The following is a 72,089-nucleotide window of genomic DNA, read 5'->3' on the forward strand; positions in this document are numbered from 1 at the left end:
ACTTGGTTAGAGCATCTTATTTGGCTTAGAGCTTTGTTTGATCGTCTGGTTGCAGCTAACCTTACTGTTAATTTGAGTGAATTTGCCACTGTAATCTATCTTGGCAAGGTTGTAGGTCAGGGTCATGTATGTCCTGTTCGAGCTAAAGTGGCTGCAATTGATCAATTTCCTACTCCTACAACAAAAACAAAAAAAAAAGTTGATGAGGTTTCTTGGGATGGTTGGGTTTTGTAGGGGGTTCTGTCAGAATTTTTCTACTGTAGCAGCTCCTCTTACCAACCTGCTTCGCAATAAGATTAAATTTGAATGGTTAAGTCTCTTCTCACTGTGTCTCCAATTTTGGTAGCACCTACACTGGATAAACCCTTCAAATTGCAAGTTGATGCTAGTAATGTGGGAGCTGGAGCTGTGTTACTGCAGGCCTCAGAGGATGGTGTCGACCGTGTGGTGGGGTACTTCTCTAGAAAGTTTAATGCTTATCAACTTAACTATTCCGTTATTGAGAAAGAAGCATTAGCTCTGATTTGGGCTTTGATCCATTTTGAAGTTTATGTGGGTTCAGGTGTAGGACCATTGGTTATCTTTACTGATCACAACCCACTAACATTCCTTCATCCCTTGCAGAATCCAAACCAGCGAATCATGAGATGGTGTATCTTCCTACAAGGGTATCATCTTGACATAAGACACATCAAGGGTACCGAAAACGTGATTGCGGATGCACTATCAAGAGTATAATGTGTGACTACAAGGTTGTGTCTTCGGTTTTAGTTTTTTTCTCCTACTTGTGTCTTCTCCTAGGTGCCGAGGTGGATGAGTATTGGGGGAGATGAGTGGATTCTGGAAGATGCTGTGACATCAGAGTTATCTGGGAGTTCTGTAGTGTAGTAAATATTTGTGTGTACATCCCAGTTTAGATTGGGGGGGGGGGGGGGCTTGTTTTTGTTTTGGGTTGTAATTCTGAGTGGGGGTACACTTCAGTGTCCTTTGGCAGTCCCGATTATGGGATTGTTAAGGGTGCTGAGTTTAGTGTTTAAAGCCGCCCCGAGCTTGGCAAGCCACTGAAGACTAGATAGGCTTTAGGTAGTTTGTATTGTTTAGTTAGGAGGTTGGGATGTACCCTATTGGAATTATGTTTGTACACATATATATATTTTTCGTTTGTGTTGTATAGGGGTTTATCTTTTAAGGGGGTGTGTGTGACGTGCCTCTGGGCCTGTATTATTATTATTATAATGATTGTTGGGGGTGCGGTTTGGAGTAAATCATGATGTGAAACACCTGCAAAGAGTGAAAAAAGATCTGACTTCAATGTTTTTTTGGTTACCCCTTTGTTGTCTGTTATTCTGGGTTGCTGCTTTATTCATTATTTTATTTATTACATATTTTTATTTATTCATTATTCGTTTGCTCCATGTATTGTTTTAAGTTTGGGTAGTTTGCAGGCCTGTATTTTTTGGAGTGTATATTTTGTGGTAATTATGTATCTTATTCTTTATTTGTGGATTTTCTAAATGGAATGTTTTCCGTAGTGGTTATTTTGATTAAATAAATATTTTTTAATTTGCTTGTTCTCTTTGCCTCCCTCATTTGTCGCGGCTTAGAGCCGGCCGTGACAGTAGGGACAAGTTCAAGTCAGCTTCCTCCCTTTCATCAGGTAGTAGAGGCGTTGTAGAACGAGGTGGTGGGTCTGCATCTGCAATGGAATCATCCTCTTCAGAATTAATATACAGCTCACTCAATGTATTTATGAGTTCTTTAACAGGTTCTTTTTTCGTCACAAATGGGCCAGCTGTAAAATCAGGATTGGGCACTTCCATTTAATTAATTAAGAATGAATACAGATTTGTTCCTGTTCGGGCGCCATCTATAACTGGATCTCTGTCTCTCAAACACAAAAACAGCTATAAAATTTTTAGAAGGAGAACATCAATAAAGATTTCTCTCAAACATGTTTGCCAATTAAGTTTGTGTTTTCATGCAAACATAACATATCCAAAACCAACAATTGTCAATACAGTTCTATTCTACAAAGATTTCCATTGACACCATACATGAATAACCCGTATTCAATTAAATTAAAGTTTATTTTTATAGCGCTTTTCACAATACAAATCATTACAAAGCAACTTTTACAGAAAATAATGTTTCTACAATACTTAGTAATAGCTTATAAGTAGTGACTGTCAGTTTGTGCACATATGACAGGATTTTTAGAAAAATTAATACAAGACATAGTCAGCCAGACAATTAACATTATTAATATTATTAATAATTAATTATTATACGATGCAGTCACACTTGTAACAATATTTGTTAATTCTGTTTGTTGATTCAGGGTTAGCATCATCTTAGGTCCTCTGAAGTAAGGATGATCTCCAAGGGCAGAGAAGGAACACAAGGCACACCATGCTGTCCTCTATCTCACTCTACTACTTCCTCAGCTTTTATAGCACCCATGGAGCACACTATGACCCCCTGGTGGTGAGGAAGAAAACTATACCCATTAAACCCTTGTACAGTTCATGACACTGTTAGAAGAAGTCGACTGTCTCTTTTTTCTTACTCTTACAGGGGGCGCTTATTCCTATTTTGAATGCAAAATTCCCTCAATGATCTGATGACCTTGTGCAGAAGTCCCTCAATGAGCTGAGGAACTTGTGCTTCAGTCCAGGTCTTTCCTCGAGATGTTTTATCATTGTTTTTGACATTTACCTTTTTAAATGATGGGCATTTACCTTCGGCTCCACCTCCTTTAGCCCAACAGTCTTTTATGATGTGGCCAGGCTTTCCACAATTGTGGCAGACCTTCAACATCTTATCTGCATCGCTGTTGGATTGAACAAATGCCACTCCTCTTCGATTTGGCCTGTTTCCTTCATCCTTGTCTGATCAAATAGCCATCTCTAGACGACCAGCCCATTGCATAATTTGGTCAAATGATTCTCCTGGATTGACTCCAAGTAATAAGGCTTGTTGATATTTTGTGCTAAAACCATCCACAAGTGTGTCAGTAAACTGGACATCATCTCTGTCTGGTTCTTTCTTAGCACAGCGAGACCATCTTTCATAAGCATTCCATTTACGCAGGGCATATTCATCTGGAGATTCATCATCTTTTTGCTTAATCAGTGTAACTGATGGGAAAGAAATCTTACCGCTGCCCAGGAAATCTTAGATTTCCTTTTGGAACTCATCTAAGGCTCTCCAAAGACCCAGGGGTTGTCCCTGGCCATCATCCCACAAGTCTATCCATTGGGCTGTCGTTATAGACGCTGGCAAGCATTCCCATCTGTCTCTTGGGATTTTAGCTTTCACAATGGTGTGTATGTCTTTTAGTGACATTTGATGTGCTTCAACCAAGGAATCAAATTCTCGCCAAAACTCTGTGTTTGGATCTTGTCTCTTCAGAGGAGGCAAAGCTGTAAGAATGGCTTGATGTTCTCCTGGTGTGAATGGTCTATCTTCCGTCATCATATCAGATTAAAAATTGTTCCTTTTCTAACAGCAGGTGAAGAGAATTCAGGACCGACCTTATCAGCTGCGATCATGTCATCTTCTCTTGTCTCATCACCCCAACCAGAGGCAGGTGCTGAAGTATATCGCGACATGTCTCTGTTTGGCTGGGCTGTTTTGGATCTGGTTATTACTGGAGCAGCCTGTGCGTATGGAAATAAATATTTTGTCAACTGGCCCTCCATTTGGCTTACTAGAAACTTTACATTGTCCAGGCAAAGTTGGATAAATTGGATTGTATGGAGGAGGCATTACAGTTTTTGCTGAGTTTACTGGTTCTTGCAAATATTTTCTTTCAGCCTTGGCTATTATATTTGTCCAGTCTGTGAATCATCAATGATTGTGTTATCTTTTTCTGAACTTGTTATGTGCTTAAATCTGTGGCTTCATTGCTTCAAAAAGTGGAACTGGACTCACATCTGAATTGCAACAAATTCCACCTTGTTTAACAATCTATTGAGCTGCCAAGATGGGAAAGGCTTTCAGCTTGACAGTATCTTTTTGGATCATGAACCATTTAAACTGTTTATCCAAAGAAGCATCAACATTCAGTCCTTTCTTCAAAAACTTGGCTTGCTTCTTGTTCTTCTTTTCCAAGTACCAAGCAGATATGGTTCTGCTTTTGCAGCCAGTCTCTGTCATTTTTGCAGAGGATCTGTGTCTCAGACTCTCAGCAGCAGGGATATATTTAACTCTGTGTGTATGTGTGAGTGTCTATGTGTGTGTGTGTCTGTATGTAAAAAAATAAAACAAAGAAAGATAAAGAGAACAAAGTTAAATCCTAAATATTCTTATAATTCTAATTGACACTCGACAGGGCATGCTGTAGAGTAGGGTACGCTGGCGCGTTTTGGCTGCTTTCTATCGGCTCTGTGGACTCACAGGTAGGCTTATTGGGAGCTGGTGCAGACGAGGCTTTAATGAACATGGCCTTACAGTACACCTCTCGCCAGCTCTTATCCCTGAAGTGGAATTACTACCTGTCGGGGGACACCTATGACCACTGTGGCAGGGCTGGATTACTGCGGCCCAAGCGGTATATGGTTTTAACAGGACGATGGTTTTCATTTCAATCAGCTGACTCCAGCGGGCTTTGGACTCATTGACGTTTCATGAACTACAGGTAGAGGTGGTGGTATTATAGTTCTTTACAAACTGCAATACAAGATTCACCCTGTGTCCGTTCCTCCTTTTAAAACTTTTGAATGTCTTGTTTTAAATGTGTCTGATACTCACTCTGCTCTCCATTCTTTCATGGTCACTATCTACCGACCTCCTAAACTGAATAAGGACTTTCTGTCTGAGTTTGCTGATCTTCTTTCTATATTGTCCGTCAGATTTAAGAGAATTTTGATTCTGGGTGATTTTAACTTGCATGTAGATCAGAAAGCCTGTCTCTTGGTCAAAGATTTTCTATCACTCTTGGACTGTTTTAATTTTTCTCATTTTGTAAATGGCCCCACTCACTGTAAAGGACACACGTTAGATTTAATTATTGCAAATGACTCATCTCTTTCTAATCTCTCTTTTGTGGATGCTGGACTTTCTGATCATCTAGCTATCTTTTTAATATTGAGACATTTCATTCTAGTAGAGAGACTTCACGAATTATTTCTTTCCGTAAATGGCAATCAATTGATCATGTTACCTTCGCAAACTCGATTGTCTCTTCTTTAGTTGGCATGTCTTCTGCTCCTCTTGAGGATAAAATCTCAGCATTCAATAATGTCCTCATAGCCAACTTGGACATCTTTGCACCCATAAAAACACGTAATGTTTCATTTGCACAGTCAGCCCCCTGGTATAATGGTGACTTGCGTAGACAGAAGGCTGTGTGTCGGAAATTAGAGCGAAAATGGCGTCACTCTGGTTTAAATGTGTTCCACCAGGCATGGAAAGATTGCTTGTCATACTACAGAGTAGTCATTGAAACTGCAAGATCTGCCTATTTCTCAAACATTATTGATAATAATCAAAGCAATCCCAGGAAGCTCTTTCATACAATTAACAGTCTGCTTAAAGCAGATGGGGTCAGTTCTCTGATTTTATCTGACGGGCTGTGTAATGAGTTTCTCAAATCTTTCAGTGAAACAATTTACAATATTCACACAAATATCCATTCTTTGCAGTCTGCAGATCTAGCAGTTAATACTCCTAGGTTCTCTGGCATTCCTTTATCCAAATTTACTTTATTACAACCTGAGATGCTCTGCAACCAGGTTTCTGGTATGAAAGCTACCACATTATTTTAAATGAGTCCACCCCCCAAGATTATTGTTATAAACACGAGCCGCGTCTAAAAGGCAAAGGGGGAGGTGTTGCTTCAATTTATAATAACGTTTTCAGGATTTCTCAGAGGGCAGGCTTCAAGTATAACTCGTTTGAAGTAATGGTGCTTCATATAACATTATCCAGAGAAACCAATGTTAATGATAAATCCCCTGTTATGTTTGTACTGGCTACTGTATACAGGCCACCAGGGCACCATACAGACTTTATTAAAGAGTTTGGTGATTTTACATCCGAGTTAGTTCTGGCTGCAGATAAAGTCTTAATAGTTGGTGATTTTAATATCCATGTCGATAATGAAAAAGATGTATTGGGATCAGCATTTATAGACATTCTGAACTCTATTGGTGTTAGACAACACGTTTCAGGACCTACTCATTGTCGAAATCATACTCTAGATTTAATACTGTCACATGGAATTGATGTTGATAGTGTTGAAATTATTCAGCCAAGTGATGATATCTCAGATCATTATTTAGTTCTGTGTAAACTTCATATAGCCAAAATTGTAAATTCTTCTTCTTGTTACAAGTATCGAAGAACCATCACTTCTACCACAAAAGACAGCTTTTTAAGTTATCTTCCTGATGTATCTGAATTCCTTAGCATATCCAAAACCTCAGAACAACTTGATGATGTAACAGAAACTATGGACTCTCTCTTTTCTAGCACTTTAAATACAGTTGCTCCTTTACGCTTAAGAAAGGTTAAGGAAAACAGTCTGACACCATGGTATAATGAGCATACTCGCACCCTAAAGAGAGCAGCCCGAAAAATGGAGCGCAGCTGGAGGAAAACAAAACTAGAGGTATTTCGTATTGCTTGGCGGGAAAGTAGCATATCCTACCGAAAAGCATTAAAAACTGCTAGATCTGATTACTTTTCTTCTCTTTTAGAAGAAAACAAACATAACCCCAGGTATTTATTCAATACAGTGGCTAAATTAACGAAAAATAAAGCCTCAACAAGTGTTGACATTTCCCAACACCACAGCAGTAATGACTTTATGAACTACTTTACTTCTAAAATCGATACTATTAGAGATAAAATTGCAACCATTCAGCCGTCAGCTACAGTTTCGCATCAGACAGTGCACTATAGACCCCCTGAGGAACAGTTCCACTCATTCTCTACTATAGGAGAGGAAGAATTGTATAAACTTGTTAAATCATCTAAACTTACAACATGTATGTTAGACCCTATACCATCTAAGCTCTTAAAAGAGGTGCTTCCAGAAGTCATAGGTCCTCTTCTGACTATTATTAATTCCTCATTGTTATTAGGACATGTCCCCAAAACCTTCAAACTGGCTGTTATTAAGCCTCTCATAAAAAAGCCACAACTTGACCCCAGAGAACTAGTTAATTATAGACCAATCTCGAATCTCCCTTTTCTGTCCAAGATACTAGAAAAGGTGGTATCCTCACAATTATATTCCTTCTTAGAGAAAAATGGTATATGTGAGGATTTCCAGTCAGGATTTAGACCGTATCATAGTACTGAAACTGCTCTTCTTAGAGTTACAAATGATCTGCTCTTATCATCTGATCGTGGGTGTATCTCTCTATTAGTTTTATTGGATCTTAGTGCTGCGTTTGACACAATTGACCACAACATTCTTTTGCATAGACTTGAACACTTTGTTGGCATAAGTGGAAGTGCATTAGCATGGTTTAAATCGTACTTATATGACCGCCATCAGTTCGTAGCAGTGAATGAAGATGTATCATATCGATCACAAGTGCAGTATGGAGTACCTCAAGGCTCAGTTCTAGGGCCGCTACTCTTCACGCTTTATATGTTACCCTTGGGAGATATCATCAGGAAACATGGTGTTAGCTTTCACTGTTATGCTGATGATACGCAGCTCTATATTTCCTCGCAGCCCGGTGAAACACACCAATTTGAAAAACTAATGGAATGCATAGTTGATATAAAAAATTGGATGACGAGTAATTTCTTACTGCTAAATTCAGAAAAAACAGAGGTGTTAATCATAGGGCCTAAAAACTCTACTTGTAATAACCTAGAACACTGTCTAAGACTTGATGGTTGCTCTGTCAATTCTTCGTCATCAGTTAGGAACCTAGGTGTGCTACTTGATCGCAATCTTTCCTTAGAAAGCCACGTTTCTAGCATTTGTAAAACTGCATTTTTCCATCTCAAAAATATATCTAAATTACGGCCTATGCTCTCAATGTCAAATGCAGAAATGTTAATCCATGCATTTATGACTTCAAGGTTAGACTACTGTAATGCTTTATTGGGTGGTTGTTCTGCACGCTTGGTAAACAAACTACAGCTAGTCCAAAATGCAGCAGCAAGAGTTCTTACTAGAACCAGGAAGTATGACCATATTAGCCCGGTCCTGTCCACACTGCACTGGCTCCCTATCAAACATCGTATAGATTTTAAAATATTGCTTATTACTTATAAAGCCCTGAATGGTTTAGCACCTCAGTATTTGAATGAGCTCCTTTTACATTACACTCCTCTACGTCCGCTACGTTCTCAAAACTCAGGCAATTTGATAATACCTAGAATATCAAAATCAACTGCGGGCGGCAGATCCTTTTCCTATTTGGCGCCTAAACTCTGGAATAACCTACCTAACATTGTTCGGGAGGCAGACACACTCTTGCAGTTTAAATCTAGATTAAAGACCCATCTCTTTAACCTGGCATACACATAACATACTAATATGCTTTTAATATCCAAATCCGTTAAAGGATTTTTAGGCTGCATTAATTAGGTAAACTGGAACCGGAACACTTCACATAACACCGTACTTTCTACATCATTAGAAGAATGGCATCTACGCTAATATTTGTCTGTTTCTCTCTTGTTCCGAGGTCACCGTGGCCACCAGATCCAGTCTGTGTCCAGATCAGAGGGTCACTGCAGTCACCCGGATCCAGTACGTATCCAGACCAGATGGTGGATCAGCACCTAGAAAGGACCTCTACTGACCTGAAAGACAGCGGAGACCAGGACAACTAGAGCCCCAGATACAGATCCCCTGTAAAGACCTTGTCTCAGAGGAGCACCAGGACAAGACCACAGGAAACAGATGATTCTTCTGCACAATCTGACTTTGCTGCAGCCTGGAATTGAACTACTGGTTTCGTCTGGTCAGAGGAGAACTGGCCCCCCAACTGAGCCTGGTTTCTCCCAAGGTTTTTTTCTCCATTCTGTCACCGATGGAATTTCGGTTCCTTGCCGCTGTCGCCTCTGGCTTGCTTAGTTGGGGTCACTTCATCTACAGCGATATCGTTGACTTGATTGCAAATTAAAACAGACACTATTTCAACTGAACAGAGATGACATCAATGAATTCAATGATGAACTGCCTTTAACTATCATTTTGCATTATTGAGACACTGTTTTCCAAATGAATGTTGTTCAGTGCTTTGGCGCAATGTATTTTGTTTAAAGCACTATATAAATAAAGGTGATTGATTGATTGATTGATTGACTTGCATACTTGATCCCATGCCTGGTAGCCTGTTTAAATCCTGTTTTGGTCCTTTATGTCCCTCAGTTCTTGCTATAATAAATGACTCTTTGTCAACTGGGGAGGTGCCAGCAGCACTTAAAACTACTGCGGTTACTCCCGTTTTAAAAAAGCAAAATTCTGATGTGAAAAATCTGTCAAATTATCGTCCAATATCAAATCTATCATTTCTATCTAAAATCTTGGAGGGTGTGGTTGCAGCTCAATTAAACAAACACTTAATTGAAAATAAACTATTTGAGCAACATCAATCAGGATTTAGAAAATTACACAGCACTGAGACTGCATTGATGAAAGTCGCTAATGACTTACTAATTGCCTCCGACTCCGGATCAACGTCCATTCTCATTCTCTTGGATCTCAGTTCAGCCTTCGATACTATTGACCATGCCCTACTACTTAATCGCCTCGAACATGTATTTGGCTTGTCAGAGACTGTTCTTGACTGGTTCAAGTCCTATTTCACTGACCGTAGTCAATTTGTTTTTATGGGTGGTTATAGGTCCAAGGTTGGTTCTGTTCATACGGGTGTTCCACAAGGGTCAGTCTTGGGTCCTCTACTCTTTAGTATGTACATCTTTCCACTTGGTCAATTATTACAATCTTTCAACCTTAACTATCACTTTTATGCTGATGATACACAGATTTATATCCATACTAGACCGGGTCAGCAAGTGAACGTTGGGCATCTTTCTAACTGTATTGCTCAGATAAAGATTTGGATGTCCAATAATTTTCTATCTCTAAATGGCTCAAAAACAAAAGTCATGCTCCTTGGATCTTCACATCAACTGCGAAAGGTTAGGTCTCCTACTCTGTCTGTTGATGGCGTTGCACTGGAGTTTAAGTCCAAATAAAAAAATTTGGGTGTCATATTTGATGCCACGATGTCATTTGAGCCTTTTGTCCAGAATACAGTTAAGACATCATTTTATCACCTCAGAAATATAGCCCAGCTACGTCCGATGTTATGATTTTCGGTAGCTGAAAAGTTGATTAACTCTTTTGTCTTTTCGCACATTGACTACTGCAATGGTCTTCTAGCTGGGGTATCTAAATCATCACTGGATAAATTGCAATATCTTCAAAATTCAGCTGCTAGAGTACTGGGGTCTGGGGTCATGGCCAGGGACCATATAACTCCGTTCTTGGAGTCCCTGCACTGGCTACCTGTTAGGTACCGTATTGATTTTAAAATCCTTATGCTGGCCTATAAATCTCTTGTGACGAGTCAGCTGCCTCCTCCCCTGATTTTCACCGGCACCCCGTCCTAAATCGCCGCCCTTCACCAGGCTCCCGACTGGTGTGGGTGTCTGAGAGGAGGGGCGCTGGACGAGTCAGGGCTGGCGGCGTGTGATGGGGCACACCTGAAGGAAGTGGATCCTCATTACCGCCGCTGTTTAAAAGCCCAACGCGCCTCTCCTCAGGAGACCGGTCTCTTCCCCGTGCATGCACACTGGTGTCCTCGTGGGTCCAGGAAGGATGCATTGAGGGACTCCCGCGCCACCAAGACGTGAGCTGCCGGACACGCAATCCGGATGGGAACCGCACCCGTATACACGGCCGACGGGCCAGGAGGCCGGGCCGTCCATCCCCTACCAGCGCCGCGGCCAACGAAAGAGACGCGGCCGCTAGGAGAAGCCGCCGCCCCTCGCGCCCCGGACCGAGGAGGGGAGCGCGTGCGGCCGCCGGACTCCGCCCCTTGCCTGGACCCTTCCTCGATGAACACTGCCCGACCTACACAAACCCCGCAGCACGACGAGGACACCAGATTCCCTGTTATTTTGGACACTTTCCCCCTTTGGCCACTTTTATTCCCTGTGTTATTTTATGATTTCTGTTAATAAAAGCCTCTCTGAGGCCTGACGCCACGCCCACTGTGTCTGTCTTGTGCTCCTCCCGTGACACTCTACACAATCTGTCACCTGAGTATTTAACTGACTTATTAATCCCCTACACACCACGTCGCAATCTGCGCTCCTCTCAGAGTTGTCTTTTGGTTGTTCAAAAGACACGGCTTCATACGTGGGGTGACCGAGCATTTTCTGTCTATGCTCCTAAGCTCTGGAATTCTCTCCCGGCCAACATCAGGGAAGCAAATTCATTAGTGACTTTTAAATCTCTTCTTAAAACATTTTATTTTAGGATTGCTTTTACATAAACTTTATTTTATGCGTTTATTTTCTTGTACTTACATTGTGTTTATTCATTTGCTGTTATGCTTGTCTGTAAAGTGCTTTGAGAAAGCTGCTTTTAAAGGCGCTATACAAAATAAATATATTATTATTATTATTATTATTCACTTTTTTTTCTTTTCAGTTGAGCTGACCTGTCTCTTTCCCAAACATTGAACAGCTTTACTGTCCAAATCAGAATGCCCACGATTCTAGACACTATAATTCATAAAGGTACCTTTTTACTTTAGCGTTTTTAAACATTTTAAAGTTCTCAAAACGGCACTTCCTTTAGCGCAGACCCGCCACTTTAAACCGCTCCTAATCTTACAACTCATAACTTTCCCACAATTCTTCTAAGTGCAGCTTTAGTGGATAGACATGTTTTAGAGTTTAACCTGCCCCTTTTTGCAGACTCGCCACATTCCACCACTTCTAATCATACAATTCATAGTACTTTTCCAAATTTATTCTAAGTGCGGCTTTTTAGTGAATAGACATGTTTTAGAGTTTAACCTGCCCCTTTTTGCAGACTCGCCACATTTTACCACCTCTAATCACAGATAATTGCTAAATTGCATTACGGCTTATTCTGAGAAAAAATTTGACTAAATGGTCTTTTACTCCAAAAGATCCACTTTTACCCCAGCTTCATTCAAATAATTTGGAGGTCCACTGATCAGAACAACCCTCCGTCTCGAGTCCAAAATACGATTGACCGAATACGTAGGTTCCCCGTCTACGAGTCGCGGCTGTGTGGGAACATGGGCCGGCGGATTAAGGTAAGAATGGAAGACAGGTTTTAATTTGGAGACATGAAAGCCGGGGTGAATTCTCCTGTACCTTGGAGGAAGTTTGAGGTGGACTGTCACTGGACTAATTATCTTGGTGACAGTAAACGGGCCAATGAATTTGGGAGCTAACTTATTAGATACGGAGTGGAGCGGAATATTCTTGGTAGAAAGCCACACTTTTTGACCCACAACATATACGGGAGGCTTTGAACGGTGGCGATCGACTTTAGCCTTAGTGCGCACCCCCACCAGAGGCAGAGTCTCACAGGCTCTGGTCCATGTGCCGTGACACCTCTGGATGAAGGTGTGAGCGGAGGGGAAGGGCAAGGGTTGCACTCTTGCCACATATTTTTCATTCTCATGAAAAAAAGTTGAAGTGCAAATTGACAGGTTACAACAGAACAGGGAAAATATGTCATCTGCCGTGGGCATAAGGTTTCACAAGCAGATACTCGTTCTCTGTTAGCTATATAAGGTCTCGAAGCTGCTTTTTGTGGATTACTGCACACACTGACTCCCAGTCACCGGTTGAACCAACTCCTGAACTGAATATACAACAGTTATTTTCTCTTATCTCTGCAGTAAGTATTTATTTGATATTCTTGATTGTAGAGATAGTGATATTTTATACTGTATGTTAAAGCAGCCTAAAGAACTGTTTCTTTATATTTTCTCTTTACTTTTACATCTTTACACCTTTAAGATACCATCACAGCTTAACTAAAAAGACAAAATTGCTTCTATACTTGATGCTTAGTTTGTTGGGTTTGCCAATTATAATGGTGCATGTATTTAAAAATGTATATTGCCAGAAGATGATCTGATGTTAAGACAATATATCAAATTATATGCTCTCCTCTGAACCAATAACGGGCCAGAATTCCCAAGCACTAATTCATACAGACAAATGAATTTGAATGAAAAAACTTTTTTGGTGTTCTACATACATGTACATATTACATTGTTTCTTTCTTTAAAAATTCAGATCTTCCCAGCTCCCATTTAAAAACATGGGAAACGATACTTCACGCTCAAATACCCACGTTGCCAATGCAACTGGGAAGCATATTCGGATTTTCTATGGAGTAGATACAATGAGGCTGGAAGAAATGGTAATAAATGTGGGAGCAGGGATAGAAGGTAAAGCATCAAAAACTGAGCAATCAGTAACAGGGACGATTTCCAGCGATATGAAGATGGTTTTTAAACCAGACTCCCGGGTCCGTTACATTCACGTGCCGCAGAATGAGACATGTAACTTCGCAGGGGAAGGCACCATCTATGCCACTGTCCTTATGGAAGATGAAAAGGATGAAAAAATCTGCAATGGTGTCATTTGCCAAAATTTCAAGATCCCAGACGACCGGTCTTTTATCGTGACTGCCAATCATACCATCAAATTGCAAAAGTATGGCGCAGGCCTTTGGATTGATGAGAGTGGCACGAACCATCAGACTTAACTTTCCTCTTCATCCTCCTCCGTAATCTTATTGTGTTCTAATTTTGATAAGCAGATAAGATGGCCATTTTGGCAAGGTTAATTGGAATAGTAATAGTTTAGATCAGTGGTTCTCAGCCTTTTTGATTCCATAATGAAACTAAAGCCACAAGTCTACTAATTCTTAATTTGAAAATTCATAATATAATCTGTAAAACTGTGAATTTTATCAAACATTTTCTAAGACTATGTCGTGTGTTATTAGAGAAGGCTAATAAAAGGCTAATACAATTGATTTATGGCCCCTGTGATCTCCTGTAAACTCTCCTGTGTGCTGTCTCCATATGTTTGGCTACACAAACTGCCTCATTCATAATTCTATTGTTCTTACAAAACGAGCCTTTCACACATCGGCATGAGACATTATCCGCATTATTCTTTTAACATTATTCTTTAGTTTTTATTCAGCCATTATTAGCCTTTGTTCTGGTATTTCAAGGTTTACTAGGCCACAACACTTCAATCCCAGTATACATTTACCCAACTATTATAAAAACTACTATAAAAATAAAACAAAACATTTTCTTACGACCTTATGTGAATTATTATGACAAAATGCATTATGAAGAAGAACCGCACCTGTTATATAGTATGGCAAGCCGTTTTGACTTTTTTCATTCTCAGGATATGAATTCTTAATATCAACAATTAAATTTTCACTAGATAAAATGTTTATGCTTGATATCAGGAATTAGATTTCTACTAGTAACAATGTTAATTCTTGATATCAACAATTAAATTTACACTAGTACCAACTCAAATTCTTGATATAAAAAATTACTTCAGCACTTACAGAAATACATTTATCATATCAACAATGAAATTACAACTAGTAATACACATACAGTACATCTTGATATTTTAATTCTGATAACTTAATTCTTACATGTTAAAATTACATTTTCACTAGTATAAATGGTTATTTAAGATATCATGAATTCCTTTTTGGATATGTGCATAATTTAAATGACTACTGCTTTGAAATATTAAAATAAGAGCATGATATTTTTACATGCTGGAGAACTGGGATGAAATGTGAACAAACTGAAAGAAAATGTTGTGCCATTGAAAGGACGTACCATAATGGCTTTTGTGGCCAACGACATCTACATACCATAGAGGCATGTCTCAGAAATCTGTCAAGAGTTGCCAGGCTGTTAGGAACAGAGACAGATAATGAACTTAAAGACTTGCTCATCGACCTAAGGAGGAATTTGCTGGCGCAAACTGTAGAGCAAGACCAGGCCTACTCTGCTGGGAGTGTATATTCAAAATGTGCGATCTGTTAATTGAGAACATTTATATGGAGCCTGAACCTAACCCACTAAATTGCACATTAAGCCTTTTTTTTACATAGAAAGAAAACACCTAATTAATGAACTAAGACAGCGTTAAGAGTTTATAGTGAGTTTAGAGTTTATAATGTTTTTTTATATTTTTGTTGTGAGTGTAACAATAATTAAAATAACACAAGGAGCAAGAAGTACATTACACTAAAATTATATATATATATATATATAATCAATAGCCCTGCAGTAAGTAGTGTGTTATGTTTTGCATTATTGACACACTGTTTTCCTATTTAATTTTCTTCTGTTGCTTTGACACAATCTTTTTAGTTTAAAGTGCTATATGTATAAAGGTGACTTGACTTGACATGTTTATGCGGCACAATTCTTTTACAATTACAATGAAGTGCACTTACAAGTGTAAGGGAAACCGGTCAATTTAGCTCAAAGGGAACCATTTAAGATTTTAAAGGGAATTTGAACAGAATCACTGTATCACGGCTGATCACTGAGATGCCCTGCGATTCACTGAACGAGCCATTTAACATCAAATCTGCACTGGATATTAATATCCAAACTATAGTGAAAACACTATTAATTAGCACAGTAACAAGATCGGCAGTTTAAGACATTAACTTGTAAGCACAAAACACAAGATACTTCTCTTTTCAATAAGGCTTTATTAGATAAATCTAAGACATATAAACTAATCTAACACATAAACGCACTCACACATTCACACAAGTTGCAGGAAGATTGAAATTTAAGGAAAAATGAGTTTAAGAGAATGAAAATGTAAGTGCAATGACCAACTTTTTATTAATTTATTCAAAATTTGGCAAATTCTGTTACATTCCGTGTTAAACTGTAAATTCCGTTTTTATGACTGGATTCCGCGATTCCGTCCACGTTTTCTGCATTGCGGAAATCATAGGGTCCTACAATAAGAAACAACTTGTAAAACCCAGTATAGATTAGCAGCAGGTACAGTATAAAATCAGAAACAGTTCTTGTTCAGGAAAATTATCATATCTGCCTTCTCAGGCAGGATGCGAGAGCATTCTGGACAGATTCATTTATTATCTCCTGCTGTGGAGAAAACATGTTCGCTGGGTGTAGAAGAAGTTTGAACGCTTAAATAGGAGAAAAAAAGAGGCAGCGGAGTACGGTCGGCCCAGCGCGTCTAAAACGGGGCACATATTTCTCTCCATGAACTTGGAGGTGCATTATCATGTTCGACGTGCACCCTCCTATGCACGAAACAATCTTAATGCAAATGTTGCATTTTGCCAAGATTTCATTCTGTTTAGGAAATTGAAACCACACTTAGAACCACCGACGCACGCTATCCATGTTCGACTGGCTTCTTTGTTGGTGTTCAGCGGTTTCTTCTTCTTCCGGTCGGCGGACTAGGAATCGAAATGTAAACTTTTGAACGATTCCAGGAAAATCACAAAGCTAGTCCCGGTTCCAATCGATACTCTATACTCGATACCCAAGCCTACAAGTGACAGAACATAAAATCTTTCACCCTAAGTTTGCGTGTTACCAGATGTTCATGCACAGACAAGATTTATCTTTCACGGTGTCTATCTTTCAAACAGGTGACCATCACACTTGTCATTAGGATAATCCCTTATGACATGATATATTACAAAACAGATGACAAGTCACAGCTGCCGATGATTCACAGATGTTGTAATTTCACAGCTGATGACGTATAAACATGATTTATTACAAACGGATGTCATATCACATGTTGTAACAACATCTGTGACCATTAAAAGATCAAAGGGTCAATGTCGTGTGGGGGAGGGGTAAATGTCAAAGGGTCAAAGTTATCAATCAAATTATGACAGCCGGTGTAGTATAATAAGTACTTTGGTCCACTGTGTTTTTTAAAACCAAAGTCATTGCACCCCTTTACCAAGAAATCTTGGAGCACATAATGCTTCCTTCTGCTGACCAGCTTTTTGTAGATGCTGATTTCATTTTCCAGCAGGATTTGACACCTGGGCACACTGCCAAAAGCACCAGAAGTTGGTTAAATGACCATGGTGTTGGTGTGTCTGACTGGCCAGCAAACTCCTCAGACCTGAACCCCAGAAAGAATCTATGGGCTATTTTCAAGAGGAAGATGAGAAACAAGAGACCAAACAATGCAGATGAGCTGAAGGCCACTGTCAAGGCCACCTCCATGCTACGCTGAATTGAGGCAGAAATTAAAGCAAAAGAAGCCCCTACCAAGTATTGAGTACAGTAAATGAACATACTTTCCAGAAGGCCAGCAATTCACAAAAAAATGATGTAGTGAGGTCAAAGGTTAGAAACAAAAAAAAAAAGAGCTCGTTATACTGCTGTCAGTCCTGTATTTATACGATTATATTCACACGCAGTCTAGTTATTTACGAGAGTGTCTGTCACATCATACATGTGAGAGAGCTGATCGGCGCTGCACAAATGTGCTGCTTTGGTAACTTACAGCAACATCGAGATGAGCTGTTTGTCAGCTGAAGGTTTTTCCTCTCCACCCTTAAAAGTTGCTGACGGTTAGTGAAGATTTTACGAATGAACTTGCAGCTCGATAGGACTGTTGTCTTTTCAAAAGTACAGACTTTTCAGTGTTATGGACATGGCAGTCGCGTTGGTTGCTGTTGCTATGGTTACAGGCTTGAATCCTGTTGCACTTTTATACATTGAAGTGTTCAAGACAATACAAGACTCAGACCTGTGAGCAGAGCTGAGGAGTAACTGATTACATAATCAGATTTCAAACATTAAGTACTTGTCATTAGATTAAATTACATATTAATGCACTCATAATCAGACTACAGTTACTATTTTATTGATTACATATTATTCACACAATAACAATAAATTATTAATAAATTCTTCTTTTTCATCTTTTAAATGATCCTTTCTAAAACAGCCTTCCGCTTATATACATTCAGAAAGTCTTCCAGTTTTGAGTACATTCTTCCTCCCTGCCCACTGTTCCTTAAACAGTTCTCTGATCTTCCTCTATTATTCGCCACAATAATCCTGGAACATATCTATTTTTCGACCCCCACATAGAGCTTCTTGTAAATGGTACTGTCGTGGCAATTTTTTCAATGCAAGAAACAGAGAAAGAAAGTCCTCTATGTTTTTTAATTTCTTGCAAGAAAGGTCAACTGTCTGAAGCCAACCTGGGGTGCGTTTCCCAAAAGCATAGTTGCTAACCTGTTAGCAACTTACTTGGTTGGCAACTTGAAATTATATTGCAACCAACAAAGTTGCTAACTATGCTTTTGGAAAATGCACCCCTGAATGACTGTATGACTAAGAGTAACACTTTGACTCAGTATTTATTTACATTTATTTATTCATTTAGCAGACGCTTTTATCCAAAGCGACTTACAGATGAAGACAGTGGAAGCAATCAAAAACAACAAAAAGAGCAATGATATATAAGTGCTATAACAAGTCTTAGTTAGGTTAACACAGTACACATAGCATGGGATTTTAAATAATATAATACATATAAAGAAAACAGATAGAATAAAAAAAATAATAGAGTAGAACAAGCTAGTTAGAGGACTTTACACATAAACACATATATATAATTGCATAACAAATGAAAAGAAAAATAGAATACAGAAAGATTTGAAAGGTAGTTACATTTTTTAAGAATAGAATTAGAATATTGAGTGATAAAGTTAGAGGGTCAAATAAAGATGGAAGAGATGTGTTTTAAGCTGATTCTTGAAGATGGTAAGGACTCAGCTGCTCGGATTGAGTTGGGGAGGAGGGAACATTTAATTTAAAAGTCCGTAAAAGTGACTTTGTGCTTCTTTGGGATGGCACAATCAAGCGACGTTCACTTGCAGAACGCAAGCTTCTAGAGGGCACATAAGTCTGAAGTAACAAATTTAGGTAAATGGGTGCAGAGCCAGTGGTAGTTTTGTAGGCAAACATCAATGCCTTGAATTTTATGCGAGCAGCTATTGGAAGCTAGTGCAAATTGATAAACAGAGGTGTTAATCATAGGGCCCAAAAACTCTACTTGTAATAACCTAGAACACTGTCTAAGACTTGATGGTTGCTCTGTCAATTCTTCGTCATCAGTTAGGAACCTAGGTGTGCTACTTGATCGCAATCTTTCCTTAGAAAGCCACGTTTCTAGCATTTGTAAAACTGCATTTTTCCATCTCAAAAATATATCTAAATTACGGCCTATGCTCTCAATGTCAAATGCAGAAATGTTAATCCATGCATTTATGACTTCAAGGTTAGACTACTGTAATGCTTTATTGGGTGGTTGTTCTGCACGCTTGGTAAACAAACTACAGCTAGTCCAAAATGCAGCAGCAAGAGTTCTTACTAGAACCAGGAAGTATGACCATATTAGCCCGGTCCTGTCCACACTGCACTGGCTCCCTATCAAACATCGTATAGATTTTAAAATATTGCTTATTACTTATAAAGCCCTGAATGGTTTAGCACCTCAGTATTTGAATGAGCTCCTTTTACATTATACTCCTCTACGTCCGCTACGTTCTCAAAACTCAGGCAATTTGATAATACCTAGAATATCAAAATCAACTGCGGGCGGCAGATCCTTTTCCTATTTGGCGCCTAAACTCTGGAATAACCTACCTAACATTGTTCGGGAGGCAGACACACTCTTGCAGTTTAAATCTAGATTAAAGACCCATCTCTTTAACCTGGCATACACATAACATACTAATATGCTTTTAATATCCAAATCCGTTAAAGGATTTTTAGGCTGCATTAATTAGGTAAACTGGAACCGGAACACTTCACATAACACCGTACTTTCTACATCATTAGAAGAATGGCATCTACGCTAATATTTGTCTGTTTCTCTCTTGTTCCGAGGTCACCGTGGCCACCAGATCCAGTCTGTGTCCAGATCAGAGGGTCACTGCAGTCACCTGGATCCAGTACGTATCCAGACCAGATGGTGGATCAGCACCTAGAAAGGACCTCTACTGCCCTGAAAGACAGCGGAGACCAGGACAACTAGAGCCCCAGATACAGATCCCCTGTAAAGACCTTGTCTCAGAGGAGCACCAGGACAAGACCACAGGAAACAGATGATTCTTCTGCACAATCTGACTTTGCTGCAGCCTGGAATTGAACTACTGGTTTCGTCTGGTCAGAGGAGATCTGGCCCCCCAACTGAGCCTGGTTTCTCCCAAGGTTTTTTTCTCCATTCTGTCACCGATGGAGTTTCGGTTCCTTGCCGCTGTCGCCTCTGGCTTGCTTAGTTGGGGTCACTTCATCTACAGCGATATCGTTGACTTGATTGCAAATTAAAACAGACACTATTTCAACTGAACAGAGATGACATCAATGAATTCAATGATGAACTGCCTTTAACTATCATTTTGCATTATTGAGACACTGTTTTCCAAATGAATGTTGTTCAGTGCTTTGGCGCAATGTATTTTGTTTAAAGCACTATATAAATAAAGGTGATTGATTGATTGATTGATTGATGTGTATTTTTTGTGCTAAATTAATCTTGCTGCCGCGTTCTGAATTAATTGTAAAGGTTTGATAGAATTGGCTGTAAGACCTGCCAAGAGGGCATTGCAATAGTCCAGCCTTGACAGAACAAGAGCTTGAACAAGGAGTTGTGCAGCATGTTCCGAAAGAAAGGGCTTGATCTTCTTGATGTTGAATAAAGCAAATCTGCAGGATAACAGTTTTAGCAATGTGGTCTGAGAAAGTCAGTTGGTCATCAATCATAACTCCAAGGCTTCTAGCTGTTTTTGAAGGAGTTATGGTTGATGTGCCTTACTTGATGGTGAAATTGTGATGGAACGATGGGTTTGCTGGAATCACAAGCAGTTCTGTCTTGACAAGGTTGAGTTGAAGGTGATGGTCCATCATCCAGGAAGAAATGTCTGTTAGACAAGCTGAGATGCGAATAGCTACCGTCGGATCTTCAGGATGGAATGAGAGGTAGAGTTGAGTGTCATCAGCATAGCAGTGGTATGAAAAGCCATGTTTCTGAATGACAGAACCTAATGATGCCATGTAGACAGAGAAGAGAAGAGGTCCAAGAACTGAGCCCTGAGGCACCCCAGTAGTTAGATGTTGAGACTTGGACACCTCACCTCTCCAAGATATTTTGAAGGACCTATCTGATAGGTAAGACTCAAACATTGAATTGTGGTTTCTGAGATGCTCTTTGCCAGTAGCATTGATAGGAGGATCTGGTGATTAACCGTGTCAAAAGCAGCGGACAGATCAAGCAGGATATAAGTACTGAAGATTTGGATTCTGCTCTTGCCAGTCTTAGAGCTTCAACAACTGAGAGCAAGGCAGTCTCAGTTGAATGTCCACTTCTATAGCCAGATTGGTTGCTGTCAAGAAGATTGCTGTGTGTGAGAAATGTAGAGACTTGTTTGAACACAGCTCTTTCAAGTGTTTTTGCAATGAAAGGAAGAAGAGAAACTGGTCTGTAGTTCTCTAAAAGAGATGGGTTGAGGTTTATTTATTTATTTATATCCTAATCATCTCATTCAATCTTAATGCATATTTAACATATGTCTCCCTTATTGGAGGATTTCCCCTCGTCTAGGTTTTCTAAGTTTTATATACAAATCATATTCTTAGAAGCTGGGAAATAGGGTCGCTAAAAAGCTTTTTTTTTGTCTCATTCTTATCTTGCACCTTTGACACATGGACTGCTTTTAGCACAATTGGTAAAGCAAATAATAATGTAATTCCCTCTCTACTCTCTCCCCACTCAAAGTAAGCTCCTGGTTTAAGCCTCATCCAATCTGTTCCAGTGCACCCCCCATCCCCCCTGGAATAAAAGACAGGCCCTTCTAGAAAAAAATTAAAATTTGTATTAAGTTATATTATTTGTGATATATTAGTTCACCATTTTTTGTTGATGGGGTGCCTCTCCACTAGCAGATTAAATGCCATGTCCATTTAATCTGTGACAGCGCGCTCCATCTGCCGGGCTTTCGGCTGTTTAGAGCGGATCGCAAAGCAGAATTAACAGGGAAATCGCGTGGCGGCGGAACATGCTTTTACATCAATGAACGGTTGTGTACAGATGTAACTTTGTTAAAGAAGATGTGCTGCCCTGATCTAGAAATGCAGTTTTTCAACTGCAAGCCGTTCTATTCGCTGCAGGAGTTTCACTCGTTCATTCTGGTGAGTGTTTACATTTCTCCGCAAGTGCATGTGAGCTCAGCTTTACAGAAACTCGCTGATCAGATCACAGACACAGAACAACAACACCCGGACTCTGTTTTTATTATTCTTGGGGACTTGAATCTCTCCCGTGAACTGCCAAAATACAGACAGCATGTTACATGTCCCACCAGAGACAGTAATATATTGGATCACTGTTACACCACAATAAAGGATGTATATCACTGTTCCATGAGCAGCTTTTGGACGTGCTGAACACTGTCTGGTTCATCTTATACCGACCTACAAGCAGAAACTTAAATCTGCTAAACCTGTTTTAAAGACTGTGAAGAGAAGGACCAGCGAAACAGAGCAGGATTTACAATCCTGTTTTGACCTCACTGATTGGAGTGTTTTTGAAGCTGCTACCACCAATCTGGACAAACTCACAGAGACTCTAACATACTATATTAGTTTCTGTGAGGATATATGCATTCCTACCAGGACTTATTTAACATTCAACAATGATAAGCCATGGTTTACAGTAAAACTCAGACATCTTCGTCAGGCCAAAGAGGATGCCTACAGAAAAGGGGACAGAGTCTTGTGCAATCAGGCCAGGAACACACTGATCAAAGAGATTAGATCGGCTAAAAAGACCTACGCTAAAAAGTTGAAAGACCAGTTTACTTCCAACGACTCAACTTCAGTTTGGAGAGGTCTGAGAGCCATCACAAACTACAAGACACCATCCCTTTGCACTGAGGCAAATCAACGATTTGCTAATGACCTGAATGAGTTTTATTGTAGATTTAAAACCCCAAACACCCATTCTGACCATCTCCCTACACATCCGTTAACACCTCCTGCAATCCCCCTCTCCACACCCCCTGCTCTTCAAATCTGTGAAGATGTTGTGCGCCAGGTCTTCAAGAAGAACAAAAGAAGAAAAGCACCAGGCCCAGATGGTGTTACACCAGCCTGTCTGAAAATCTGTGCTGACCAGCTGGCCCCCATCTTTTTACAGATCTTCAACAGATCCCTGGAGTTGTGTGAAGTGCCTTCCTGCTTCAAACGCTCCACCATAATCCCCATTCCAAAGAAACCCAAGATAACAGGATTTAACGACTACAGACCTGTGGCTCTAACGTGTGTCGTCATGAAGTTGTTTGAAAAACTGGTTCTGGCTTATCTGAAGGGCATCACTGGACCCTTACTGGACCCCCTGCAGTTTGCTTACCGAGCAAACAGGTCCGTGGATGAAGCAATCAACATGGGATTGCACTTCATCCTGCAACATCTGGACAAAACAGGGACTTATGTGAGGATCCTGTTTGTGGACATTAGTTCGGGTTTCAACACCATCATCCCAACAGCCCTCCAGACCAAACTGACCCAGCTCTCTGTTCCTGGCTCTATCTGTCAGTGGATCACCAGCTTTCTAAAAGATAGGCAACAGTTAGTTAGTTTGTTTTATTTAGAGCTTGACAAGGCAGGATATTGAAGAACAAAACCCTGAAATGTATCAAAAAGAACACAGACTCAAAACAACCTTATACAATTAATAAATAAATTAAACAAAACAGGCTTCATACAAAAAAACAAAACAAACTGTCAATTATTTATAAAACAGTTTAAGAGCACGTGGAATAAAAGAAAGTTCATGTCTTTTTGATTTACTCCTGGGCACAACAAACTCCCTATGCTGCCGTAGTAGGTAAGTATGTTTTGGAGCCACAGACAGGAAACAATGCAGAGGTGATGATCTGTCCTTGAGTAGTTTTTTAAAAGTATGTATAGTGGCCTCGTCCCGCCTCTCATTCAGTAATGGGACAGAAGAAGTTGGAACACCTATTCAATGTTTTGGACCCTCTCTAGCTCATCAGAGAGACCTTTAGGTAGTCCACTCCATACCGGGCTAGCGTACTCAAGGACTGACCGTATAAATGTCAGATATACTTTCATTAAAACAACACTAGTTTTTAGCAACACAGAGATAGTGTATTCTAGGACGCACCTTCTAAATCATGTACTTAACATGGGAATCCCATGACAGGTCAGAAGAAATTTGGTTTACAGATGGAAACTATGCCAATTGCATATCCTGATATTACAGGAGAGGGAGGGCAGGGAATGTTTTCATATTTCCTGGTGCTAATGATCATGTCCACTGTCTTACCTTTTTTCATTGCCAATGAAAATTCCTGTCCCCAATCCGCCACTAAATCCAAGGCCTTCTGAGTTAATCCTGGTAGGGATCCCATAAAAAATTCAGCAATTGTTAAATCATCAGTGTCCCTGAGGGACACCAGCTGCAATTGGATAGGGGTTAGACACACAGGAGCCTCACTTCACCTTTTGCTCTCTGTTACTCAGAGAGCTCCTTACACTGAGCCAGAGCGGTCATCTGACATTCATGTCAGCTAAAGCATAGAGCAGTTGACAATGATCAATTGTGTCAAAAGGTAGAGTAAAATCAACGAAAACAGCATGGATGTCAAATTTAGGATCGATTTTAAGTGCGTAATGCCAGGATTGCAAAAGTTGAATCAGAGCTTATTATAAAGTTTAAATTGTTCTTAAAACTGAGTTGTGTCATTATTAACTTGGGGAAAGACAAAGACAGTTACTTAAGTGGAGAATTTTCATCCATCCAACTGTAGTTGAGTAGGCCAAAATTTTCCTAGAATTCATCAAATATCTCCTCAGAGTAATTCCATCCAGATGTCCTGATGCCCAATTTAGGAATAAAATAACACCATTAGGTGATCCATTCGTGCATTTCTAGACTATGTTAAGTTAGTATTGTTTAAAAAGCTAAAAAAAAGGAGCTGCAGCTGCCCTTAAAAGAGCCACCTAGTGAGAATTAGTGAGACTGGGAAATTCTTTTCAAACAGCTGCTCCACCAACACTGGTGCCCCTCAGGGATGTGTTCTCTCCCCTCTGCTCTTCTCCCTGTATACCAACAACTGCACGGCTAAAGACCCCTCTGTCAAGCTCCTGAAGTTTGCTGAAGACACTACAGTCATCGGCCTCATCCAGGATGGTGATGAGTCTGCTTACAGACAAGAGGTTGAGCAGCTGGCTGTCTGGTGCAGTCTTAAGAACCTGGAGCTGAACACGCTCAAAACAGTGGAGATGGTCGTGGACTTCAGGAGAAACCCCCCTGCTCTCCCCCCACTCACCATCATGAACAGCACTGTGACTGCAGTGGAGTCATTCAGATTCCTGGGCACCACTATCTCTCAGGACCTGAAGTGGGACAATCACATTGACTCCATTGTGAAAAAGGCCCAACAAAGGTTATACTTCCTTCGCAAGCCGAGGAAGTTTAACCTGCCACAGGAGCTGCTGAAACAGTTCTACTCAGCCGTCATTGAGTCTGTACTGTGTACTTCAATAACTGTCTGGTTTGGTTCAGCAACAAAATCAGACATCAGAAGACAGAGAACTGTTCGGACTGCTGAAAGGATTATTGGTGCTCCCCTGCCCAACCTTCAAGAACTGTATACATCCAGAGTGAGGAAAAGGGCTCAGAAAATCACTCTGGATCCTTCACATCCAAGTCACCCCATCTTTGAACTTTTGCCATCTGGCCGTCGTCTCAGAGCCGCAAACACCAGAACAGCAAGGCACAAGAACAGTTTCTTCCCCCAGGCAATCTACCTCATGAACAGTTAAATGTTCCCATTTATGCTTATGCAATAAAAATGTGCAATATCCTTATATTTATGTGTGACCCTTCCATCCTAGTACATCCCTGCATCTTACTCAATCCTATTCCATTATCATTTATAGCACAATTGTTTATACACTTATTTATTTTTTTTGTCTGTGTGTTGTTGTCTCTGTGTACTGGAAGCTTATGTCACTAAAACAAATTCCTTGTATGCGCAACCATACTTGGCAATAAATCTCTTTCTGATTCTGATTCTGATTATTGACCATACTGCTTCCTGTTTCCTGGGTCTTCCTTTGTCTAGAACTGGTTGTAATAAAGAGCCTTTCTCATCTTTAATTTTCTTCCCTCTTTCTCCAGTTTTTCAAACGATGAATAATCTTGATATATTTACTCATCTTTCTTATCATGCTCTTAAATTGCATACTACTTTTCGTTCACTTTATATTAAGGTCAAATTCTTGCTATTAACAAACCATTAACTATGACTTTTGCATCAGTAAACTCATAATTAGCTGCTTATTAATAGTTAATAAGGTAGTTAAGTTTAGGTCATGGGTGGGATTAGGAATGTTGAAAATGGTCATGCAGAATGAATGTTTTATAAGAACTAATAAACAACTAGTTAATAGTGAGAATTGGTCCCTATGCTAAAGTGTCACTCACATTTCCACATACATTATCATTAAATCCATAAACAGGGCTGAGGGGAGGGCGGTTACTCAGGTTCTTAAACGAGGTGAGTCTAAGCATTAAAATTATACACTTCTCAAAAAAGCTGACATGGTGGTGTACAAAAAGATTAGAAACAATATTTATTGTGAAAAACACCAACAAGATAAACATTTATCAGACACTTTTATCCAAAGCGACATAAGAGTGTATTTAGGCCATACTTTTTTTTCTTTTTCTTTTTTTTTACCAGTATGTGTGTTACATGGGGATGGAACCCACAACCTTTCGCACTGCTAATGCAATGCTCTGCCACTAAACAACAGGAACAATGGATCCACTTTATATTAAGTGGACTTAACTACTATGTACTTACATTTTAATTAATAATTTAGTACAATGTAATTATTGTGTACATACATGTTTTTACATTGTACTTATATTTAAAAAAAAAAAACTACATGTAATTACATCTGTATTTAATTTCTGTAATTACATTTATAATTACACTGTTGACCCATACTTTACCCCTATCCCACCTCAATAGCAGCAAAAGTGTTTTACAATACAATTTGAACACAATAAGTACATTGTACTGTTTTTTTTTTTTTTTTTTATGTAAGTACATAGTAGTTAAGGCCACTTAATATAAAGTGGGACCGGAACAATAAACTTGACTTACATGATTGGAACTGAGGAAGAGTCATAGTATGTGTTATATGTCTGAAATAATGGGGCAGGCTGCTGTAGATATATCAAATAATGGCCAAATCAGATGTTAACATCATGCTAACATCTGATCAAATTTTCCATATTTTGTCATATAAGAATTTTTTCACAAAAAAAGATGAGAACTGAAGTCTGCACAGATGTTCTACTAATAGCCCAAAAACAGAAGTTATATGGATCCAAGTTCTGCTTTATTTTAAAGCAAAATACAAGGAACCAAGTCTTGCCAATTTACAAACAGAAGAGACCAAACAAATGCTAAAAATATGTGCCTGTGTATGTGGGAGTAATGATTGCAAGAAACAAGAAACACCCAAAACATTTTGAGAGAGAACTGTGAGGCAAAATCTAGGAAAACAAATTTAAAACAAAAGACCAATTCAACACAAAAGATCAAAGTAACTAAAACATGATGAAGATCGGTGTACTGTTGAAGATGTAAAGTAGAAGCCATCTTCATATGGTGCTGTCCTGTCGAGCCAGAACATAGTCCCTTGGTTTCTGTGGCCTTTGGCACAAATGGTATGCAAAAACACACACCACTAGAATAAAACATGAGGATGCTGCAGCTCCCACCAACCACACAGACTCAGAGCCTGTAGAGAGAATCAGAAAGAAATTGAAGACCAGTTTAAATCTATCTAAATAGACATTTTAGATGAATAATTTACAGGTTCTCAAATTTTTCTTTTTCAGTTTTAATGTGTGAAAGATAGGGAATGAATGAATGAATGAAAAAACTTTATTTCGAACATGTAAAAAAAAAAAAAAAATACAAACAGTCATAGTCATAATGCTACTATTATTTCTCTCTTTTTTTTTCTTTCCATTTTCCCCTTTAACATATACATGTCCGAAAAGGAGTAGGAAGAAGCATAAGCTTATTCAATCCTACCCCTTCTCCACTACTTTCAATAATTAACCGGTTGGCTAGACAAATGAAAAAAAAAATTATATATATATATATATATATATATATATATATATATATATATATAAATGAAATGTCACCTAATCAATGACCTTCTTCCTCTCTATACCTTGCAGAAAACATATTTTTAAAGCACTTTTTACACTTAATCATACTTGGACATTGTTTAAGTTCTGAACTTAATCTATACCACAACTTCACTCCACATATCGAAACACAAAGACTTATTAATGTTTTACGGACACAAAACTGTTTAAAATTGCACTCACTCCTAATGTTATTTCTCCCTTCTCTATTAAGAAACAGTTGTTGAATATTGCCAGGGAGTAAGGGTCCGTGTATCTTTTGGTCATTCGATTTTCTATTTAAAAATAAATAAAGATAAATGAGAAACGGTTTGATTTTCGTTTTTTCATTTTGTTTAAGAAACGGAAAACGAAACTTTAGCTGGATTTTTCGTATTTTTGTTTGTGGGTAAAAAATGAGATTATGCTTTAATATTTGTTTGAATGTGTGGGCGGCGCTGAAACGCCCCTTTCATCCCTTCTGTACTGCACCGACAAGGGGCAACCGCTCTCTCAGTTCATTTTCACCAGGAGAGAAGCTGCAGACGGCAGAGTTGATTAATCCTGCGAATTCTTTACTAGTGCTGCTTGGAAGATAAAATAATAATAATAATAATAATAATAATAATAATAATAATAATAAATTAATTAAATTAATAATAAAATAAAAAATAATATTATATTTTTCCGGCTGCTGCATGTTATTGACAAAGCAGACTTGACAACTTTATTCATAAAACACCGTTTGAATTTTACTTTAGCCTGTGATCTACAACCACATGGAATAAAATATAGGCCTACTACTGATGTTTTGCCTACTTATTTTATTCTAGGCCATTCACAAAAAAAATAAAATGGGAAAAATCCAACCCCACATTTATAATAAAATTTATATTAAGATAAGTTAAGTTTTCCCCATATTTAGTCTACTTTAAATGCTTTAAATGTTTTAATTATAGGCAATAGGCTACTTAGAATTATGAACTAAATTTACGAATTCTGTAGATGACCATATGAATATAGTGATGCTGTGACATCATTACAGATAATCAGTTCAGACGGGAAACACCGCACCCCTCATTTGTTTCATTTGAATTACATAGGCCTAAATATAAAATTATTATTATTATTATTCTATTTAAATGGCTTATTTTAAAAGTAGACATGGTTCGTCTAATGCATGAGCCTGGTTCATTTCTGACGTTTCAGAAATAAGTTAATGTAGACAGAGATGGCAGAAAGCAAATCAGGTTGAGTTTTGTAAGGTTTTCATGTTATTTAGGGTGCCTTACGACCCGAACTGACGGAGCATAAGCTCTTTCCTCTTGTTATCGAGATGGAAGGTGTGGATTGGGATCCGCCGATTAGAGAAGTGCAACAGACTACACTCTACAAGATAAAGCTTCAGTTGCTGTTGTTTGTAATAGCAAATGAAAACATGTTAGGCTGAGTTTTTTTCTTAAATAGGCATAGAATAAAATTAGTAGGCTAAAAATCTGCACATTTCATGTCATTGTAGATCCTACAGTAAAGTTCAAATGTCATTGAATAAATTAATTTCTGTTTGGTCAAAAAAATTAAATAAAAAAATAAAATTATATATATATATATATATATATATATATATATATATATATATATATATATATATATATATATAAAGCTTGCAAGCAGCACTAGTAAAGAATTCGCAGGATTAATAAACTCTGCTGTCTGCTCTTCTCTCCTGGTGAAAATGAACTGAGAGAGCGGTTGCCCCTTGTCGGTGCAGTACAGAAGGGATGAAAGGGGCGTTTCAGCGCCGCCCACACATTCAAACAAATATTAAAGCATAATCTCATTTTTTACCCACAAACAAAAATACGAAAAATCCAGCTAAAGTTTCGTTTTCCGTTTCTTAAACAAAATGAAAAAACAAAAATCAAACCGTTTCTCATTTATCTTTATTTATTTTTAAATAGAAAATCGAATGACCAAAAGATACACGGACCAGTAAGGTGCGTTTCCTTTTTTGTTCATTCATTATTCTATTTCGGAATGAAAGATAAAATTTAAAAAAGGGTGCAGCTTGTTTTTTTTTTTTTTTTAAGAAAAAAAGCAGAAATGGCTATATTTTGTTTTCCAAATGTCATCAAATAATCGTATTAGAAAATTGGACGAAAAACGAAAAAAAAAAGGTCAGTGTATCTTTTGGTCATTTGATTTTCCATTTTAAAACAAATAAAGATAATAGGCCTATATGATCTACAACGACATGAAATATGCTGATTTTTAGACTACTAATTTTATTCTATGCCTATTTAGGGGGAAGTCGTGGCCTAAGGGTTAGAGAGTCGGACTCCAAATCGAAGGGTTGTGAGTTTGAGTCTTGGGCCGGCAGGAATTGTAGGTGGGGGGAGTGCATGTACAGTTCTCTCTCCACCTTCAATACCACGACTGAGGAGCCCTTGAGCAAGGCATCGAACCCCCAACTGCTCCCCGGGCGCCGCAGCATAAATGATGAACACTGCTCCGGGTGTGTGTTCACAGTGTGTGTGTGTGTGTGTGTGTGTGTGTGTGTGTTTACTGCTCTGTGTGTGTGCACTTTGGATGGGTTAAATGCAGAGCACAAATTCTGAGTATGGGTCACCATACTTGGCTGAATGTCATGTCACTTTCACTTTCACTTTCACTTTTAAGAAAAACCTCACAGGTAGCCTAACATGTTTTCATTCACTATTACATACAGCAACTGAAGCTTTATCTTGTAGAGTGTAGTCTGCTGCACTTCTCCACACTCTCCATCCCGATAACAGAGGAAAGAGCTTCAGCTCCATCAGTTTTGGTCATAAGACACCCTAAATAACATGAAAACCTTACAAAACTCAACACAATGTGCTTTCTGCCATCTCAGTCTACATGAACTTCTTTCTGAAACGTCAGAAATTAACCATGTTTATGCATCAGACGAACCATGTCTAGCTGGACATGTCTACTTACAATAAGCCATTTAAATAGAAAAGTAATAATAATAATTTAAGTTTAGGCCTATGTAATTCATATGAAACCAAGAGAGGTGCAGTGTTTCCTGTCTGAGCTCATTATGTGTGAACTCAGCCAATCAGGATGTTTAGCGCTTAAGACCCACCACTGAAAGTTCTGGAAGTTAAAAAAAGTACCACCTCACCAGCAGGGACTTTCTGAGGGGCATTTTTTTTTCCGGAACTTTATTTAGTTCCTGGTTCCTGTGGTGGAAACACACCTAGTACCAGCCCAAAGTCCCTAGTTCCTGGGTAAAGTTCCTGCGGTGGAAACACGGCATTTGTGTTCTAAGGCATTTGTGATTTCCTCAGTTGAATCAATTAATGCCAATGATGTTGAACTATTTCATCTAAATCCATATTTACTGTCAGAAATTATTTTTTGTTTATCTAGAAATTTGTCTATTGTCTATTTTCTATTGGAAAATAGTTTTTCTAAAAGTTTGGAAAATTGTGGTAATAATGAAAAAGGCCTGTAATTTGTGAACTTGTGTCTGTCCCCAGTCTTATACAAAGGAACAAATTTCGCCATTTTCATTTTGTTTAGGAATTTGCCGGTGTGAAATGACAGATCACAGATATATGTTATTGGTTTAGAGATCCCCTCAATTACCTTTTTCACAATTTTCATATAAAGTTCATTACAATCGGTAGATGTTTTCTATTTAAAATTATTTAAAATAAATTTTATATATTTTAATATATAATATTATTTCTTTTTCTTCCACCTCTGTAAGAAACATTTAGTTGGGATTAATTTTCTATTAAATTTTCACTCCAATCTTCAGATAACAATGGATCTGGAATTTGGTCCCACACTCACCAAAAAAGTGTTTAAGCTATTAACCACATCACCCATATTGTCCTTTATAGTGTTGTTATCAATAAAATAATGAGGATAACTGCGTTGACCACAACTGTTTGCAATTATACTGTTTAATATGTCCCATATTCCTTCAATATTATTTTTATTCAACAATTTACTATAATATTCTTTTCTACCTACGCGTAAGATATTGTTTAACTTATTTTTATATATTTTATATTTATTTTCAGCATATTTTGTTCTTTGTTTTATAAATTCTCTATATAAGTTTTTTTTTTTTTCAAGCATTTTGTAATCCTTTAGTAATCCATGGTTTATCTGTATATTTTCGTTTTCTATGGTACTGACTAATTGGACAGTTTTTATCATACAATGTTGTGAATAGTCTTAAAAAATGTATTATATGCAGTCTCAACATCAATTTCTTTGTAAACAATTTCCCAATTTTGTGATAGTAAGTCATTCTTTAAAGCATTCATCATTTCCTCTGTCCTCACTCGACTATATTTTAGTTTTTTTCTCTGGTTGATTTCTCTAATAGTTATTATCATAGACTGTGAAAACTGGCAGATGATCAATAATGTTGTTGATTAATAATCCACCCACAGTATTGTTTTCAATATCGTTGGTAAATATGTTATCAATTAAGGTGGCACTATGGGGTGTAATTCTACTGGGTCTGGTAATTTTAGGGTATAAACTCATACTGTACATTGTATTAATAAATTCGTCAGTCATTTTGTGCTTGGTTGGATTTAGTAGATCAATGTTAAAATCACCACAGATGAAAATAACTTTTTGATTAGTTCTTGAAAAAAATCCTTCTATCAAGTCCTTGAATACTTCCAAGCATGTGCCTGGTGCTCTATATATACAACTAATGATAACATTCTTCTTTTTTTCCTTACAAATTTCAATTGTTATACATTCTAATAAATTATCTATCACAGTTGTCATACATTCTACCACCTTATAATTCAAGGTTTTATCTACATATACAGCCACTCCTCCTACACTTTTATTCTTTCTGTTTGTACAATTGAGTTCATACCCTTCCAGTTCAAATGTAATACCTTTATCAACATTTATTAACATATATAAGTTTCAGATATGGCTATTATTGTGAATGGGTTTTGTAAATTGTTTCAAATATTCCTTAATGTTATTAAAATTAGCATACAGGCTTCTTCTATTGAAATTATCAGGATTAATTATATTTTACTATCCATTTTAATGGACTGGTTAACCCTTGTGCATTGTTAAAATTCACTACCCTTTCATTATGTTCGGGATGAAAACATCCACTACATTAAACTGCTGTAAAAATGTATCAGATATATATATATATATATATATATATATATGTATATATATATATATATATATATATATATATATATATATATATATATATATATATATACATTATTATTTTTTTCTTTTTTTTTTTTTCCAAATCAGTGACAACATTTATGAACTTGGTAATTAAATAGTTTAAATTTTTAAATAGTAAAAATCTTAGATTTATTTTTAAACATTTGGTAGTTTTGATCAGAAATGAGGTTGATTAATAGATTATGCAAAAAAATTGCAAACAATATTTATCTGATACATTTTTACAGCAGTTTAATTTAGTGGATGTTTTCATCCACGAACATCCCGAAAGGGTAGTGAATTTGCCCACATTGTACCGTTGAGTTTTTTAAAAATTTCAAATTTCAAAAGCATTTTCCCAAAATATGTATCAAAATAAGATTTGTCACCAAAAATCAATCCATTAGCTCAAACACAGAGAAAGTTTCGACCAAATTAACTCAACTTTACCCCCTAGTGGACGAAAACGTCCCCAACAACGCATAAGGGTTAAATTGTTCTTCTGTATAGTAACAGCAGTAATTGTTGATATTGGAGAAGCAATTATTCTCTGGATCTATAGCATTTTCCAAGTCCAATAAATTATGGTCAGTGTATTGAAATGTTCTCAGTTCCAATTTATCAATATTTTGATTTATATCATTATTGTCAACAAATGTAAATGAATTTGTCATGGAGTAGGCAATTTTTTTCTAGAAACATTTTTTTATAGTGGTTGAAAGTCTCTTCACAATCTGATAGCAATCAATAATTAAATTGGTCTAAATAGGGTTAGGACCATAAAACATCCTTGCAATCACTGTGTTCGGTCCGAATCCTGTGATAGGATGTCATACCTGCCTGTCAGTCTATGTATTGGCATCCTTCCATGCAGCCAATAGTGTGAGTTTGGAGCATGGCTACTGTAGCAAGTAGTGAACGTTACAGAAGTGACTGATAAGATACAAAGAAGACTTGCCAAAATAAACAGAGGCAGTAAACAGAGTAAAACAAGAGTTAACATTGTCAGAGTTGGAACGAAGGAATTTGATGGCATGGTCGGGATAAAGATGACAACTGACAGAACAAATGAAACAAACGTACTTCAGGACATTAAATACGTTCATGCAATGTTGTAATTCTAAGAAGACCAAAGATGACGTTCTGCTCAGAGTTGTTCCAAGTCCTCAGACTCTGAATCATGTGTTTCTATCTCAACTCTATCAACACAGAACTCATAATTAATAAACTTGTAAGCCTCCGAGTCCTAGGACATGAAACAGCTCCAAGTAGAACGTCACCTGTCGTAATCTCAGAATTACGGTAATTATGACATAGTGTGAACACAGCTACAGTAATATCCTAAAGTAAGAGATTTGTGGCTGTTCATTTGAAACCTGTGTTCTAAAGGCTGCATTTGCAGGAGACCAAAACGGTGCTGTACTATAAATGAACGGCCAAAGCTCAAAGTTTTCTGATTTTAGTTGAAAATGGTGACATGTAAACAACCCCTAAATATTGGCTATTTATATGATCCCATGTGAGTTTAAATGATTTCAAATTAGCACTAAGAAAGAAGCATGCAGTAGCCCCTCAGATCAATAGGTACCCACCTTCAAGTTTGATTCGAGTGATAACTTCCTGTTTCTGGTCTTCATTTTGACATATGCATTTCAATTCTGTCCCATTGTCCTCTTCCATAAGCTCAAAGATAACCAGCTGCACCTCCAGATGCTTGCCTGAGAGACTTAAAACACATCAACTCTGTGTGAGGTTAAATTCTACATAGTGCAGAGTATTGGATGAAAGTATTCTCCATTATTGTAAGGACTCTGGTCTCCCAGTTTTTATCCTGTTCTTGAATTTTGTTTAGCCTGATTCACTTGTTTCTTTTTTGTCTGGTTATGCCTTGACTTTTTGTCTTTGTTTTTGTTTTTTTCAAACTGTATGTGCTAGAGCTCTCTGTCCAATCTGTGTTGCCCTGTCTGTGCTTGGAGCCCCTGCTCTCTTGCCTCAGTCAAGTTCAGACTGTTCTCTTTTTGTCAACTTTCTGGGCCTGACCTTGCCCTTGGCTGTACTCTTTGGCCTATCTGCACTTTTCACACTGCTTTCCCAGCTCTGAACTTTTCCTGGCCCCTGACCTTCACTCCATCTCTACCAGTTCCTCCTCTGCCCCAGTACTCTGTGGACTATTTTGTGTTGCAGAGCACTAAAAGTAATTTGAAAGTGTGTTAAATGGCAATAATTATATAAGACAGTATGACTGATGGATTGGCCATCTGTACATGGCGTTTCCAGCGGCCTTAACAGCGTTCCTTTGACACTGCAAAAGACAAGCGATTTGGGTAACGGATGGGACTCAAGACCAGACTCGAAGTATAAATGTTCCATGAACATAACGATATGGTCTAGTCTCATCTTAGTCATAGAGCATTTAGACTAAGCCTTGACTTGACCTGCTATTGTGTTTCTGGACTGGTGAACATTGTGTTTGCTGCAGAGGTCTACACTGAATCATTCAGACCCCTGGTCTCTGTCTTGACCCAGACTCAACCTAGCCTGGTCTCTGACTCAAATGACCATCCATCCATGCTCCAAATCATGTGTCCTGTGTACTGTTGGGTCATGGGGATGCTGGAGCCTATCCCAGCATCTAGGGTCATAGGAAGAGATGGCCAGATGGACTGACACTGACAGTCATAATTTCACTCAAACCTAATGACTAGTTTTCAGTTCACCTAACCTGCATGTCTATGTGGGGATATACTGTTCTTCACCTTCTCTACAGGCCACTGTGTAGATGCTCCAACATAAAAGTATGAATTATTCTTTAGTTTTATCTAGTTTATATTGAGCTGGTGCAACAAGCCCTGCCTGCCCATGGACTCTCTTCTGCCTCACCATCACTGTATTCTCATCAAAGTGTCTAGACCATTCGCTCAAGTGCTCTGGACTGTCGGTTGTCGCCCTTGACCTTTTTTCACACACAGTTTTCAATTGGATCAATGCAGACATCAAGGTTACCTCTTATCTGTCTGAAAAGCCCGTCCACCCAGGTAAGAGTTTTCAATTGGCTGGTCATTAACCATCCATGTCACAATTGTGGACTGAGCTTGCTGGTTTCCAACAGACACCATGCACTGGATCACCAAACGAGCACCTGTAAGTTAACAGCACTATTAAAGGTTGGTGATTAATCACTACATAACAGTAAGAAAACAAACATTGACCTTATTCACTCACTGTGGGAAGGTTCTAACAGAGAATGAATAATTCAGCACTGAAAATCATATACCATTTTTAAATGACCAGTTCAGTCCTCATGGGTGAAAGAGAAAGCCCTTTGTGGAGAGCACCTGAATTCAATCGAATGTGAGCTATCAAAATGTATGTTTGCCTCGTGACTATTTATTATTAATTTTAGGGAAATTAAAGCTCATGCTCAAGTCCTCCATCATGCTGGACAAACCAAATCTGATTACTGGACTTATACTCAAGGATTATAATAACATGTTATTTCAGTGTCTTCTATATAGCCTATTTTTTCACTGTCCATTATTGTGCTGTAAACCTGAAAGTTGTGTCCAATCCAAGCGAAACTGGCTAAGCTCCATTTCAAAATTAAAAGCAGTATTACAGACTACTGTCATGCTATAATATGGAGAGTGGCATGCAATGTGTGACCTGCATATAAATATATTATCAAAAAAATCAAACAATAAACCCCTGTAAATCAATAAAGTTAGCGGTGTAGACTCACCAAAATGACTTTCAATGAAAGATCCATTAGCAGGAAAGACAATGTAAGGGAATGGATGACTTGATGCTATAAGAAAACATTGTTAAATTACCAGGGAGTAGAATTAAAATAGTCATTTTAATCCGTTTTAGATCAATTTGTTGGTTAAATACTGCTAAATATCTCTTATACTTGCATGTGAAAGCACTGAGACTGTTAGAGGTGACCGCTTCTGATACTGGGACTGAAAAAGAAGATATGTCAGGTTGGGTCATCATTTGCTCAACTATCTGACAGGTTTAGGAAGAAAGAGAAGCAGTGGCAGAACCATCACAACGTAGGGAATCAATTTACTTGTCACTTGAACTCTCCAGGTCCTGCTCACGTTATACTGGGTATTGTTGAAAATCACACTTAGCCTACAAGTGTAGAAGCCCTCGTCTTTCACAGAGATGTTTTTGATGGACAGAATTATGTCTCTCTTGACTGTATACTGTCCTTTGCTGATAGGGAGAGCTGTGCTCTGAAAATCCTGTAAATGATTACATTTTAGAAACATTTTTGTTCTCTCAATTCAAATATTTATTTACATGTTTTCCACAATGTTCAGTGACCTACCTTGTACCACTTTGGACTTTCTGATCTTTTGAAATATTTTAAATGTGGACAGACGATCTCTGTATCTTCTCCTGCGCGTGCGGTGTAGGGCATCACAGTAATGTTGGGCTCTTCTTCCTCGTAGATCATTACTGTAATACTTCCAGTGAGGCAGAACGTGTTGCTCCTGAGGGTGAAATGCATTAACTTCATTTAGACCAGCATTCTAAGAACTTCATTAGTACTTAGACATATTTTAGTTGCCACCTTTATTGGACTTGGATTAAAAAAAAACATTTAAAATAATAATAATAATAATTTTGTTTGCAAGCCTGTGCAGCACAACTGCCTTCTCCAGGGTACAACATAACACAGATCTCTGATTCATATACATGTGAGAAAGTAGAGCAGATGTGTGGGTGGTATACTTTGAATTTCTAATTTACTGTTTATTAAAATAATAAGAAGAGCCTAGAATATGACAAAAAACACAGATATCAGCACCCAGATGACGGAATAAATTACTGCGTATATACAACATTCGCGTTGAACAAGAGTGAATGATTTGTCCAGGGTTTTTTTTTCTCTCATGTTTTTGTAATGTCTGGGAAGCCAGAATGCGCATGCATCAACAGAAACATTTATTAGCTGAACCCTGTTTTTTCACGTGCCATGTATAGCAAGCCATATTACAGATGATATGACAGACAGGGGCACTGCACAAGATCCCGGGCCCTATGCATAGGCAGTCCTGGTTTTCAGTCTAAAACAGTTGCGTCAAGTATAAATGTCTCGTCTGTTTTGGGAGGTGCGCGCGCAGTCAGCGGAGGCTCGCGCTGCGGTGCCAGGCGAAATTATAAAGAAAGCGGTTGTTTTACAGATATTATATGTAAACTATAGGCTATTTGATTGGACAGATATACCCCTCTCCCTCCCCTAGACACAATTTACTACACACAATAGGCTCACTCATGGTGCATTTTAAATGAATAAATAATAATGAAAAAAAAAAATATATATATATATATATATATATATATATATATATATATATATATATATATAACTACTATGTACTAACATTTAAATTAATCAATTGATACATTGCACTTATTGTGTACATACATGTTTTTACATTGGACTTATATTTTTTTAAATACTGCATGTAATTACATCTATATTTAATTTGTCTAATTACATTTATAATTAGACAGTTGACCCATCCCTTAAACCTATACCCATACCACCTAACCTGTCCCTAACCTTATCCGTATCCCACCTCAATAGCAGCTCAAGAGTTTTGTAATACAGTATGAACACAATAAGTACATTGTACTTCTTTTTGATGCTGCCGGCCCCATGTTGTGGAGATGCAACTAGTAATCAGTGGTTAAGTTTTATTTACAACACTGTTCCAGAACAGTTCAAGCCAAATATTCAGATGTGTGCAGCACATTTTATGGAGGATGAGGACTGTTCCCTGATCCTGTGAGTGAAGACTGCAATGGCGTCACAGTCTGTAAGTACAGTACGCTACACATGTAAAGGATTTATCACTGATGATTCACACTTGAGTTTCGAGCAGTGTAGAGCAGCGGTTCTCAATTCCAGTCCTCAAGACCCCCTTCTCTGCACAGTTTGCATGTTTCTCTTATCGCTTCAGATTGTTCTATTCGAATGTCCTGTAAGTGCTCTGCGAAGTGGACATCAGAGGAATTTCTGCCATGATTCCAGTTCGAAGTGAACATTCAAAGTGCACTGAAGTGTGCGAGATGTGAATTTAAATTTATGTGAGGTATATGATGTCACACTTGTCTGTGTGTGAAGACATTGTACATACAGCGCAAATGCGTGAATGAATGTTCTGAAGTGAAGTAACTTAAACAGGTTTCCCTGCTCAGGGAGTAGGGAGCAATCAACACTATGTAGGGACCATGTCAATGGGAACACAGTAACTGCACGGAGCTCACTTTTAACAAACTGATTATCTGAAGGACTGGGATCGAGAACCACTGGTATAGAGTAGAGCTTGTTGTTTCTCCAATCACAAATGCAGATATGGTTTTATGTTCACACAGCGCGATGCAACGCAATGCATAAAAAGACAGTATAAGTCATTATAATCACTAATTAAGTTCCCACTGGATGCAACTAATGGCTTGTTTGTAATGGGTTTTATTGGTTTTGTCTTAACATTTCTGTCACACACTTGAGGTATTCAGCCAATCACAACGCACTGGATAGCTGGCCAATCAGAGCACAGAGCAGGTCTTAGGATGCTGACAGGGGCGAGTGCCCCTGTGTCAACAAGCTTGGACCCCCTAAATTTGGAATTGTATCACACCAAACAATTTTGGGTGTAATGTGCAGTTTGTCTTGTAGATGGCAGTAATGGAATAAAGTAATTCATTGTGCCATAACATCTATGTCAAGAGTAAATTATTGAAAAGCCAGAACACATACAAAGACTGTGTGCTTCAGAGAGAAAGATCTTCACATATTCATCAAAGCTATATCAAAAAAAGATGCAGATGACGAAAACATTTAATTTCAGTCATGTTCACATAGTGAGAAATGCTATTAAGCTATCCAAGTGTCCCCTCTTGCTTATATTAGACGTTATAAAACTACATATCAAGCAATCATAACTTTGTAAAGTTAGCAAAAAGTCACCAGCTACCAGACAACATATGTAATAAGTTAAAGAAATAGTAATTTATATTGTCTGGTTTTGCCCTACATCATTTGCGTGACTTTTTATTAGGTGAAATGAAGCAGTGCAAAGCAGGCCTGCATAACACTGGGTGGGCAAAGGGTAGCATGTGAAAACTGCATATTAAATTGCCAACAGAAAATACAACACAAAGAATCAATACACAATTCTACTAAAGCATTGTATAAATTAATTTTAATTTCAACATTTACTAATACATTATTAAAGTAAAAAGTTTTATCTGTTAACCATACCAGCGCTAATAGAAATTAAGATGAATTAATACTGTACAAAGTGTATTTCTCATTGTCAATGTTAGTCAAGGCATTGCCAAACGTTAACTAAAGTGTACTGTATGTAAAGCACTACTTAGAGGATGGGGCTTTGCGGATGATCTCATAATCAAGCGTCTCAGTTTGTGTTCAGAGTCGAGTAGTGTGATGCCTCGCCAGCAGAGGGAGCCCTCGCCCGGGTTCTGACTCCCTCTGCTGTTTCTGGGATCACTTCCTGTTTGGCAGCATTGTAAGCATGGTGAGACCAAACAGGCCTTGTGAAGTATTGCCAGTATCACTGCCTTACAGAGCGTTCCCATTGTCTTGTTCTGACTGCTGTGTGTATGATTTATCACCTGTTTCTCTGGATTTCCCTCTTACTTGTTTGCTTGTTGGACTGATTATTGTGATTGTGACTTCTTGGCCTGTGATGATGGCTCTGATTTTTGCCCTATATTTTGAATTGTTGAACTGTTTTCTCGTCTGCAAAGAGATTCTGACACAGCCTCAGCCTCACCATCAGTACAAGTAGATATCAAGGACCGTAGAAAAAAGCGCAGCTGCAAGTATGCTTTTACTATACTTTGTTGAGGAGAAAAATATCTAGCACAATGTTTTTTTTGGTTGTATTTCTTTCCACAAAGAACGCATCTATTTAGCAGATCAAACACTGTACCTATGGTAATATGCTTTAAACACATTTGTCTCAGAAGTTTCTAATCTATAAATCGATCACACGCTAGGTGGTCCGAATTCAGTGCTAAGACTTACATTTTATTTGGGAAATCCAATATATACTTTCTAAATTCTGAATGAGGTTTGTTTCACTATTTTCAAATTCAACTTTCAATGTTGTTAACATGATCATGGGTGGGACTAACAGAAAACAGACCAATCATCATTATTTACAAGCATATGGTATGCATTTCGGAAAAGGGAAAAATAATAAACTGCCTGTAATTGACCATGAAAACTCACGTTAAATATATTTTAAAGCAGATATATGAAGTTATAGTGAAACTATACATTTATAATTATTATCTTTTGATAACATACATCTGGAAAATTATCAGCTTCTCACTGGTGCAAAGACAATATCTGGTAATGAAACATTTATTTGAAATTGTTTTAGCTCACTTCTAGATATTATAGCGATAGATGACAAGGTATATAAAAATCCTAAATTAATAATGCTGAATGAATAATCCTGAATGAATAATCCTGAATGAATAATACTGAAAGTAGGCTAAGATTAATTTTTAATTTCTGCCCCCTAAAAGCACAAGTGGCCCTTGTCACATTGATAATCTGCTTTGATAACATCAAAACATTCATAAGATAGATAACTCATATAAATATAAATGCTTTAAGTGCAAGAGTGGTGTCAACTACTGTAAATACTAGCTTCATATTTCACTCCCAAAGCAAAAGGTAGAAAAAATGTAATTTTGACCTTCATTTAACTATTTTTCTGCCTTTGATTTAAGAGTAAAATATTATTTGTATTTAGTCTACTGTAATATATTAAAAGGATGCATGTTATTTCAGTGAAGGTATGTTTGTGTATGTGTGAACTCTGACCTGAAGATGTAGGTGTATGTCCCCGAGTGTGAGGGGTGAGACGGGAGCAGCAGGATCCTGCGCTCGCTCAGCATCACTCCTTCAATCCTCTCACTCCTCAGGCTGCGGTGATGGACATGGAAGCTTGAGCTGTTGTCCACTCGCAGTCTCCTGTAATTAATCGCATCTTCAAGAAAAGGGAATCTGATGATAACTGCTTCACCTTGAACTCGATAATCCGGGATCTCTGGACCCACAAGCACACAACTGTCTGAAACAACCACACAAGAGCTTGTGAATCAGCAAACAGTAATACTGTCTCAACATCACAGTTTACTGACTCAGGACATTCAGATGCTTTCCTCTCAATAACAACACAGCAGTTAAGAAAGAATCTGATCATTCAGCTCTCCAGTCAAGTCACATCACATCTATTAATATAGACATTCATTTAAATAAGACTTTATACAATAGCTTTACAGTGTTATTCATGAAAAAGCACTTTTGGTCTCTTCTGATTATGATTATAACTTCAATTTCTGCTATAAAGCAGCTCTGCTGGGTGTTCATGTTATTACTCGCAGACTGACATGAAAAGGTCAATGGTAAGTTCGCTGTGGCCTGCCTTTTTGAGCTCCCAAAACCAACTTCCTTTTGACCTGACCTTGACTGAAAAGACATCACACCCCTGATCTTTCTTCAGTTTCGATACTTTTAGCAATGGGAGTGGAATACATGATTCATCTCCTGTGCTGTAGAAGTTCATCCATTCTCCAAGCCGCTTGTCTCAGAGATGAACAGATGGACAGGACACGTCACACTCCATCTGCTCTGGGCTGTTAGGCCACTGTTCAATGACACAACTCATGTTTGCCAGGGGAAATGGTCCTGTAGTAGTGTGTGTCGGGCTGAGGGATGTTCAGTTCTGTTTCAAGAGTCAGGCCTCCAGGATCCTGCTCTGTCTCCTTCTCTGGATGAAATCCTCCCTTCTTCATCTCTCAAGTCAAGTGTTTTGGAATGATTTAATATTATATTTATATGGGTATATAAATCTTCACTTAACACTTCACTTCACTATAATTTTGTGAAACAATACATCAGGGACCAATTGAATTATTGATGATTTTACAATTTTACATTCTGTAAAAACTAGATTTAAAAATGATTTCTTTGATCAGATGTTAATTTTAGAAGATATCATAGTGCATCTAAATTGAATAATGCTGAAAAAGACTGCGGATTCTTTGTCATCATTGATTTGCTGATATTTGGATTGTATCTATGATTTATGATCAGGACAGCATTTGTCTTCACACAGAACAAGCAGCTTCTGATGTTAGAAATGGCCAAACTGTGCTTTTTAATGACAAGCTGAAATAAGCTAGTTCTGTTTCTTCATGCAACATACAAAAAAACAAGCAAAGTGTTGTGCTATGACTAAGAAATATTAAGGTAAATCAGACATTGCAGGTCTGAGAGAGAGGTTGCATGGAAAGTGTACTTCATATATGGATATGGAATATTATTCTGAAGTGTTGCATAACCTCATCCTTACCCTTCAGAGGCAGCGCAGAGGTCAGGAATAATCTCAGGGAAAACATGACAATCCATGTGCTGAAATCAAAGAGACACTAGCAGGAAAGAGCAGACAACATCAGCATCAGCACACGTCTATCTACATCTCTGCTCTCAGTAACAAAAATGTATAAATTATCCATCCACTTGTATCCATTATGTATAGCAGAATAAAAACATTGTATATAGAATTTCAATGCACTGGCTCTCACCTGCCTATTGATGATCATGATGATGATGATGATGATGATGATGACTACCTCTGTCAGCAATCTCTTCACAGATTCAGAGAGCACGGGATATATGACCAGCGTTCAGCTGTTCTCTGTGTTTCTCTGTCTCTTATGGACAGGTCCCATTCACACAATGCTTACGCATCAATACGTGGAAATTCCACATTACCAAATCAGAGCAGTGGTGCAGCTCACCTCTGAACCGCACATGCAGAGGAACACACAGAGCTTCACGGAAACAGACTGGAGAAAACCTACAACAGCAGAGACATGTTATGTTAGGACACATGATGAACTGTGTGCAACTGGCTGTTAAACTGATTAAATATTGGGTACTTGACCATATAGTTCTCTGTGGTGGTTTTAGCACAGAGTGTAGCGGTTCTTCATGTGTTTGTGTGCTTTGTGTGATCCTTCTGACGCAATCATGATGTTCTAAAACAAATGCCTGCGTTTGTACATTTTGGAAAAAAAGAGGAAACTGATGACACATTGGTAGTTCCCCTACAAACCTCTATGATATATATATATATATATATATACAAATTTTGACATTTGTAACTTAAAGTTTCCTTATATAAGTCAAAATCAAACATACATTATAAAAATCTCTATCTATCTATCTATCTATCTATCTATCTATCTATCTATCTATCTATCGTGGTAGTTCCAATTCTGTAACATAGTTTGGTTCAAATTTATCAATGGTAGTGTAAAAACACCATTTTTACCTTGTCAAAAACAAGCCGTTTTGTAGCTTGTTCCTTTAAATGTTAATTTGGTCTGTTGACTCCGCCCCTCTCTGAGGGACTGTTTCCTTTAGCCACATGTGAAACTTGCTAATTAGCACATTATTATGAAAGGCAATTTGCAAAGACCTTATACTCACTTCACTAATGATCACTAATGATTTGCGCGAACATAAACATATTTATGTAGATCACATTCCCTTCAGAAACAAATATAATCCTCTGTGCCTTCAGCGGCTCCGATGTCGGGAGTAAATGACTGCTATGTTCATTATTACATCCAACAACAGAACACCTCAATCACTTAGTAGTCATTCTTGTCTACATCTGCTGCAGTGGTGAAACAATGGAGGACTGATGAGTCACACAGGGGACGGAGCTAAGGTAAGACACCAGCCCAGTCTGTGCTGAAAAGCCACTGTCAATCCAACTATCATGGGAGGGGCCTGTGTTTGTGATGTCACACTGGCATCTGAGATCAGCTTGATTTGAGAAAGGGGCAGAGCAGATAAAAAAAAAAAAAAAAAACACTGGGTGGATTTTTATCATTATATAGAGCGTGTACACACACTGCCAACACACATTTCCGTTCAAACAACTTGTAAAAGTGCATGTAGCATCCAATGACCCCTTTAAGTAGTAGCTACAAAAATCAGTCATGCTCAGTCACTTTTAACAGCAGCACTGCCGATTAAAGATTATTCATAAACACACATGGCATTAGTCACTGGTACTTATTTTCTGATGTTGTAACCTCACATGTATTATATTTTTGGCCACTCAAGCCAGTTTTTCTCACTCTCTTATTAAGACAGAGATAAGATTGCATGTGCTGGGATTTCTTCCAAATGACAGGTCACTGTCTTCTTGCCTCATCTCTGTGGTTAGTTTCAACCACTAAATGCTCATGTTGTCATATTAGTCAGAGTTCATTGTCACTGTGCAGGACATTGTTTTCTCCTTAATTCTGCAACTCTGTCACTGTTAGATTATATCATGCTTTCTGCCAGAAGTTTCTGTGAGTCTGCCTCCTCACTCCTTTGCTTGTGTCTCGCTCCCTCCTCCCTTCTGTGTTCCCTCTCTCCTCTGGATATCTTTGCTCTTTTATAAGCACATGGCACAGATAGTTTTGTCTCCTCATAAGGTCAGATGTTGAAATAGTGGAGGGGGTCTGAAGTTGTTGAGTTTAGACTGACCGAACTGTGTAGTTCATTTTAGAAAAGGTATCCCTGGCCAAGTGTATGCTTAACATGTCCAGAACTTCCATTTTCTAACACGTATATTTCTTGGATTGAGACTCAGAATAGGACTGAGGACTGAGAATAGTCAGACGGCATCGAAAGATAAAGAGCTAAGATATTCTTAACAGTCACTCTTTGACATTTAATGAACTGAAAAACTACATGAGAGTCTTTATATTATTCACGGCTCCTAGACAACTACTCCTAATAGTTCACAAATAAACCTGTGTGTGTGTGATCTACACACAAATCATCTCCTGAAAGAGTGCTGAATGTCTGGCTCAAACACAAGCGATCCTATGTGAAATAACACCATCATCAAACATGGAACAATGTTTTATTGGTGATTACACCATAATTTTTTCCTAATGAGCTACTGTCCTCGATGACAGGCTGCCCAATTTGAAATGAAATGCCGCGTTTCCACCGCAGGAACTTTACCCAGGAACTAGGGACTTTGGCCTGGTACTCAGTGTGTTTCCACCGCAGGAACCAGGAACTAAATAAAAACTCTTGATGTCTCTTTAGTGGTTAAACAAAATATAATTCGTTTTGGGTAAATCTAACAGGTTTTCTTTGGTCTGTATTCAATTTATCTATATGTTAAAATGAAAATAAAAAAGGCAAATTAATATAATATTTCATTTCATTGTAATAGCTGTATATATACACATATCCCTGAACTAAGTACATTTCTGCAGCTGTTATTATGTTTAAATGAAAACTAAAGGAGGCAGTGGTATTTGATATACTATTTCGTTTTATTGTAAATATACAGAGAGGAAAATTGCAGTAGCCAAGGCGAGCTGACTGAAGTTATCAAGTACTTATTCTGCTGTTTGCAGAATTACCGGACTTGAGTCGTCGCGGACATCACACTCCCGAGTCAAATGCACAAAGTACGCACTACCGGAGGAGGCACGTCCAAAATCAGCGTACTTTGCATTGAGAAACGTGCACAAACCTACGTCACCAGTCTATTTGCCTAATCTTCCCGGTACTTTACACCACGGTGGAAATGCAGAAAGCAACAGGTCTGGGGGGAAAAAAGTTCCTGGTAAGAAAAGTTCCTGGTACAAATTTTCCGGGTAATTTCGGTGGAAAAGCGGCATAACTGGAGGAAGCGAAGAAGAGCTCGGTTTGGTGTTTGCATGGCTCTCCATGCAGAACAGAATTCAGTCGAGTTTTCCAGGTCTTCTGTTTGAATGTTTTAAACTGTTTTGAATGTTTACATTGGCAAGGCTTAAAACACATGCAATTGAAATGCTTTCATGATGATGCACAGGCTGTGTTTTTACACTGGCCTCAGGACTCCTCCCCTCCTTCCACGCTGCTATAATAGAACCAGGAAGTATGACCATATTAGCCCGGTCCTGTCCACACTGCACTGGCTCCCTATCAAACATCGTATAGATTTTAAAATATTGCTTATTACTTATAAAGCCCTGAATGGTTTAGCACCTCAGTATTTGAATGAGCTCCTTTTACATTATACTCCTCTACGTCCGCTACGTTCTCAAAACTCAGGCAATTTGATAATACCTAGAATATCAAAATCAACTGCGGGCGGCAGATCCTTTTCCTATTTGGCGCCTAAACTCTGGAATAACCTACCTAACATTGTTCGGGAGGCAGACACACTCTTGCAGTTTAAATCTAGATTAAAGACCCATCTCTTTAACCTAGCTTACACATAACATACTGTCACGGGCTGAAGAATCACACGACAGGGTTTAGTGCAAAGTGAAGCCATTATAAATCTCCCCTTTCACTCACACGACCACGTCCCACCAGTCCTCGTTAAGACTCTCTTTAACAGACAACTGGTTTTGGGTGCGGGAAGGGGCACTTCTACACCCTTTTTTTTTTTTCTAAAGTAACGTTAAGCAGCACAACAGTTCATGTGCTGGTCATCGCCTAATTAGTACCCGAAGTAGATTAATATAAAGTGTGCTTTTTAAAACAGCATGCGGCAGTGGCAACAATGGGGAACTGTATATTCATGCAGTGTCGAATGTGAAAAGAGTAAATCCGATCAGAAGCTTGTGACATGCTCATGCTCAACACTAAATTCGGATTCGTCAATCAGAATGAATTAATTCAGATAGAAGCAAAAAGTGTCCATGTAAATGCACCTAGCGGCTATATTTACATGCAACCAAATAATGCATCTGTAATCAGATTGACAGCTCAATCGGACTGAAAAGCCTTAATGTAAACACATTAATCGATCCGATTGAGCTCGATCGGATTGAAGGGGGTGGTTTATTACTCTTCTAATACGATTAAGAGTGCATGTAAACAATCGATCGGATTTAACCACAAAACTGAAAGAACTGCACATGTGTAATGACGCAGAAATAACGTAATGAGATATGAAGCTCGGAAAGAGCTGCTCTTCCTTTTGAATAAAGTGTTGTATAAATGCGTGTCCTGTCATTACAAAACTCTCCTTTCACTCGGGAACTGTGAAGTGGAGCAGGACAATACTCGTCCGCAGGCAACCCAGTGTGGGCGAGGGGCGGGGTGTTTTTTATTTTTGCGTGATAAATGAGCAGTGAGCACAGGTTTATATGAAGGCTATATTTATACATAAATGGGTTGTCTGCACATGTCAAAAATCTATTCAGATTTGAAGCTTGTGACATATGTCATATATGTTAATAAAGGGATCTGGTTATTAAGCGTTCATCAGATTCTTCAATCGGAATAAATTCAGTATGATTGAACCAAAATGTGTGCATGTAAACATAGCTTTGATATTATGATTTGAAACTTCTATTATCGTGGACGGTATGATGGCACAAGTGATGAGAACCTGAAATGTCTCTAGAAACAAGAGTTCCCGCTGTACTGCTTTCACCTTGTGGTCACGAATTCCTTTTGGTGCTGCATGACTTTGGATAGGTTTCCAGTAAAAGTAAAATGAGCAATTATGAGGAAAATGATCCATGTTCTTTCTCCAAGAAATTTCTAAGATCTATTACATGTGAAGAGTTTCAAAGGTAATGTAATCTAAAGTAGTATGTGGTGTGTCCAGCCAGCAGCAGTGGAGCACATCATGGACTGAGACAGATCTGTTCCTGCTATTAGATGTGGTTAGGACTACTAAACAGAACAACAGCAGGTGTTTGTTTCTCTAGAAACCTTCCCAAACACAGAAGAAACTTCATTTACACCAGCCCTCTACAAACAGCACAAATAACACAGGCATCCCTCCTTAAAGTAAACCCAATTTATTTCCAAAGAAAAACATCAGGAACATACAGGACTTCCTGTCATATAGAGTGAGGACGTACGGTACAGTGCCACGACTGAAAACACAACCAGCTCCAGAGAGTCACAACACCAGCTGGATTATTAATCAATCAACGACAATGATGGCTGAAATAAAACATAAACAAATCTTCAAATGAAACACAACAATGAACATAAGATTGACAAAACTTTGCTTGTTTAAACCGTTCTTCTTTGTTCCAGCTGACTCATTGTATCAGGGCAACACCTGAAACTGTGTTTAACTGTATGACGGACCCAGAATTCACTTCACAGATAAAACTTAAAGAAGCCACCAAAGCAGTTTTCATTTCGTGGCTGTTTCTAAACACGTACGCTTCACTTTTAGTGAAGTTTTGCCATTGGCACAAATCACATTCTTCTTATGACAAATCTTACTGAAAGTTCAACAGCTTAGTTAAAATCGTATGATCTAATACTATTTAACACAAGTAACATAAATATAGAACTTATAGAAGATATAAATCTGGAGTGTGTGAGGAGAGATGAACTAAACAGAGAAAATAACTCCAGTTACCACAACAGATTCACTCCAATCAGCAGAAGAGAGAGAGTGTGTGTGTGTGTGTGTGGAAACTTTAAAAGCAGGAAGAGAAGAGAAGACAGTACAGAAGCAGCGCTGTGCGTGAGCGCTCATCTCTTTCCTTTGGTTCAGCCGCTTCATCTCTCAGTCCTGCCTTTCATGAATACACACAGTTCAGTTTCAGATCATAGTAATCAGAGTCCATGACAGTCTCACATCCGGCTGAAGTTGGTGTTTCCCTAACAGAGATACTCCTCTGTTTGTGATGCTCTGCATTCACACATCTCTAAAACCATTCAAACTCTTCCCAAATGAATTGAATGTCAGGTCTGTAACGGTGCTCTCTGCTCTGGATGTTGAGTGGACAGTTCAGTTTCAGTTTTCTGGCTCCAATGCATGAAATGCCAGAACAAGCTTTCACTCATGGTTTCTTAAAAAAGGACAGGACAGGTCAAAAGCCTGATTAAAACTCATCGGACACATGACAGAAGGAAAAAGAGGGTTAGAGACAATAAAAAATGAATGAGAATAGATGCCATGAGAGCAGACCAGAGGAGGAGGAGAGGCAACAGAGAGCCTAAACAAACTTATTCATCCAAACCCATGTGTTTGACGCAGCGGTCCGCTTCCGGCTGACGTCACATGACCATTACCTGAGAGCACACTGGGAACACTGTCAGGAAACATTTCAAGCTCCACATTACTGGAACTACTCTGTTTAGTAAAAACAAAGAACAACCTAGAAATAAATACAAGCCATAAATAAAAATACATGACAAAACAAAGCCATTTTGTGTTTCACCACTGTCAGAACACTATATGTGGCACAACAGCAGGATGTCAGCGTTCCTCTCAGCGGAGTCAGATTGTATTAAACTCTAGAGAAAGACATTTACACAGACGAGCAATAATACAGGAGATACTCGAGTCGTTCCTCAGGCAGCAGGTTCAGTTATGTGTGTTTGCCGGTTTGTCAGTCCTGCAGCGGGCTCGGACCGTTCGTGTGGCCTGGCCTCGGCTGATCGTGTCGAGAAACTCCATCGATGGCTCAGACTCCTGCTTTACCAGCTGAGCAGAGAGGTGCGGCCCAGCGTCATGAAGTACACCTGACTCGCGCCTCCAGAACGCACAGATGCAAAGAAAACCTGTGGGAAACACATGAAGACAGACGTGTTAAAACCACAGCTACCTGCTCACAGATCACTCATGCTCTGTAACGCTCAGGACATACATCACTCCAACATCAAAACACTGACGCGATCATATATTCCAGGAAGAAAATAGTTGCTTTAGGACCTTTACAATTTTTTATGCAATTACGTTGAAACAATTAATTGCATATACAATCAAAGTTTGTGTTTACATAATATAGTTGACTGTGTGTGTTTATATGTAAATATAAATTTACACAGTCAACTATATTATGTAAATACGTAAATAAGTATAAATTTTGTAAACACACACAGACACACACACATATACAGTATTGTTCAAAATAATAGCAGTACAATGTGACTAACCAGAATAATCAAGGTTTTTAGTATATTTTTTATTGCTACGTGGCAAACAAGTTACCAGTAGGTTCAGTAGATTGTCAGAAAACAAACAAGACCCAGCATTCATGATATGCACGCTCTTAAGGCTGTGCAATTGGGCAATTAGTTGAAAGGGGTGTGTTCAAAAAAATAGCAGTGTCTACCTTTGACTGTACAAACTCAAAACTATTTTGTACAAACATTTTTTTTTTCTGGGATTTAGCAATCCTGTGAATCACTAAACTAATATTTAGTTGTATGACCACAGTTTTTTAAAACTGCTTGACATCTGTGTGGCATGGAGTCAACCAACTTGTGGCACCTCTCAGCTGTTATTCCACTCCATGATTCTTTAACAACATTCCACAATTCATTCACATTTCTTGGTTTTGCTTCAGAAACAGCATTTTTGATATCACCCCACAAGTTCTCAATTGGATTAAGGTCTGGAGATTGGGCTGGCCACTCCATAACATTAATTTTGTTGGTTTGGAACCAAGACTTTGCCCGTTTACTAGTGTGTTTTGGGTCATTGTCTTGTTGAAACAACCATTTCAAGGGCATGTCCTCTTCAGCATAGGGCAACATGACCTCTTCAAGTATTTTAACATATGCAAACTGATCCATGATCCCTGGTATGCGATAAATAGGCCCAACACCATAGTAGGAGAAACATGCCCATATCATGATGCTTGCACCTCCATGCTTCACTGTCTTCACTGTGTACTGTGGCTTGAATTCAGAGTTTGGGGGTCGTCTCACAAACTGCCTGTGGCCCTTGGACCCAAAAAGAACAATTTTACTCTCATCAGTCCACAAAATGTTCCTCCATTTCTCTTTAGGCCAGTTGATGTGTTCTTTGGCAAATTGTAACCTCTTCTGCACATGCCTTTTTTTTTAACAGAGGGACTTTGCGGGGGATTCTTGAAAATAGATTAGCTTCACACAGACGTCTTCTAACTGTCACAGTACTTACAGGTAACTCCAGACTGTCTTTGATCATCCTGGAGGTGATCATTGGCTGAGCCTTTGCCATTCTGGTTATTCTTCTATCCATTTTGATGGTTGTCTTCCGTTTTCTTCCACGTCTCTCTGGTTTTGCTCTCCATTTTAAGGCATTGGAGATCATTTTAGCTGAACAGCCTATCATTTTTTGCACCTCTTTATAGGTTTTCCCCTCTCTAATCAACTTTTTAATCAAAGTACGCTGTTCTTCTGAACAATGTCTTGAACGACCCATTTTCCTCAGCTTTCAAATGCATGTTCAACAAGTGTTGGCTTCATCCTTAAATAGGGGCCACCTGATTCACACCTGTTTCTTCACAAAATTGATGACCTCAGTGATTGAATGCCACACTGCTATTTTTTTGAACACACCCCTTTCAACTAATTCAACTAATTGCCCAATTGCACAGCCTTAAGAGCGTGCATATCATGAATGCTGGGTCTCATTTGTTTTCTGAGAATCTACTGAACCTACTGGTAACTTGTTTGCCACGTAGCAATAAAAAATATACGAAAAACCTTGATTATTCTGGTTAGTCACATTGTACTGCTATTATTTTGAACAATACTGTATATATATATATATATATATATATATATATATATATATATATATATATATATATATACATACACACTGAGGGGGGAAAAAATATTTGATCCCCAGCTGTTTTTGTATGTTTGCCCACTGACTAAGAAATGACTAGTCTATAATTTTAATGGTAGGTTTATTTAAACATTTGGAGACAGAATAACAACGAAAACATCCAGAAAACTGCACTTCATAAAAGTTATAAATTAGTTTTCCTATTAATAAGTATTTGATCTCCGAGCAAAACATGACTTAGTACTTGGTGAAGAAACCCTTGTTGGCAAGCGCAGGGGTCAGAGGTCAGCAGCTTTGCACACATCTCAGGAGGGACGTTCGTCCACTTCTCTTTACAGATCCTCTGTAAAAGGTAATCTAAATCCTTAAGGTTTATTGGTTGTTGATTCTCCCTCCATAGATCTTCTAGAGGATGGAGGTCTGGACACTGGCTCGGCCCCTCCGTGACCTTCATGTGTTTCTCCTTGAGACACTCCTTTGTTGCCTTGGCAGTATGTTTCGATGTATGCTGGAAGATCCATCCATGACCCATCTTCAGTGTTCCGGCTGAGGAAACAAGGTTCTTGTCCAATATTTTACAGTATACGGCCTTGTTCATTTGCCCCTTGATGTGGTTAAGTCTCTCTGTGCCCTTAGCAGAAAGACAGCCCCAAACCATAATGTTTCAGCTCCGTGCTTGACTGTAGGAATGGTGTTCTTAGTCAGCATCTCTCTCCCTCCAAACACAGTAAGTCAAGTTCATGCCAAAGAGCTCAAGTTTGGTCTCATACAGCACTTTCTCCCAATCCTTCTCTGAATCATTAGATGTTCTTTGCAGGATTTCAGTCCATTGAGGTTTAGTGTGTCACCAATGTTTTTAGGTGACTGTGGTCCCAACTGCCTTAAGATCATTAACAAGCTCCTCTCTTATAGTTCAGGGCGGATCCCTCACCTTTCATATGATCATTTAACATTTACATTTAATCTTTTAGCAGACGCTTTTATTCAAAGTGACTTTTAAATGAGAACAATAGAAGCAGTCAGGTCAACAAGAGAACAACAGTATACAAGTGCCATGACAAGTCTCAGTTAGTCTAGTATAGAACACATAGCCAGGCTTTTTGTTTTATTTTTTATGAAAGACAAGAAAAGAAAGAAAAGTGCTAGTATTAGTTGGTTAAGTGCTGGCGAAAAGATGATTCTTTAGATGTTTCTTGAAAATGAGTAAAGTCTCAGCTGTACGAATTGAGATTGGGAGGTCATTCCACCAGCTGGGCACAGTCCAGGAAAAGGTCCGTGAGAGTGATTTTGAACTTCTTTGGGATGGCACCACAAGGCGTTGTTCACTTGCAGAACGCAAACTTCTGGTAGGAACATAAGATTTAACCGGTGAGTTTAGGTATGTTGGTGCCGTGCCAGTGGTCGTCTTGTAGGCAAGCATCAGTACCTTGAATTTGATGCGAGCAGCTACTGGTAGCCAGTGTAACCTGATGAGGAGGGGAGTAACATGAGCTGTTTTTGGCTCATTGAAGACAACCCTCGCTGCTGCATTCTGGATCATTTGCAGAGGCTTGACAGTACATGCAGGAAGAGCCAGGAGAGCATTACCATAGTCCAGTCTGGAGAGAACAAGAGCTTGGACAAGAAGTTGGATGGCTTGCTCTGACAGGAAGGGTCTAATCTTCCTAATGTTGTATAAGGCAAACCTGCAGGACCGGGTCGTTGTAGCAATGTGGTCAGTGAAGCTTAACTGATGATCCATCACAACTCCTAGGTCTCTGTCTGTCCTCGAAGGAGTTATGGTTGACGAGCCCAGCTGTATAGAGAAGTTGTGATGAAGCAATGGGTTAGCTGGAATCACCAGGAGTTCTGTCTTCGTAAGGTTAAGCTGAAGGTGATGGTCATTCATCCAGCTAGAAATGTCACTCAGACAGGCTGAAATGCGAGCAGCTACCGTCGGGTCATCTGGTTGGAATGAGAAGTAGAGTTGGGTGTCATCAGCATAGCAGTGACAAGAAAAGACAGATAGAAAAATGAAAGATACTAATGACGTCATGTAGATTGAGAAGAGAAGTGGTCCATGTACTGAGCCTAGAGGAACCCCAGTAGCAAGTTGTTGTTAATTAAAAACATCCAAGACACCCTGAAGGATCTATCGGAGAGGTAGGACTTGTGATTAACGGTGTCAAAAGCAGCAGCCAGGTCCAGTAAGATGAGTACTGAGGATTTTGAAGCTGCTCTTGCTAGTCGCAGGGCTTCAGTAACCGAGAGCAGAGCAGAGTCTCAGTTGAGTGGCCACTTTTGAAGCCAGATTGGTTGCTGTCCAGGAGGTTGTTCTGTACAAGGAACATAGAAAGCTGGTTGAACACAGCCCGCTCAAGTGTCTTTGCAATGAATGGAAGAAGGGATACAGGTCTGTAGTTTTCAAGAAGCGCTGGATTTAGTGATGGTTTCTTGAGCAGTGGGTTTACCCGAGCCTGCTTGAATGCTGAGGGAAATGTTCCAGAGTGAAGGGAGAAGTTGATAATGTGAGTAAGTGAAGGAATGACTGAAGAAGAGATCGCTTGAAGGAGGTGATTTGAGATCGGATCAAGTGGACAAGTGGTAGGATGACTGGACAGGAGAAGTTTGGAGACGTCCATCTCTGAGAGTGGAGAGAAGGAGGAGAGAGAGTGTGCATCGGTCATTGTGAAGTTGTCCTTAGTCTGCAGTGTGGAGAATTGGTCACTGATGGATCTTGTCTTTTTTGTGAAGAAAACTGCAAAGTTGTCCGCTGTAAGAGTCAATGGAGGAGGAGGTAGAGGCAAATTAAGGCCCTGTCCACACGGAGACGCGTTTCTGTGAATACGCACACATTTTTTATCGGATAGGCGTTTCGTCCACACGGATCCGGCGTTTTCATCAGGTGAAACCGCTATTTTTTGAAACCGGGTCCCAGAGTGGATACATACGGATACATACAGTATTGTTCAAAATAATAGCAGTACAATGTGACTAACCAGAATAATCAAGGTTTTTCGTATATATTTTTATTGCTACGTGGCAAACAAGTTACCAGTAGATTCAGTAGATTGTCAGAAAACAAACAAGACCCAGCATTCATGATATGCATGCTCTTAAGGCTGTGCAATTGGGCAATTAGTTGAATTAGTTGAAAGGGATGTGTTCAAAAAAATAGCAGTGTGGCATTCAATCACTGAGGTCATCAATTTTGTGAAGAAACAGGTGTGAATCAGGTGGCCCCTATTTAAGGATGAAGCCAACACTTGTTGAACATGCATTTGAAAGCTGAGGAAAATGGGTCGTTCAAGACATTGTTCAGAAGAACAGCGTACTTTGATTAAAAAGTTGATTAGAGAGGGGAAAACCTATAAAGAGGTGCAAAAAATGATAGGCTGTTCAGCTAAAATGATCTCCAATGCCTTAAAATGGAGAGCAAAACCAGAGAGACGTGGAAGAAAACGGAAGACAACCATCAAAATGGATAGAAGAATAACCAGAATGGCAAAGGCTCAGCCAATGATCACCTCCAGGATGATCAAAGACAGTCTGGAGTTACCTGTAAGTACTGTGACAGTTAGAAGACGTCTGTGTGAAGCTAATCTATTTTCAAGAATCCCCCGCAAAGTCCCTCTGTTAAAAAAAAGGCATGTGCAGAAGAGGTTACAATTTGCCAAAGAACACATCAACTGGCCTAAAGAGAAATGGAGGAACATTTTGTGGACTGATGAGAGTAAAATTGTTCTTTTTGGGTCCAAGGGCCACAGGCAGTTTGTGAGACGACCCCCAAACTCTGAATTCAAGCCACAGTACACAGTGAAGACAGTGAAGCATGGAGGTGCAAGCATCATGATATGGGCATGTTTCTCCTACTATGGTGTTGGGCCTATTTATCGCATACCAGGGATCATGGATCAGTTTGCATATGTTAAAATACTTGAAGAGGTCATGTTGCCCTATGCTGAAGAGGACATGCCCTTGAAATGGTTGTTTCAACAAGACAATGACCCAAAACACACTAGTAAACGGGCAAAGTCTTGGTTCCAAACCAACAAAATTAATGTTATGGAGTGGCCAGCCCAATCTCCAGACCTTAATCCAATTGAGAACTTGTGGGGTGATATCAAAAATGCTGTTTCTGAAGCAAAACCAAGAAATGTGAATGAATTGTGGAATGTTGTTAAAGAATCATGGAGTGGAATAACAGCTGAGAGGTGCCACAAGTTGGTTGACTCCATGCCACACAGATGTCAAGCAGTTTTAAAAAACTGTGGTCATACAACTAAATATTAGTTTAGTGATTCACAGGATTGCTAAATCCCAGAAATAAAAAATGTTTGTACAAAATAGTTTTGAGTTTGTACAGTCAAAGGTAGACACTGCTATTTTTTTGAACACACCCCTTTCAACTAATTGCCCAATTGCACAGCCTTAAGAGCGTGCATATCATGAATGCTGGGTCTTGTTTGTTTTCTGACAATCTACTGAACCTACTGGTAACTTGTTTGCCACGTAGCAATAAAAAATATACTAAAAACCTTGATTATTCTGGTCAGTCACATTGTACTGCTATTATTTTGAACAATACTGTACGTCTGGACGGCTAATCCGTATATTTTCTGAAACGATGACGTCATCAGCCCACGTCTCCCCCCTAGTTAGACAGCTCTACGTCACGTAACAGCAACAAAAACATGAACAAACACTGAATGATTGTCTTTTTATTAATTACTAACATTAACACTGATTAATAAATGTATTGTTGCATGTTCATTTGTGTACCACGCGCAAGGTTTATGAGCATAGTCCAAGTCTTCTTCTCTGTTTTTAGTGTATCTCTGTGGCATAATTACAGCACCACATACTGGTCTGGCATGTATACTACATCATTATGCGGTTTAGTGTGGACGCGGATATTTCTTGAGACGAGGAAAAAAAAGATCGGATTGGGGTAAGCTCCGTCTCCGTGTTGACGGGGCCTAAGAAGAGAAGAGAAAGTTTTGAAGAGTATCCGAGCGTCAAAACAGTTGTTCGTTTTGTTGTGGTAGTAGGATGTTTTAGCCGTGAAGACATTTGCATCACCCAATGAGGCAAGATCTTGCACGGAGCTCCAGAGCGAGGCAGACTGATGCTTGTTTTGTATTTCTTCCTTTTCCAAATAATCACACCAACAGTTCTCTTCTCCTTACCAAGCTTCTTGATGATGACTGATTGATTGCTCCTTTATTATTATTATCCTTAATTATAGACTGATAATTCCTTTGTCAGTGGGCAAACATACAAAATCAGCAGGGGATCAAATAATTACACACACACATAAATATTTCTTACACACACACACACACACACACACACATATATATATATATATATATATATATATATATATATATATATATATATACACACACACACACACACACACACACACGTGTGCGTGTTTATATACAATTCACATATAAATAAACACAGTCGGATATATTATGAAAACACAAACTTTGATTTGGATTTGATAGCACTGTAACAATTCATTACTGCAAAGAGTCTGGATGTTATTCTCAATGTTTCCCATCACACTATTATTACTGTTAAACATGGAAATAATACAACTTCATCATTCTTAAAGCAAAAATAATCTCATTAAAATTTAAAAAAAATATTCTTAATTTTCTTGATCCATTGCTTAAGGACAGGTTTTTTTGGGATCACAGGCATGGCCCAAGATCTGATTTCACAGCAAGAACACCAAAAAACTAAATAAACACACCTTGTCATTTCTCTCACACAGAAACTTGAGCCTTTGTGCTCTTTTGTGCATGAAAACTCCATCCAAGTGGCCTGTTCCCACCGAGCGGATCTCTATGGCCTTCTCTCCCCAGCCCATGATCTGGTTAGAGCGGATATAAGCTGCAAGAAACACAACAAGATACAGGTGAGAAATAACAATGTGCTCACAGATACACACACTGGCAGCTAGGCTAGGCTAAACTAAGTCTCTCTCAGTCACACTGTTGACTGGGATCATTTATTGATTGAGTGCATTAATGCTGTTCATTAAACAGATAAGGGGACATTCATTCATATTAAATATAAAGTGAGTTTGCGCAGAAAGCAGAGTAAAAAAAAAAAGGTTTTTAATTTCTCAAATGTTGATGAAAACAAAAGGAAATAAGCAGCAGTGCTGACCATCTCCAGCTTTGTTCAAGACTCAGTTGAGCCACTTTGTACCAAGGTGGGACTGTAAGCCCCAGAAGAGACGGTGGAAGCACTAGCGAGTGTACTTAGATTCAACAAAAGTGACATGACATACTGAGAAGCGTGTTAAAGATATCCGGGAAATTACCACCAGGTGGTGCAAAGGCACGGGTCGCAAACGGACTATAATTGTACAATTTTGGTTTGTAAATGGAGACAAAGTAAAACAACAATTACATTATAATACAACATTGTAACATACTTAAAAACCATTAGAAAATGTACAGTGAGTTAATAAACAGGTAATTAAAAAGTAAAGAAAAAGAAAAAAAATTGCTCTTCCTGAAAGTGACGTGACACACAGCCAAGTATGGAGACCCATACTCAGAATTTGTGCTCTGCATTTAACCCATCCAAAGTTCCCACACACACAGTACACACACATACACACCCGGAGCAATGAACACACACACACAAACACTCACACACACACTGCGAACACACACCCGGAGAAGTGAACACACACACTGTGAACACACACCCGGAGCAGTGAACACACACACACAAACACTCACACACACACACTGCGAACACACACCCGGAGCAGTGAACACACACACACACTGCGAACACACACCCGGAGCAGTGAACACACACCCGGAGCAGTGAACACACACACACACACTGCGAATACACACCCGGAGCAGTGAACACACACACACACACTGCGAATACACATACCTGGAGCAGTGAACACACACACAGACACACACACACACACACAGAGCAGTGTTCATCATTTATGCTGCGGCGCCCGGGGAGCAGTTGGGGATCGGTGCCTTGCTCGAGGGCTCCTCAGTCGTGGTACTGCCAGCCCGAGACTCGAACCCAAAACCTTAGGATAAGGAGTCAAACTGTCTAACCACTAGGCCACGACTTCCCACCTCCTGCATGCTATGAGTGGGGTGGGGACGAGAGTGAGTGGGTGTGTCTGTGACTGAGTAGATGTGCACGTTTGGGACCAAGTCTGGAGTCTCTATAATTAATGGTCTAGGACGCCAATAATCTTTTACGGCAGCAATGAGGAAAAGAAGAAAATCAGTACGAACTCACCTGGTGCTTGGATCCCTAAAAATCAACACTGGCCGTTTGTCCTGCCTATTTAATATCTGAGTAAATTATCTAATAAATAAGCCAGGCTTACAGTCAGGACTGAAAGCAAACACCACTCAAAAGCAAACTAAAGTAGTAGGATAGACTTATATATGGAAATTGGAGACTTTATCAATTTTTAAGGAAAAAGGGTATAGATGGAAAAGACAGTCACAAGACAGAAAGAAATCAAACTGACACGTCACACCATCATTAGCTGTAATAAAACTAGAGCTGGTCCATTCTGACGATGTTAATAGCTGTTCTGGGCACTGAACTGTTGCCTTTAGAGCGGCTGGTGTGATACATATTCAGTAATGCAGTGTGTCACGTATACTTGTACGCTTGTCTATAACTACATGTAACCATACTGACAGTTATTGACTAGTAAAATACTCTGGTGATGATTGAATAGGCACACACCCACAGAGGTGGGCATCTCGCCCCACTGGAGCACCACGTCTTTGGTGATGCGGCCGTAGGTGTTGACATACACGCCCTCGTCTTCATAACACACCAGCAGCTCAATGCCATCGGTGTTTGGCAGGATGATGATGGCATGTGACTGAATACTGGTCTGAATCTGAAACAATGAAGAAAGAGGATGGTGAAGAGTCAGGAAAACACAGCTGGACAAATTCAGATGCTTTTTTCACCAGCAGTACATACGTGAGTTGGCAGATAAATGTCATAGACGGCTCCTGAGTCCACATCCACAGCATGAAAGCCAGAGAAGGACCCATAGATGACCTTTAACCTTTGGCCTTCTTCAACTGTGAGGTCAACCAGCAGCGGCTTGTGCACCAGATCACCGAACGACTACCACACAAAGATTTGTCATTCTTTCATTGTGAGAATCTTCAAAATCATAAACAATATCAGCATATCTCCATTATAAGGCCTATTCACACCAAGAACGATAACTACATTAGCATCCAGGCCAGCACATGATAATGTTCTCTTTATTAGTTTTGTCATCTGCCACTTTAAACGCTCAAGCTCTTGAAAGTCAGCTGGACTCTGATTGGCTGTCAATGTTGTTATTTATCGATTTGAAAGCGATTCCAGCAATATTGTCCCTCAGTGTTGTTTTTTGGGAGGCTAAAAACTTCATAGTTATTGTTCTTATTGTTTGCAATCATTGATAAATGTTCATGTAAAGCTTCAGTGCTCGAGGGAAAGCTTGTGAGTGGAGGTGCAGTGAGAGAAACACAAAGCCTGAGTCCACCGCTCTCTTACTCTAGAAACCAGCTGCTGGTCATCGATGGTCACCTAAACCAACACTGAAACCAAGAGTGCTGGTCTCACAGAATCAAATCTCATGGACAATAACGTCACACTGCCAATGTACATGATTTCATAGCTGAAAGATGAAAATACCTAGATGAACCATTTTTATCAAATTAAAAATAAAGCATGCTAACATTCACTAGCAACTGTGTGTAGAAGTTGAACACTTCTGTACTCACACAAAATTTCCAGCAGAACAATGTTCACATACACATATAAACATGTTCTTACACTTCTTCTAACGCATTGAATAAATTGTTCAAATTGCTTAAAAAATGTATTGCTTATACTGTGCTCGTAGTGTGCACTGTATGTCATTTCACTAAAGCGCAAAAGAAACCATGAGCATGCAACATGGGAAATAAAAGTAAAGCACCAATGAACCACATAACTGGCCATGCGTGTGTTCGCTGGGGAAGACTGGCATGTGGGTATGATATTCATTCTATTCAGGAGCAGTTTCCATGTTTCAATTTTATTATTAACCATGGTAACTGATGTTTCCATAACCCAAAATGCTGTGTTATTTTCACCTCGTGTTATTTTGTATATGTTCAATGACTGTGGTGTCTCATACTAATATAATCGTATTAACAAAAACTAGTTTGGGACTGCTTGATGACCATGGGAAAATGTGGGTGCCATGGCCAAACCAGTTGAGAAGCACTGGCCTAGACAGACTCCTGCTTAGATCAGAACATCACACTCACGGTCATTCTAGTGTATTCACCTTGAAAGCCATGAATTTATGGTACGGTTTGGGAGCCCACGCGTATACTTCTACTGAATTCTTCAGGGCCAGAACCAAGAACTTGATCCTCTCATACTTCACTACAGACAAAACAAAGCACACACGTCAGTGCAAGTATTGTGTGACAAATGCAGACGATCAGATCAATGCCTGAATAAGGAGCAGAAATAACAAAGCGACACAGAATCGTTCAGATTTGAACACATACCAACTTTGTAGTGCACACATCCCTCTAGATCTCCTACGGTGGTCCAGCCCTGCTTCTTTTCCACCTCAGGGTCATTATGGAGGATCTTGTTCCTCAGCCAGGACAGATAATACACCCGCAATTTATTCTTCTTCCCTACAAGAAAAATACATTAAATGTAGTTCAGTTCTCTTGCTCTTTTGGTCCAGACCAAACTTCCAGAAGACCCAGATCAATGCTGTGTGCTGGGCTAAATGTTCTGGCTGTATATGGAGGTATGTTGTATCAGCTCAATTACTCTGAAGGGCTATTGAAATGTGTAAAGGAGTCAAACAGCAGCACACGGAGATCCACTGCAAGGTTCCCATGCCAGTTTCATGCTTCAGTATTTGGGAGAACGCCATTTAAGAGTTCATTTCAAACTGTCCTGTGCCATTATTAATGAGTTAGACAGTCAGATGAATGATAGATTATCAGCTCTATTTCATTTACATTACATTTAGCAAATGCTTATATCCAAAGCAACGTACAAGTGAGTACAACAGAAGCATTCTGAATAAAAGGGCAATAATATGTAAGTGCTGTGAGAACTCTCAGTTAGCTTAACACAGTACACGTAGCAAGTTTTTTTTTATTTTTTTTATAATCAATAAAAACAAAACAAGCAGATAATAGAAATAGAAAAAGACTAGGGAATGCTAGTGTCAGAGGGTCTCTCTCTTTTTTTTTCTTAAAGAAGACAAGTAGTAATAATATAATTAGAATAGAGAGTGCTAGAGTTAGAGGGTCAAATAAAAGTGTGTTTTTAGCCGATTCTTGAAGATGCTCGGATTGAGTTGGGGAGGTCATTCCACCAGGAGGGAATGTCAATAAAGTCACTCCAAGATTTCTGGCTGTTTTTGAAGGAGTTATGGTTGATGTGCCTAACTTGCTGGTGAAATCGTGATGAAACGATGGGTTTGCTGGAATCACAAGCAGTTCTGTCTTGGCAAGGTTGAGTTGAAGTTGATGGTCCATCATCCAGGAAGAAATGTCAGTTAGACAAGCTGAGATGTGAGCAGCTACCGTCGGATCATCAGGGAATGAGAGGTAGAGTTGAGTGTCATCAGCATAGCAGTGATATGAAAAGCCATGTTTCTGAATGACAGAATATAATGATGCCATGTAGACAGAGAACAGAAGTGGTCCAAGAACCGAGCCCTGAGGCACCCCAGTAGTTAGATGTTGTGACTTGGACACCTCACCTCTCCAAGATATTTTGAAGGACCTATCTGATAGGTAAGACTCAAACCATTGAAGTGTGGTTCCTGGGATGCCCTTTGTCAGAAGGGTTGTCAAATCTAAAATTCCCCAGTTTACCATCTTGTGAGACTGATTTGGATCAGAAGAGTGTAATGAAAGTTTCTTAAATCCCACAGATGTTTCAAAAGCGTCTGTGTATGTAATGGAATATTTCACCATGTCTAAAAAGGATAATCTACAGCATGTGTTAGCGCAATATTCAAACAGCATTTGCACAATTTCTCAGTTTTAAACTGATCACAGTTTCCACATCACGCATGTCATGTCTGAGACTTGACCACAGAGACAGACAGAAACATGAAAATAAAGGAACTACATCGTGCTTGTATTTGAGAGAACCAAATAACACGAAAGGATGTTACACAACAGTGACATTGAAATATGCCTGCTGTTACATGAACACACAGAAACAACCTTCCTTCCTTCGGTGCTCTTCACTATGCAGAGATCATGCATCTCGTTACCTGATATAGTCACAAGCACATTGAGTCCCTCCAAAACATCCATCTGCTGGAAGCGTCTGCGGCTTATGAGCGGGTAGACTTTCCCCTGACCACTGCGATCCAGCAGCATGAGGCCGCTCTCTGTCCCAACCAACAGATTCACACCTGAAAATATGACAGACAGGTCAACACGACAATCCTCTGATGTCCCAATCACACTGACATGTACAAAATCACTGAAACCTCTGTCAGTCACACTGCTGATGTTTGATGGCCAGTGGTGATTCAGTGACCACAAAGCACACAAGATGACTCGCTGATCTCATTACTCATTACTGATGTGGGTCTTCAATCATGCTGAGTGTTAATTCACATGACATTGTTCATAGGCTACTTTTCTGAAACCCAAAAAAGTTTCATGCAGGATATATATTTTTTTTTAATACACAAGGACTTGACTGGATGTTGAGAAGTTTGTCTTTGCCGTGTAAGCTTCTGTCACTATGACGAATTTCCCATATGTGTAAACATACCTGGAAATAAAACTGAGTTGTTTCAGAGTCTTGCAGTGATATATACAGTACACAGATGAAGCAGTCTGTAGTGTCAACATATGTTTCTGTAGTACTGGACTCATAGCTGCTGTAATTGAAGACTGAACTACACTTCTTTCACCGCTAAGAGCAAATCCTACTGGAGTTTCACTTCACTACTTCAGGTTTGAGAATCAGGGTCAGCTCTTAGATAACTAGTGAACAACTCATCAAAATAATGCTTTGCACATGTGACAAATAAATGCTAAAAAGTGCACTGGCATATCAATTTCACAGAGCCTTGGTTCCTTTGATTTTGGTGATTTTTTGTTCCTGCCCTTACAGTCAGACTCTGGTGGTTGATTCTGTCTTTTGGGTCAAGTCAAGTCACCATTATTTATATAGTGCTTTAAACAAAATATATTGTGTCAATGCTACTGAACAACATTCATTAGGAAAACAGTGTATCAATAATGCAAAATGATAGTTAAATGTTTAAATAGTGTCTGTGCATTTATTTGCAGTCAAGTCAACATTATCGCTGTAGATCAGGGTCAGGCACTGGTTTTTAACATGACTCACCCCAGAGAGCAGCACACAGGATCTCTGAATTGAACCTCTTCTTGTATTTGCGGATCTCTGGAGTGTCGTTCTGTGGCCGTGTGTTGACAGGATTGACGTTGACCACCGAACCCTTACGGGACGCGTCCAGCCGCAGAGCCTCCTGCAGTCGAGCGTCATTACTGTAAGCTGAGGAATTAAATCAAATCAGGCCACATTTATTTATATAGAGACTTTTACAATTGCTGGACAATAATATAGTGAAATTATGTGATACTATTTTTTATGGTATTTTGATCAAATAAATGCCGCTGTGCAGAAAAGGTTTCTATCATACCATTAAAAAAATCTTACTGATCTCCTTTTGAATGGGGGTGTATATTACATTAACTACTATATAAGGTTAAAAACATGTAACTAAATGACATTTGATTTGACTGGACTTAAAATATCATTAGTTTACCAAGGAGGAAAAAAATAATAATATAAATTGTTATATTTGTTAAAAAAATATAAATATATAATATATAAATTATATTTATGAGTTTCAAATAAACTCTTAAAAAAATAGAAATCTAGCATTCAAAACAACCACAGACAATCATTCTTAAAGCCTTCATGTTGATTTTTCAACACAAGCCCAAGAAAAAAAACCATATAATTCTTTATGGTGTCTGAACGCGATCTGTTGTTTGGATGAGAAGTTCAGCAGCTGGACATGATACACCGTGTATACTGGCAGCTAACACTACTACACCAGATGAGAACGGCACGTCACATGACCCATTATAATCAGTGACTCCTTGACCACAGTAAACAGATGCCACCTTCTATTTCTGACGCTCTCTGAGCATTTACACTACCAAGCTAACTGGACACATAGATATAAAAAGTCCACTTTGATGTATCCAGTGAGATCGTGTTAGGACGTGGCAGATCATTTTCTTTTGGAAGTTTCAGCTTTTATATCTTTGGTGTGAACTTGCCTTTACCAAGTTGCCTCTCAGTGCCCGTCTCTCTCACCACAGCAGTGGACAAAGGTTTGCATCACTGTGATTGGATCTTGGTGGACTAACATCGCCTCAGATAAAGATGCAAGGACAACATGCAGACACCTCAGAGGGGAAGAAGAAGAACTCTTCACTCAGTCCTGGCTAGTTTGGCCTGTGACCAGCACAAATATTCCTTAGGAATCTCCAGGTGCAGCAGCGGCGGGTGAAACAGAAAGATCACAGAGACCTATCCAAATCTAGTCAGAATGGATTTCAAACCTTAAAACTTATACAAACTCCAACAAACCCATCTCATGCTTATTCAGAAGAATATTCTCAATGCCACAGCGTGTTTTCTCTCTAGATCCTCTTTCACACAAAAATTCCGGAAAATACACAGCAGATGTGTCCCATGATTTGTCCCGGGATCATTTAATTATGGTTCATTCACATTGCGAGTGATTGTGCATTCACACATATCCTGTACAGATCCCATAAAGACACATGACATTATGATGTGACGTGTAATGTGATGCGTTCTGTTTCACTTAAACCGGCGAACGATCTCAGATAGTGAGGAGCTAACTGATCTGCGTTTTATTACAGTTATAGTAACTGCACATCGTTTTTCTTCGTAAATGTTGATCTGCCTTCAAAATGTGAGAAAACATATATTCTACATTCAGAGTCTTCATCCAGTGAGAGAACAACAGATACAACCTTGTTTTGAGTCTCCATCCTAGACAGACATAGTGGACTGACCACTTATTTGAACAAATTTGTAACAAGATTAGGCTCCGACAAGCAAACCTTCACTTCAAGGTACTTTTATCTGCATGTTCCAGATTAAGGACGTTCTGCCCCTACTCCAGGGCCGCTTCTGCATGTTTTAGGACCCTTTGCTGCTCCAGGAGATCAACATCCTATAGCGCTTTGAGTTCAAATCTGTTCTAACAGATATCCTAAAAACTCAATTTACTTCAGCATTTTTTCTTTTGATATGTTTTTTTACATTCACTAATAAAGATTTGCAGCACTTGAGATCTTGCAGCACCGAGATCTGACAAAAAGATCAAATGATGGACATGATAATCTTGTCCTGATAATCATTAAAACATCAAAATCTCTGTCATGTTATTTTGGGTTCAGTCGACAGCATTTGTGTCATAATGTTGATTACCACAAAAAAATATCTTCAACTTGTTTGTTGTGTTCTTCAAAAGCTGAAAAACTAGAGGTTAGGTTAGGCTCTTATGATGGCGTGTTTCCAGTGGACCATGATGCTCCAGCAATGAGACGGTCCTCTGCTGGCCACACAGGGAACAGCAGTCATCACACTTACCAGCATTATTGAGTGCACTGCCGGTGGATGGAGAGACCTGGAGGAGGCGCGGGTCAATGAAGGGTGTGAAAGACGAGGAAGACTTGTGCTTCGGCACGGTGGGAGTCTATGAGAACATGAGCAAAGAATGAGAAAATATCTAAACAGAGCAGAATAACACTGAAAATGTAAGCATTCCCTAGTTTATTCATTGTAATAATGCTTATAAAAAGCTTAAGACTGACAGTCTAAAAGGTACAGCTAAACACAAAGATTACAAAACATGCTGAATGACTTGATGGTGGTTGGTGGGAAAAAAAGATGAATTGACTGATGAAAACAATGATGATTACAATTCGAAAAGAAGAACAAAAGTGCAGGAAATGGATGCAAGCAGGCTGAAGGAGAAACCTTGAGAAATGCATTTGTCTTTTCTTGGTTGCTGGGGATCAGTTAAATTACATTTGGATTATCTGCTGTATTCAGAGACAGCTCTGCAAAGAAAGAGCTCCTTCTCATGAGTCATGTAAAGAAACTCAAGTGCATACACCTCCCTCATATACTGAAATGTTGTTTTAACTTTGGTTTTAAAAACAGAAAAGAAAAAATGAAAATCAATAATTAAGATAATGAGTGCTGTCACTGTTTTCCAATCTCTTACAACCTATACAGATGGGGTCACATTAGAAAAAATGTGTTAATAAATAATAATAATAGTAATAATAATAAATAAATAAATAATACAATAATGATATTAAAATAGGAAAAATCTGCCCAGTAACCAAATTTTTAAAATCAATAATACGAACAAGCATCCCACTTAGTGCATTTTATTAACATAAATAAATAAATATCCAGCTATGTTCCTCAGTGCTGATGGTTTTATTCATTTTATTTTACTGTCACATTAATACATAAATGACCTGCAAGAAAGAGAGAGAGAAAAAAAAGGGGGACAGAAATACAAGAAAAGTAGGTCTATTTTATGTAATTAGCAGTTATGTTTTTTTACTGTTAAAAACTTGACCTCAACTTCTGAAAAAAAAAAAAAAAAACGTACTGGATCTGCATGAAGCATGTGGCATCTTTCAAAATGGTGAATTAAGTTTCCAGCTTTGACTTTTTAACAACGTTGTTATCTGTAACTAACTATTCAAACAGCTAATGTCACCTCAAATATCACCCTGTCAGAAACATGCAACTCTCCAATCTACAATTTTCAAATTAACGTCTCCTTTACCTCATCACAACGGTCACTTTACATTGTCACAATGCCTCAATGGCCGATTTACCTCATCACGACGCCTCAACGGCCACTTTACCTCATTGCAATGCCTCAACCTCCTCTTTACCTCATTACAATTACTCAATTCCCCTTTTACCTCATCATGACACCCCAACACCAACTTTACTTCATCACGATGACTCAATGCCCCTTTTACCTCATCACAACACCTCAACAATTACTTTACCTCAATATGATGCCTCAATGTCACATTTACTTCATCTCAAAACCTCAATGTCCCCTTTATCTAATCACAATGCCTCAACAATTGCTTTACCCTATCACCACGCCTCAACATCCACTTTACCTCATCACTATGCCTTAACATTCTCATTACCTCATCACGACACCTCAACAATTACTTTACCTCTTCAAGACACTTCAATGTCCCCTTTACCTCATCCTGATGCCCCAACAAACACTTTACCACTTCATGACACCACAACGTCCCTATTATCTCATCACAATGCTTCAACAATCACTTTACCTTATCACGCCTCATAATTTATTTACCTCATCACGACACCTCAACATTCTCTTTACCTCATCATGACACCGCAACAATCACTTTACCTCATCACTACACCTCAGTGTTCTCTTTACCTCATCACAACGCCTCAACTTTCACTTTACCTCATCACTACGGCTCAACATTCTCATTACCTCATCACGACGCCTCAACAATTACTTTACCTCTTCAAGACACTTCAATGTCCCCTTTACCTCATCCTGACGCCTCAACAAACACTTTACCACTTCACGACACCTCAACGTCCCCTTCATCTCATCACAACACTTCAACAATCACTTTATCACATCATGACGCCTCAACATTCTCTTTACCTCATCACGCCTCATAATTTATTTACCTCATCACTACACCTCAATGTTCTCTTTACCTCATCACAACGCCTCAACAATCAATTAACCTCATCACTACACCTCAACGTTCTCTTTACCTCATCAATACACCTCAACTTTCTCTTTACCTCATCATGCTGCCTCAACAATATCTTTACCTCATCACTACGCCTTAACATTCTCTACCTCATCACTATGCTTTAACATTCTCTTTACCTCTTCACTACACTTCAACGTTCTCTTTACCTCATCATGCCACCTCAACAATCACTTTACCTCATCACTACGCCTTAACATTCCCATTACCTCATCACAACGCTTAACAATTATTTAACCTCTTCAAGACACCTCAACGTCCCCTTTACCTCATCACAATGCCTGAACATTCTCTTTACCTTGTCACTCCTCAACATTCGCTTTACCTCATCACAATGCCTCAACAATCACTTAACCTCATCACGACACCTCAATAATCAATTTACCTCATCACTACACCTCAATGTTTTCTTTACCTCATTACTACACCTCAACTTTCTCTTTACCTCATCACTACACCTCTACACCTCAACTTTCTCTTTACCTCATCATGCTGCCTCAACAATCTCATTACCTCATCACTACTCCTTAACATTCTCTACCTCATCACTACGCCTTAACTTTTTCTTTACCTCATCACTACACTTCAACGTACTCTTTACCTCATCATGCCACCTCAACAATTACTTTACCTCTTCAAGACACTTCAACGTCCCTTTTACCTCATCACAACGCCTCAACAAACACTTACCTCTTCACGGCACTTCAACGTCCCCTTTACCTCATCACAACGTCTCAACAATCGCTTTACCTCATCATGACGCCTCAACAATCACTTCACCTCATCACGACACCTCAATAATCACTTTACCTCATCACTACACCGCAACATTCTCTTTACCTCATCACGACGCCTCAACAATCGATTTACCTCATCTTTACACCTCAATTTTCTCTTTACCTCATCATGCCGCCTCAACAAATCACTTTACCACATCACTACACTTCAACGTTCTCTTTACCTCATCATTCCACCTCAACAATCACTTTACCTCATCACTACGCAATCACATGATGCCTCAACAATCACTTTACCTCATCACGACATCTCAACAATCACTTTTCCTCACCACTACACTGCAACGTTCTCTTTACCTCATCACAACGCCTCAAAATCCGCTATACCTCATCAATACACCTCAACGTTCTATTTACCTCACCATGCCACCTCAACATATCACTTTACCTCATCACTACCCCTTAACATTCTCTTTAACTCATCACGACACCTCAACATCCGCTTTACCTCATCACTACACCTCAACATTCTCGTAACCTCCCCACGCCACGTCAACAATCACTTTACCTCATCACTATGCCTTAACATTCTCTTTACCTCATCACTACACCTCAACATCCACTTTACTTCATCATGACACAGCAACAGTTTTTCTGTTCTGTTTCAACTGTATTTCATCTGATGTAAGAAAATCAGTTCCCTTTTCGAGGGAACTTCGAACTGCGTCCTCTAGGGGGCGCTTTGGGGAACACCTCTTCGTGACCTGTGTCTGAAGCATACATTGAAAAAACACCAACTTGTTGGCCAGCGACAGCCTCCGACGTCACTACAAGCGTGACTATAAATCAGCACCGGTAGAGCATGTCATTATCTTCTCCATCTTCAACTGACTGTTTTGTTTGAAGTGTGCATCTGAAAGAACCGGTAAGGGCGATCTTTCTCTGTTTATTTTTGCGACAATTAGCAAGCGATTAGATGATGTGTGCATCTTTGTCTGCGTTATTTGACACCCGATGACACACACGATCTTTGTGCATTTTTTTTTCAGTGAAGAGCATGCACGCGATGTCTTTGAGGAGGCAATCTGCGTGCATTGTGAGCGTTTTTTCAATGGAAAAAGCTCTGCTCTCGTTCGTCTTTCAAAAGGCAAGCCATCTGCTTCCCACGGTTCAGGATCTGTCCACGCTGAGGCGGGGAAGAAAAAAAGAGCTTGTGAGAATACAGGTGGATCTGTCTGAATGGTCTA

General features: G+C 39.0%; 2 protein-coding genes and 3 long non-coding RNA genes across 7 annotated transcripts in view; 3 read left to right on the forward strand and 2 right to left on the reverse strand.

The window, feature by feature from the left end:
* The window catches only part of LOC128019392 (uncharacterized), a 3,796-nt gene extending 2,229 nt beyond the window's left edge, over window positions 1-1,567 (forward strand). The window contains exon 2 of the long non-coding RNA XR_008185137.1: window positions 625-1,567. This is a non-coding gene — a long non-coding RNA (uncharacterized LOC128019392). The remainder of the gene's footprint in view (window positions 1-624) is intronic.
* Window positions 1,568-8,300: 6,733 nt separating this feature from the next.
* Window positions 8,301-20,572, forward strand: LOC128019390 (uncharacterized). The gene is made up of 2 exons (XR_008185135.1): window positions 8,301-8,981; window positions 20,280-20,572. It is a non-coding gene; the product is annotated as an uncharacterized LOC128019390 (long non-coding RNA).
* LOC128019394 (uncharacterized) lies at window positions 12,781-14,020 on the forward strand. Its single transcript, XR_008185139.1, has 2 exons — window positions 12,781-12,868; window positions 13,273-14,020. It is a non-coding gene; the product is annotated as an uncharacterized LOC128019394 (long non-coding RNA).
* A 6,134-nt stretch (window positions 20,573-26,706) lies between the features above and the next one.
* Window positions 26,707-44,539, reverse strand: LOC128019386 (interleukin-1 receptor type 2). Of its 2 annotated transcripts, XR_008185133.1 has the most exons (11): window positions 44,179-44,539; window positions 43,947-44,022; window positions 42,413-42,662; window positions 37,868-38,033; window positions 37,604-37,781; window positions 37,446-37,493; window positions 37,271-37,336; window positions 36,535-36,670; window positions 35,124-35,257; window positions 27,247-27,911; window positions 26,707-26,871 (listed from the first exon to the last, which is right to left on the reverse strand). XR_008185133.1 is itself a non-coding variant. In XM_052605349.1 (10 exons), the coding sequence occupies exons 1-10, from the start codon at window positions 44,194-44,196 to the stop codon at window positions 27,772-27,774; spliced, it is 1,212 nt and encodes a 403-aa protein (XP_052461309.1). In that variant the 5' UTR covers window positions 44,197-44,539; the 3' UTR covers window positions 26,707-27,771. The 2 variants fall into 2 exon arrangements, 1 of the variants encoding a protein (XP_052461309.1); XM_052605349.1 differs by having other exon boundaries at window positions 26,707-27,911.
* Window positions 44,540-49,409: 4,870 nt separating this feature from the next.
* LOC128019384 (mitogen-activated protein kinase kinase kinase kinase 4) overlaps window positions 49,410-72,089 on the reverse strand; it is a 79,850-nt gene continuing 57,170 nt past the window's right edge. For both annotated transcript variants that reach the window (XM_052605346.1, XM_052605347.1), the window contains 9 exons: window positions 67,884-67,989; window positions 65,571-65,738; window positions 64,477-64,620; window positions 62,732-62,866; window positions 62,503-62,603; window positions 61,152-61,301; window positions 60,906-61,065; window positions 58,903-59,042; window positions 49,410-51,154 (listed from right to left, as the gene is read on the reverse strand). In XM_052605346.1, coding sequence (XP_052461306.1) covers window positions 51,071-51,154; window positions 58,903-59,042; window positions 60,906-61,065; window positions 61,152-61,301; window positions 62,503-62,603; window positions 62,732-62,866; window positions 64,477-64,620; window positions 65,571-65,738; window positions 67,884-67,989 — 1,188 coding nt within the window. In that variant the 3' untranslated portion in view covers window positions 49,410-51,070. The remainder of the gene's footprint in view (window positions 51,155-58,902; window positions 59,043-60,905; window positions 61,066-61,151; window positions 61,302-62,502; window positions 62,604-62,731; window positions 62,867-64,476; window positions 64,621-65,570; window positions 65,739-67,883; window positions 67,990-72,089) is intronic.

The sequence above is a fragment of the Carassius gibelio genome, chromosome A9 (genome assembly GCF_023724105.1).
Source record: "Carassius gibelio isolate Cgi1373 ecotype wild population from Czech Republic chromosome A9, carGib1.2-hapl.c, whole genome shotgun sequence".
Classification (NCBI taxonomy): domain Eukaryota; kingdom Metazoa; phylum Chordata; class Actinopteri; order Cypriniformes; family Cyprinidae; genus Carassius; species Carassius gibelio.

What these genes read in the sequence shown, in the direction of transcription:
- LOC128019386 (XM_052605349.1), bottom strand. An exon ending in CTCTGCGCTGCCTCTGAAGG is followed by an intron (nt 42,663 to 43,946) that starts GTAAGGATGAGG and finishes TGGTTGTTTCAG; the next exon opens with ACAGTTGTGTGCTTGTGGGT. An exon ending in CAGTCTCAGTGCTTTCACAT is followed by an intron (nt 37,337 to 37,445) that starts GCAAGTATAAGA and finishes GTTTTCTTATAG; the next exon opens with CATCAAGTCATCCATTCCCT.